General features: G+C 41.9%; 1 protein-coding gene across 2 annotated transcripts; it reads left to right on the forward strand.

Annotated features, from left to right (window-relative positions):
- The first annotated feature begins 233 nt into the window (after positions 1-233).
- Positions 234-57,568, forward strand: PSMA8 (proteasome subunit alpha 8). Of its 2 annotated transcripts, none has more exons than XM_029591163.1 (7): positions 234-464; positions 8,277-8,403; positions 11,669-11,793; positions 17,490-17,612; positions 40,258-40,377; positions 45,017-45,079; positions 56,642-57,568. In XM_029591163.1, the coding sequence occupies exons 1-7, from the start codon at positions 363-365 to the stop codon at positions 56,735-56,737; spliced, it is 756 nt and encodes a 251-aa protein (XP_029447023.1). In that variant the 5' UTR covers positions 234-362; the 3' UTR covers positions 56,738-57,568. The 2 variants fall into 2 exon arrangements, with proteins under 2 accessions (XP_029447023.1, XP_029447024.1); XM_029591164.1 differs by lacking the exon at positions 234-464 and adding an exon at positions 746-781.
- Positions 57,569-72,089: the final 14,521 nt, after the last annotated feature.

A 72,089-nucleotide genomic window follows, 5' to 3' on the forward strand; every position in this document is an offset into this window, starting at 1 on the left:
CAAACTAGTTCATCTTTTTGCCATCATTTTCCCTACGAGGTCGCGCTCGCCTGAAGTTTCTCTTTTTCTTACAAGTTCTTTTCTAGCCGGGCAGTTAAGTTTCCAACCCTTTGGAAATAGGTTCGGGCGCCGGAGTTTAATGCGGAGCGCAAGCGCGCGCGCGCCCCTCCGTGCTTCCCGCTCACATTCCCAAAACGAACGAACTCGGCTTCCAGGCGGAATCCTCGGCGGTGACGTTCGGTTTCCAGGCACGAGCGCGCACGTCCCACTTAGCTTCGGCTTCGCCCTCGCCCCAGCTTCTGCCTTCCCTAAAGCTCCCCCCCTCCCCCGCGTCAATCAAGCCTCAGCTCGCCGAGGGAAGGATGGCGGCGCGCTACGACCGAGCCATCACCGTCTTCTCCCCGGACGGGCATCTCTTCCAAGTGGAGTATGCGCAGGAGGCGGTGAAGAAGGGCTCTACTGCAGTGAGTGTGTATCTTCCTTTTATCACCGCGCCCCGGGCAGTAGCAAGGGCCCGCACAGATACAGCCGGGTTTAAGGGGGAGGGGGCGCGCGCGCGCGTCGTGAGCTCATCCTCGCACCGCCCTGTATGCAGCTGCCGCGCGTGCCGACCCCTCCTCCTCGCGGTCGGAGGGTCGGAGGTGGCGGCTGATGGCTTGGTGCAGCTTGTCGCTCTCTGTTGGTCTCTCTCTCTCTATTTTTTTTTTTTTTTTGCGGCAGGAAACTTTTCTCAGGCCTAAACTAGCTCGCGTCCCACCGAATGATTTGGCTCTCCTCGGAGGTAGCTGCACTTTTAGTCCCGTCTTTAGGGTTAGCAAAATGTGAATTTTGATTTGGTTTAATTAGCTAAGATCGGAGGGCGTTGCCTCCCCGAGGGAGCTCAGCGAGTAGCGGCATGCCGCCGACTCCTGCCTGGGTATGCAGACGCAGCAGCTTCTTTCACCCAGCTTAAAGCTCGACTTTATACTTTTTTTTTTTTAACTTGCATATCAAGATTCACCTCGTTTGGCTAGGATTCAAGTGTAAGATATGAGCCATGAGCTGAGAGGGGCTGTCACCTGATTACATTGGAGAGACCATGATGTAACCATCTTTGCCAAAACAGGCTTAAAAACCTAACCAATAAAAAATTAAACTGTCCATAGCTCTGCCTATCTGTAAGTGATTGTTTAAGGCTTCTGCTGTTCAAATCCTACCCTAAACATAATGCAGTTTACAAAACCTTCGCTTCTGTTGTGCTTGATAATACCCATACTACCCAGTTTTATTACCACACCAATATTAGGATAAAAGTCTTTATTTTTAAAATATTTTAGTGTTTATCTTTAACTCTTTAAAGTGACTATCAGATCCAGAGGTCATGAGACATAGGAAAACATGCCATTCTTAAGGATCCTTACTGTGGTGAGATCTTGCACAGCTGATCTTTCTTTAGGAATAAAATAGAAATGATATTTAAATGATGAGATTTTAAGAAGATGAATTAAATTGTTCTTTAAAGAAAAAAAGTTAGGTTTCAAGAATTCAGAGTCCGGTCCGGGAGACTGGGCCTGCCAAGTCATTTTCTGTCAAACACCACTTTGTTGTTAAAATACAATTTCCCATTCTGCACCTGTCTAGAGTCGCCCATTCCATACAGGGTTGGGCTGGTGCAGTCCTTCCTTTTCTTTCCTCTCCCCTTCCTCCTGTTTGTTTCCTCTGCCCACTTCAGTATGAGATAGACTAACAACATACTGGTGACTTGAGATAATGAACATGAATAGGAACATAAGGTTAGTTTAAGCCACTTGAAATGAATCATTCACGTCAGTGTGGACAAAAAAAAGCTCCTACTGTCCAGTCATGTAGGGATCTCAGTTCAGAAATCCACACCTTAAATACAAACTGAAACAGCCATTATACAGATGAATGGCACTTGCCATGTTGAGGGGGTAGGAAGAAAGCCCAGGTCAGTAATAATGGCCTTTTTTTTGTTGTTGTTCAGCTTTTACAAGACATTTATTGGCACAAATAGACATCAAATTACAGATGTAGATTTTTGAAAATATTGAGATTTCAATTTGTAATCTGCCTTATGACTGTTTACTAAAACAATATGCTAATCTATATCTAAATTAGAGTTGGTACATTCTTAATCCAGTGCATTCCTGAGTTCTTGGTAGGTTCTGGCTGGGGACTACAATGTTGTGACCTCTAGAAGAACAGAGAGTTCGTTCTAGGTTTTGGGAGCAGAAGGGTGTGCCTTCCAGGGTTTCTCTGATGTGCTGAGTCAGAACAGCAAAAGTTTGTTTCATTGGGAGTTTATTCTAATTCAGTACAAAATCTGTGGAGTCTATTTTACCAGCAACAAAATCTCACTGTTTTGTGACCATCCTTTGAAAATTTGACCTGCAGGCACTGCAGAATAAAACCTGTTGTGCAGACTGGAACTGAGATGAAGGCTGGAATGTGAAGGGATAATATGCATTTAGAACAAAGTAACAGACTTGAATGTAACCTTTTGGATGCAGGATTAGGAAGAAGGCCTTCTTTGATTTACTTTGTATCGAGCATGGAAGGTAAAGTTGATATTTGAACTGAGAGAGTTTGTGCATCTCTGCTTTCTGCACAAAATATTTGTCTAAAAATTGTCTACCTTCAATCATGGATGTTATCCCTGGTGTTTGTATATAATGTCAAATCATTTGGAACTTATTTGAGTGGTAATAAATTGCTTGTCTGGACTTTGATTTGAATACAGAGAGTTAGAAGAGAGATGTAATATGCTCCCACCAGTAGGGCCTAGGCTTTCCAGCTTTTCCCTGCTATGGAAAGAACTCACAAAAGCCCATTCCAGACTGCTCAGAAACAACCGGGATACAAACATTTATGCAGAACCCTAACCAAATTAAAATACACATACAGCAAGCCTCTTCCCAAAACAGGGGCTTGCTGCATTCTGTTCAATATCTTTGCGATTGATATGGTAGAGAGATTAGAAGGTACAATTTGTCTTTTTGCGGATGACACTAAGATATCCATCGGAGTGGACGCACCTAAAGGAGTGGCGAGAATAAGTGACCTGGAAAAACTGGAGAAGTGGTTGAAGGTTTGGCAGTTGGGTTTCAATGCCAAGAAGTGCAGAGTTATGCATCTGGGGTAAGGCGGTCCAAAAGAGTAGTATGTATTTGGGGGGAGGAGGGTTGAAAGACTGATGTGCACCAGTTGGAAGAGATACCTAGAGGTGATGATGTCTGATCTGAAGATGGCAAAACAATGTGACAAGGCAGTGGCTAAGGCCAGAGGAATGCTGGGCTGCATTATAAAAAGCATGACCTGGAAAAAGGAGGTGATACCACTGTACAGTATTATCTAGGGTAAGGCATCATCTCAAATACTGTGTTCAATTCTGAAGACCAGAACAAGGCAATCAAAATGGTATGGGGTTTATATGGTAAGCTATATGAGATGAGACTAAAGGACCTTAGTATGTATATCCTGGAAGAGAGGAAAGACAGGAGATATATGATAAAGACCTTCAAATACCTGTAAAGAATTAATGATGCACAAAAATCAAATCTTTTCCAGTGGAAAAGAAGCTGAAAAATTAGGGGTCACAATATAAAATTCCAAGGGAGAAGACTCAAGAACATTCTTAGGAAATATTTTTTTTCACAGAAGGAGTGGTGGATGCCTATAATACCCTCCCGAAAGAGGTGGTGAAGACAAAAACGGTAATGAAATTCAAAAGGGCTTGGGACCAACACAGAGGATCCCTGCTAGCTAGACAATGGAAATGACCAAATGGGGTAACTTTATTATTACACCTAAAGTTTACATTTTTGTTATAAGCAAAATGAGGGTATTCTATAGCCTGTAGGGGACAGCCCCCTTCCCCTCATCTGTCTGTCTGAGGAGGGGCAGTGCTATTGAAGATTACCTCTTATTTACCTTCATTGTGATCTGAGTAGCCCAGGAAAGGACAGCCGTTCTCCTCAGAGACAGACTTTTATTGATCAGACATACTGCTTAAAATAGTACATACCACTTGTGCCATTTAGGTCAGAAACTTAACTACAGCTTTGCATATCCCTAGTGAACTCAGAGCAACACACAGCAGATAACTTTTACTCGCTTAGGATGATATCAATAGACTGAGCTAAATAACCCTAATAACTTTAGAAGATACTAGAGTGGACTCTGTAGTTGGAAGTCCCAGAGGCAGCGTCTGCCGAAGGAAGCATACATTCTTGGCCCTGGTCGCTGGCTGGGCTAAGGAGACTTGACGAAGAAAAGACAGGTTTAACTCAAGCTTCCAGGTAACAGACAGGATTCTCTTACATGCAGTGCCTTCAAGGACACAGGAGCTCATCAGCTTCATGGCAGGGAGGTGGCAGGGTGCTATGGCTCAGCTGTCTTCAAGTGTTAATGGGTCATCTTCCGATGGCTGCCTCCCTGATCCCCTCTCCCCTACTACTTTTATGAGGCAAGACGTGCATATGTAAGAGCTCATAAGTAGTCAGGAGCATGACAATGGGGTCTCCTCTTCATTTCAGATTGCTAGTTCCCCCACTCTGGCACATGACAGCTCCTACTCCATGACAACTCCTGACCAGGGCTCGTGATCTCAGTTTTCTGACATCTTGCCCAATGAGCTGACCTGGCTGTGGCAGAGCTCACCTGTGAGCTGACCAGTTTGATAAGTCCAGCTTCTTGGATTGGCTGTTCTTGTCTCTAGGCAGATTTGGGCTCTGCTGCAGGTCCTGTGACATCTTACTCATCCCTGGCTGCTTGTCTCAGGACCTTTTGTTTACAGAGAAAAGTTGTTATGCTTCAGAGAGGTCTACTTAAACAGCTGTGCTGGCAGAGCAAATAACTCAGCCATGTATTGCTATTCTGGCCAAAGTTCATCATCCTTGTATCCATTTTGGATCAGAATTCATATTGGGGCGGATTTTAAGAGCCCTGCTCGCCTAAATCCGCCCAAATCCGGGCGGATTTAGGCGAGCAGGGCCCTGCGCGCCGGTGAGCCTATTTTACATAGGCTCACTGGTGCGCGCAGACCCCGGGACTCGCGTAAGTCCCGGGGTTCTCCGAGGCGGGCCAGGTCATCGCGGTGTTTAGGGGGCGTGTCGGCAGTGTTTTGGGGGTGGGTCCGGGGGCGTGGTTACGGCCCGGGGCGGTCTGGGGGCGTGGCCGCGCCCTCCGTACCCGCCCCTAGGTCGCGTCCCGGTGCGCTAGCGGCCTGCTGGCGCGCGGGGATTTACGTCTCCCTCCGGGAGGCGTAAATCCCCCAACAAAGGTAAGGGGGGGGTTTAGACAGGGCCGGGGGGGTGGGTTAGGTAGAGGAAGGGAGGGGAAGGTGAGAGGAGGGCGTTAGAGGATTCCCTCCGAGGCCGCTCTGATTTTGGAGCGGCCTTGGAGGGAACGGGGGTAGGCTGCGCGGCTCGGCGCGCGCCGGCTATACGTAATTGATAGCCTTGTGTGCGCCGATCCAGGATTTTAGCGGATACGCGCGGCTCCGCGCGTATCTACTAAAATCCCGCATACTTTTGTTTGTGCCTGGAGCGCCAACAAAAGTACGCCAACGCGCCTTGTTTGAAAATCTACCCCATTTTGTTGCAGAGTAGTAAAACTTCTGGTATCTCCTATACGGTTAGTCTGCATGGAGCCACAGTTGTTTCTACCCTTAATAGAAGACTTGGGGGTAGCCTGAATGGAGTGACTATAAAATTTAAAAAATTCTGAAAATTTGGCTGGGCAGACTAGAATGACCATTTTGTCTTTATCTGCATCATTCACTATGCTATATGCATTTAAGATTACGCAATAAAAGTCAATGGGAAATAAAGGGGCTTGCCCAAAGTCACAATGAATATCAATGAGAGCAGCAGGATTTGATTTGTGGACTGCTGGTTCCTAGTCCATTATTCTAACCACCAGGCTATTCCCTCTCATTGTCATACAGAAATTTTGTTTTATTCAAAAAGGACAAAAGTACCTTTATTTAAAATTGGTAATGTGGTAGATGATGGTCAAGAAGGACCTATTGGTTTGCCCATGCGGTTCCACCCAGTTGTTATTTTCACTAATTCTCTACTACTTTAGGTACATAAACACATGAATTCCAATACCTTAAACTAATGCTCAGTACGCCCAGCCAACCTCTCAACCCTTTTTGTACCACTGCCTTTTAAATCTGTCTCAAGCATATTTACATTCCAATACAACATTGGCCTCTGCCATTTCCATTAATAGGCTAGTCCAAGTCTTGTCATCTTTCTTTTTGATTCTTACAAGTGCCATATTGAAACCAGTATCCAGGCCTGTCTTTTTATTAATCCCAATTGCTGTCAAAACTGAGGCCGTTGGTAAATATCCAGCTACCCTGTGCTTGTTAACATTAGGGTTGTAACTATGGCTGTTCTATGTTAGTTGTCCCATTCTTAAGAACATAAGAAAATGCCATACTGGGTCAGACCAAGGGTCCATCAAGCCCAGCATCCTGTTTCCAACAGTGGCCAATCCAGGCCATAAGAACCTGGCAAGTACCCAAAAACTAAGTCTATTCCATGTAACCATTGTTAATGGCAGTGGCTATTCTCTAAGTGAACTTAATAGCAGGTAATGGACTTCTCCTCCAAGAACTTATCCAATCCTTTTTTAAACACAGCTATACTAACTGCACTGACCACATCCTCTAGCAACAAATTCCAGAGTTTAATTGTGCGTTGAGTGAAAAAGAACTTTCTCCGATTAGTTTTAAATGTGCCCCATGCTAACTTCATGGAGTGCCCCCTAGTCTTTCTATTATCCGAAAGAGTAAATAACCGATTCACATCTACCCGTTCTAGACCTCTCATGATTTTAAACACCTCTATCATATCCCCCCTCAGCCGTCTCTTCTCCAAGCTGAAAAGTCCTAACCTCTTTAGTCTTTCTTCATAGGGAAGTTGTTCCATTCCCCTTATCATTTTGGTAGCCCTTCTCTGTACCTTCTCCATCCATTCTTGGAACCACTGGTACCACTCTTTGCACATTAACTTGTATTCTCTACTTTTTGGCTCTCTATGTAAATATGACTGAGAAAACATTCAAACACATCCCTCATTTTCTATCTGTTTTCTTTCTCCTACCCTTAGCACTGCATTATGTGTCCGTTTCAAGCATAATTAAATACAGTCACCATTTTGTTTGCTATAGCTTCTTCCAGTAGGCTATTCCGGTCATCTGCTATCCTCTTGGTGAGTAAACATTTTCTCATGTTTCCTTTGTCTCCCTGCAACTTCCTTTTCTGTGGAAAATTTCACCTTCTACTTTTCAGGAGCCTGTCAAGCATTTTAATATTTCTGTCATATCTCCTTTTCCCATCTTTGCTCCAGTAAGTACATTTTGACATTGTGAGTGTATTAAGCATCACTTTATAGGTCTTAATGTGCAAGCCTTATATCATTTTAGTATCCATTCTCCAAACTACTTCTGTCCCCTCAATATCCATACAAAGGTACAGTCTCCAGAATGTAACACAATACTCAAGGTGGAGTCTAGCTAGTGACCAGGGCAATATTATCCCCATTTTCCTGCTGCTGATCTCTCTGTGCAACAGCATACTGTTACATTTCCCAGTTGCTTTATTTCATTGATTGGCCACATTGAGGTAAACCAAGATTATTATGGTTAAATCTCTGTCATTTAAAGGTTTTCAGAATCTCCCTTGTTTAGTAGGTTAAGATGTGTGCCCCTGAAATACAGCAGATGAGCAGATGTTGTAAATTGCTGTAGGAATGAGGCATACAAAAATCACCCATCATTTTCAGAGACTAGATACTAGAAGTGTTGGTTCTCTGAGGATTAGATTTTTCCCTTTAAAACTTGGACTATTTTGATTGGTTGGAGGGAAAAACACTTGGCGTTTGCCGACCCTGAATTTCATGGTCCCCTCCCCCCCCACCCCCCGCCACATATCCCCTCACACACAAATTTCTAGTGCCATCACCGGTCAAGATATGCTGCACATAAGATGTTGATGCAGGCATAATTTAAGGAAATATTTCTTCATAGGAAGGATGGTAGATGCCTGGAATACCCTCCTAGTGAAGATGGTAGAGGCCAAAACTATAATAAATTCAAGACATTTTGGAATAAGCCCACGGGATCCTTAGAGACAAGGATGTGATGGTAGAGCCTGAGATTGGTTAAGGTCTGTTCCTGCATTAGCCATGGGCAAACTAGATAGGCCTTTTTCTTTTCTGTCCTCATTTTCTATATAATAGATTATCTCTTTTTAAATCTAACAGGTTGGGATTCGTGGCAAAGACATAGTTATATTGGGGGTGGAAAAGAAATCAGTTGCCAAACTGCAGGAGGAAAGAACTGTGAGAAAAATTTGTGCCCTTGATGATCACGTCTGCATGGCTTTTGCAGGTATAGTATTGCTTGTAAGAAATTGTAGGGTATTCTTTTTATTTCCTGAGTAGCAAACATGACTGTACAAACTACAAAGCACTCTAAGTTGGGACTTTATATTGGGTGTTTTTAGGACAACTACTGTGACTTTTGATGTATCCAGCAACCTACCCCTGCATTCCCACTGGAATGTCCATATGCCAGGACAATTGTTTGAGGGGCCAAACTGTTTTTATGATCTCATCCCTTCACCTGAATTAGTGTTGTACTCCATAACCCCTTTGCATTTACAGAAGCTCTATAAAAGAAGATAATTACAACACGAAAAAGAATAAGATGTTCTAAATGAAGCTATTTCAGTTCTCTTGAATCAAGTGGTTGGGATGTTTTTCATCCCTCCTGATGCAGCCTTTGAGCGAAACATGAAACATTTACTTTGCTGAATGTTTGACTCTGTGTTCTGGTAAAAGAAGAAAAGGTAATAAATTGAGCCCACTTATGGTCAGATAGTCCTAAAAAAAGAAATGCAAATCTAATTTATTCACATTCATATTTCACATAGACACAATAGTACCCAAGAAAAGTTACAACAATTCATGAACAATATAATAAAATGAAGTAATAATGATACACATAAATATGTCACAAAAGATAAATACCATAAGGCAACAAGGAGCGTGGTAAGATGTTACATGCACTTGAAAATGAACTGTCTTACTAATTAAGAGCCAATAAATGTTCTTTGTCACAAAAGCTCCTTATGTCAAACATTCAACAAAGTAAATGTTCCATGTTTCGCCCAAAGGCTGCATCAGGAGGGATGAAACACACCCCAACCACTTGATTCAAGAGAACTGAAATAGCTTCATTTAGAACATCTTATTCTTTTTCATGTTGTAATTATCTTCTTTTATAGAGCTTCTGTAAATGCAAACAGCAATACCTCCAAAATGTAGTCACATAAACAGGCGATACAGTAAGGTGCGCTCGGCCGAGTGCACCGTTGAAAACGTGTGGCCACTTGTAGGTTAGACGCGCATCTATTATCCCTTTTACAGTAAGGGGTTTAGCATGTCAAAAACGCACAGCCAACCCCCCGAAAACAAATAGTCCTCATGACATGCAAATGCATGTTGATGAGGTTACTAGTTAGTCCCTGGAATACTGAAAGCAAAATGTGCGGCCAAGCCGCACATTTTACACTCAGAAATTAACGTCTACCCAAGGGCAGGCTGAGCTTTTCTGTACACCCTCCGACTTAATATCATAGCGATATTAAGTCTAAGGAACCAAAAAAAAAAAAATCTGCCCGCCAGTCAGCGGTTAACAAAACGGATGCTTAATTTTACCGGCGTCTGTTTCCTGCTGTTGGGTTCGAAAACCGACGCCGGTAAAATAGAGTGTTGGTTGTCAAACCCCCTCCTGACAGCCACTTATACTGCTAATAAGGAGGCACTAGGGACGCGCTATTGTCCCTGTTGCCTTCTTATTAGCGCACCACCTCATTTAAATACAGATTCGTGCGCCCAGGAGAGCGGGCACTTACCACAGAGAGCTTGCTCTCCTGCATTTTTTACTGTATCAGCCTGAAAGCGGGGTGCACTTAAAATCTACTAATATGGGAAGTACCATATAAACACAGGAAAAATGTGCAGTTCTCCTTTACCAAATTATATTTCCTGAAAAATGCTAACAAAATTAACCGTGAACAAACCCATGATGCAAGGCAGCACTCATTTTATGTAATTATAATGAGCTAGTCTACAACTTTCTGGCAGTAAAGTACATTATCTTTCTCAAACTCGTAATAACATAACCTAGATACAGAGATATACTTTCTCTTGTCTGAGGGAGAATCTGGAATAAGCCCGTGGTATGATAAAACCCATAGAAAGTGAATCCTGTTGTTAGTGCTTGAATCTTTAAACATTTCACATGTTCCAACCAAATCTCATTTTACAAGACTATAAATATGCATAAACTGTTTCCAGATTGTATAAGGAAACACTGAAGTTGATAACTATAATAGCTCTGATATGATGTTGGTTTTATATTTTTATTTCACTATCTTTGATAAATTACTGGTGGTAGGAATACTTACCAGAATTTGAGTTCAGAGGAAAGGCAGAGAGGGCAGTATAGTCCAGTAGTTAAATAGAATAAAATTGGAAGACCAAACTTATGTTAGTAGTGTAGTAATTGATATAGAAAAAGTTGAAATCATAAAAATAGGCTGACTAGAGCTGTCTACTAGAAAAGAAATGTGAAGCAAACTGAGAGACACAATTTTTCTGGAGAACTTTATCAGAGTTGAACAGCAAACTCATCATAAAATGCTTATTTAATCCTGGTGTGTTTATTTTATTTTAATTTTTTTTTAATTCTCATGCTCATTCAGTCTAGTGTTATCGTCTACAGAATTCATCTGATGAGGGTTACAACACTGGGACTAGATTATGAGCATACAAAGTTTTCTACATATGTCCAGAGTACTGTGACCTGATGAGTTAGGCAATTACCAGTAATGGCCTAGGGAACATCAAGAACTGTGTAAAGGAGATGAAGTCCAGCGTTATTAAGAAATTATCAAAAACCTATAGTTGTAAGTTGGGGGTGGAAATGCCTGGAATAAATTAGTTGTTTTTAGATGCTACTCAAGGTATGTAAAATGAAGAATTTTTTTTAAATAGAACCTCCCATTTATTGCATGTTGTCTTGTCAGACTCCCAGGAGTTTAAAACTGTTCTTTTAAACATGTTTTGTCATTCAGAGTTGGCACCAGAAGTTGGTAGGATAGTGAGAAAAATGCAGAAGAGAATCTGAAACTTTAAAGCTTTGAGAACATTTATCTTGGAGTATTATCATCAATACCCTCAATCATATGTCTGTAAAAATGTGAAGTTTGTTGTCTGTCATAGACTTGCTATATCATTTTGTTCATTATTGCATGAATAACATGCTTTATATCTTGTTTCTCAATAAAGTATTGAAATATAAAAAGAATGTAAAGCATGACAATTAATGTAGTGAAAGAAATCATTAGTCTTTTGCTTCTGTGTGGATGATTTAAAATAGGCTTTCACTAGTTTTATTTTAAGTCCCTGTTTTAGTGCATCATCTCAAGTGTTCTCACTGTTTTTATTAGCACTTTCACTGACTGCGTTTGCCATCAGTGCTGAAAAATAAAACCATGTATTGTCATATAGAACATTTTTTCTCAGTGTTATTTCATTTTGATTAAAAAGAGTGTTGCATTCCTTTGACACATCTGATAATTTTACAGGATTGACAGCAGATGCTAGAATAGTTATTAACCGAGCTCGTGTAGAATGTCAGAGTCATAAGCTCACTGTTGAAGATCCAGTCACGGTTGAGTATATAACACGCTACATAGCAACATTAAAACAGGTAAGCTGCCTATCAGTGCTCAGGCATTTTTTTTTACTCTGATCGTGGGAACTGTATTCATTTACTCTAGGCCCATAACTACAAGGCTGGTGAACATATGATGGGGGTGGTGAGAGACTGATGAGCGCATGGTCTGGGAGGGAGACTTCAGGGTGATAATGTCTGATGATCTGAAGGTAGCAAAACATTATAAAAAGAGTGACTAGGACCAGAGAGATGCTAGGCTACAGAGAGAGAGGCATAACTAGAGGTAGAAGTCACTGGTGAAGCTTTACCTGGAGTACTGTATTAAGTTCTGGAAGCCTTATCTGAAAGAGGATAGAAGGGGTCTAGAGAGAGGCAACCAAACTTGTGTGGGATCTGCACCAAAAGACACGAGGAGAGACTTGAGGATCTAATAAATATGTACTGTATGCCCTAGAACAGGGTTTCTCAATTCAGTCCTAACCAGTCAGATTTTCAGGATATCTGTACTGAATATATCCCATCTCCTATCCATCCCTGACCTTGTTTGCCTGAGAGGGCAAAGTGAAAGTGGTCTGGCCAGGGGAGTTAGGAGAGAAGTTTCCTAGAAGTATTCTTACAGTTTACTTCTAGGGAAAGTCTGCTCAAAATATTTAAAACTCTGCATCCTTGCGTAATAACTTTTCTATATTACACTTTAAATTAACTATTCAAAGACTGTGATGTATATTGTGTTATTTTGACCAATATGAAGTATGCAGAATTCCCCCAATAGACCTGTGACACAGATACCCACTCTCCCAAATGATACCTATACAGAACACTTTTTCCACACTGGACAATGAGGATGCCCCAGAAGTGGAAACTGAAGCAGTAACTGTGAAAGAAAGACAGGCAATGCACACAGAAACCCCAAAATACTTTCATTCATCATAGCAGAAAGTCCCTCTGCTGAGAGGCAGTGCCGTCAGTCCCACAGAAACCACAAAATGCAACAAAACATCCTAACAGAAAGTTTCTTTTGATGGGAGACTCCATCATTACAGGCATTAACTTGGGGACTCACTCTGAAGAACACACAATAGTTAAATGCCTGCCAGGATTCTCGACTGGCAGAGATGTGAACCAGATTATCAGTGTCATTAAGGAAGAAAGTAAGGACTATAAATCAATGTTAGCATCCATCTGGGGACTAATGACCTCGCTAGAAACAGCATCCAAGCAGTACAGAGAGATTGCTAGACTCTGGGTCTGCAGCTTGGGCAAATGGCAACTGTTCACAGAAAAAGGCTGAGCCGTATAGACAAAACCTGGTGTAAAGAAGGAAAATTTAAATATATTGGGGCCTGGGGCTGTGTATGCAATAAGACTGTAGTGTAAAGATGACCCCAGATTTGTCTCTGGCAGGAAAAAGGATCAGGCGTTTAAACTTGAGGGCCGAGGTGGCAGAAAGAAGTCAATTGAATTGGAGTGTAAACCCCCCCCCCCCCCCCCAACCAATACAAATATAGAAAGTGAATGGAGAAAAAAGCAAAAACTGGACCACTCTTAAGCATAATAGAAGAAAAGGTGCCCAGGAATATCAGCAAGATGAGGGGGAAAAACTAGACAGTGATGTGCACAAATGCTTGTAGTCTCAGCTTCAAAGTTCCAGATCTGCAGGCCCCAATGGTGGCAGCGGACTTGGATATTGTAGCTATTACAGAGATTTGGTTCAGTGAGTCTCGTGAATGGGATATGGCCATCCCAAGCTATAACTTATTGAAGAATAGAGAGGACCGTAAAGAGGGAGGAGTATTTCTTCACGTCAAAAAATAATATCCTGGTAATTGAAATGCAGGAAGTGTGGGGAAAGGAAGAAGTGCTGTAGGCTGTCTTAAAAAAAAGATGATGGCACTTCCATTTACACTGGTGTGGTTTATAGGTCTCTGAATCAAACAGACATACCCGACAGGGATCTGGCCGAAGAAATCCAAAAGGGGGGAAGGAAGGGGCTCGTTAGGTATTTTAATTTGCCGGATATGATTTGGAGTATTCCTGCTGCAGAATCTGTAAGAAGTAGAGAAGACTGTAAATGCTCTTCATGGTGTTCTGCTTAGACAAATGGTTATGGTACCTATGAGGGTGGGAGCGATACGCGACCTGGTGCTCATGAATGGAGATAGTATCTCTCTTGTCAGGGTAGGTGCCTAGTGATCATTAGATTGTGGTTTTTATGTAGTTCCCATTGTTGGAGAGAAGTCACACAAAGATCAAAGTCCAGGATTTCAAAAATACAGACTTTGTTAAAATGGAGCGATATCTTGAGGAGGAATTAGAGGACTGGGTGAAATTGGGTGAAGTGGAGCAACAGTGGACCAAATGAAAAGGAGCTATTAAGGCAGCAAATCTTTATGTAAGAAAAGTAAATAAAAGTAAGAGAAAAAGGAAACTGATTAAGGATCTCCAAAGAAGTGGCTGAAAAAATAAAGGCAAAAAGATCAGCATTCAAAAAGTACAAAGAAACTAAAAAAATAAGAAGGAAGGAAAAATATCTGGTGAAAGTTAGAGAGAAGAAATCCAGGTTAGCAAAAGCTCAAGTGGAAGAAAGGATTGTCAAAGAGGTAAAGTGAGGTGACAAAATATTTTTCAGATATACCAGGGAAAGGAGGAAGGCCAGAAGTGGTGTTGTAAGATTAAAAGGAGACAGAGGCCATTGTGTGGAGAAAGATGAGGAAAAAGCAGAAATATTAAACAAAGTTCATTTTTCATTAAAGACGACCCTGGAGGAGAACCATTGCTGGTTGGTAAATGTGTGGATGGCAGTGGGTAGATAGCACCCCATTTATACAAGAGTGGGTGGAATTAGAAAAACTGAAAGTAAACAAGGCCATGGGCTTGATGAGATACATGCCAGGATAATTAAGGAGCTCAGAGAGCTGCTGGTGGATCTGCTGAAAGACTTATACAATATATCTCTGAAAATGGGTGGAATGCCGCAGGATTGGAGAAGGGTAGTGGGAGAGAGAAGAGACTGGAAAGTACAGGCTGGTTAGTCTTACCTCAGTTGTGGGGAAAATTAATGGAAACACTGCTGAAGATAAGGATAGTCAACTATCTACAATCCAGTGGATTGCAGGATAAGAAGCAACTTGTTTTTACCAAAGGAAGGTTGTGTCAAACGAAATCTGATTGACTTTTCTGATTGGTCAATGAGAGAATTAAACCAAGGATGATCATGCAGTGTGATTTATCTGGATTTCAGTAAAGCTTTTGACACTGTCCCATGTAGAAGACTAGTGATCAAAATAAGCCTGGGAGTAGGTCCCAAGGCAGTAGAATGGATTACATATTGGTTGACTGATAGATGATAGTAAGTGGTGTTAAATGGAACCTACTATAAGGAGAGAAGAGTGCTAAGTGGAGTGCCTCAAGGGCCAGTTCTGTTCAATATCTTTGTGAGCAACACAGCGGAAGGGTTAGAAAGAAAAACGTCTCTTTTGTGGATGACACTAAGATCTGCAACAGTGTGGACATACCTGGAAAAATAGAGAATGAAAATTGATCTAAGAAAGAGGAGTGGTTGAAGTTTTGGCAACTGGGATTCAGTGCCAAAAATTTGAGTCTGGCATGTGAGATGCCAAAATCCAAAGGAACTCTGTGATAGGAGGTGAAAGATTGATGTACATAGACCAGGAAAGAGACCTTGGGGTGACAATGTCTGATGATCTGAAGGCAGGAAAGCAGTGTGATAAGGTAGTGGCTAAGACCAGAGGGATTCTGGACTGCATAGAGAGAGGAATAACCAACAGGAAAAAGGAGGTGGTAATGCGCCTGTACAGGTCCCTTATGAGGCCTGGAATACTGTTTTCAATTCTGGAGACCATATCTCAAAAAGAACAGAGACAGGATGGAAGTGGTCCAGAGAAAGGTGACCAAAAATGGTGTGGGGCCTGAACCAAAAGACTTTCGAGATGAGACTGAAGGACCTAAATATACCCTGGAGGAGAGGAGGGACATGGGAGCTATGAAATAGATATTGAAATACCTGAAGAGTGTTAATGATGGATGGGAATCAAGTCTCTCTCAGTGGAAAAAAAGCTGTAGAACTAGGGAACATAATATGAAACTCTAAGGGGGCAGACTCAACAAGATCAGGAAATATTTCTTCAGAGAAAGGGTGACTGCATGGGATACCCGTCCGGAAGAGGTAATGAAGACCAGAATGGTCATGGAATTCAAAAGGGCATGGGATAAGCACAGAGGATCCATAATGGCTAAAGAATGGAAATGAAGAAAAGGGGTAACCTGTGTTAACTGGGATAATGTGCATGGAGTGGCAGTTACTGCCCTTAAGAGCGGGCAGGGGGTGGGATGGGGGGATAACCTGCATGGAGCAACAGTTACTCCCCTAACCAAAAACAAAAAAGCTTGCTGGGCAGACTGGATGGAGCATTGGGTCTTTTTTTTTTACTGTCATTTTCTCTGTTACCATGTGATGGATTTGCATGCCCTGCCTTCACTATATGCAAATAATCTCATGTATATTCATTGTGGATATCCTGAGAACCTGACTGGCTAGGATTGGGTTGAGAACCCCTTCTCTAGAAGAGAAGGGAGTCGGGGAGGATATGATTCAGACTTTTTAAATACCTTAAAAGTATTAAAAAAGCACAGGAAAACAAACCTTTTCCAGTGGAAAGGAAGCTGTAAAACTAGGGGGTCATGATATTAAACTCTGGGGGCGGGAGGGTAGACTCGGGGATCAATATCAGAAATCCTTTTTCATGGAAAGGATGGTGGACACCTGGAATGCCTTCCCGGAGGAGGTGTTAAAGACAAAAATGGTGCTGGAATTTTGAAAAGGCTTGGTGTAAATACAGAGGATCCCTATGGCAAGAGGATGGAAATGAAGCATCGGGGCAACCGCCGCAGTGGTAGCTTTTCTCTGTGACGATAACCTCCACGGACCAGCGGTTACAACCCTGAACTCCTTGCTGAGCAGACTGAATGGGCCATTTTGGTCTTTATCTGCCCTGATTTACTATGTTACCATGAGGGTGTCTGTTGTTTGACATCAGGCCTGCATCTCATAGTTTAAAAGACTGACGAAGGAGTGCTGAAGAGTCTTTGCCTTCCTGCTTTCATCCCCACTCATCCTTGCCAAATCCCAATGCCCTGTTGGTTAATAGCAACGTAGTAAATGATAGCAGAAAACGACTGAAATGGCCCGCCCAGTCTGCCCAGCAAGGTATTTAGGGTTGTAGCTGTCGCTTCATGCAGTTTACCCCCATGCCTTCTGTTTCGGATTGTAACTAATCTGGTGCATTCTACTTAGCATTGAACTGTGGCATCCTACTCTATGAATGATTATCCCTCATCTGTCACCGAAGTTTTGGCAGTTGATGCATTGTGGAGGTTACATTACATTAATAAATGGGAACAATATGAATGTCTTGCACTACTTAACACTGATGCTCCTTAGGTGATCCTGCATTTTATCTAGGGGCACCATTGGTGTCCACTGTATAACACACTTGATGAGCCAAAATCATGCCAGAGCTTGGGGTATTGCACTGACCTAGACCAGTTAGACAAATGTATACTTGGGTGTTTATTGTACACTTTAAATTTAGTTCGTCCATGTTCTGTTATAACCCCCATGCCTTTTCCATTTTATAGTTTGTTAAAAACAGACATTCAGTTGACATGGCCTCTCTGTGTTTTTAATTGTGAAAATGTTCTCTTTGCAGCGTTACACACAAAGCAACGGACGAAGACCTTTTGGCATTTCATCTTTGATTATGGGCTTTGATTACGATGGCAGTCCGAGGCTGTATCAGACAGACCCATCTGGTACATATAATGCTTGGAAGGTAAGTTCCATATCACGAACTGTAAAGCAAGCTTCTCCATCGGAAACTGGGCGCTCGGGGACAGCGCTTTTTAAAAGATGGCACTTGAATTATTTTTGGTAACTCTGTAAACCGCGTTGCAGTCCCAACCAATAGAATTTTTAAATATTTTCCCAGATGGAATCAATGCACGAGACAGAATTAAATCCAGCACATTTTAAGTAGAGTGGAAATGCAAAATGTCCCATAATGCACTGGGGTGACTCTTGCCATAGGCATCGTTATATTACGTCACCCTTACTCACTGAATGTGAAGGGGTGAACTTGTGAAAGCCCCAGGCAGAGCAGAGAGATGCTACAGTAATAAACACAAATGTCATTTTTAAAAATGTGTCCTTTTTGTAAAGTTATTCCTGGGCCAGATTTTTCTTTTGTCTTTTTCATTCAGAAATAAAGGAGGTCTGGTATGAGGAAAGAATTAAAATGCCTTTTTAAAATTATTTGCACTGCTAAAAATCTTCTATCTGACAAACCCTGTTATGCAGAGGACCTGCCTAGTTTGTCCTCTGAAAGAAAAGAAGTACTCCTGTGTCGTGATATAAAAGTCGAACTAGCACAAAAATCAAACTGTAAATATATGATGTATAGTCCTTGCAAGAATTCAAAACATCATATTTAGCAAAACTACATATAGCTGATACCGTGTAGTCTTAATTAAGGAAGCAGAGAAACCTCATACGGAAATGGCGGGCTTTATCAATGATAGCCCAAAATGCCACGTTTATAGCTGTGCAGTTACAAAATAAATTACCGACTGTCACTGTTGTATAATCATCGATTTCTCCGCTAAAGAGTTCAAAGTACCATATTTTTTTGGAATTTTATATTTTAAATTTTAACATTTCAGTTCTCCAACTTAAAGGCAGTGTGAATGCACTTATCGTAGCAGGAATTGTGCAGCGGATACATGGCATTTTGGGCTATCATTGATAAAGCCCGCCATTTCCGTATGAGGTTTCTCTGCTTCCTTAATTAAGACTACACGGTATCAGCTATATGTAGTTTTGCTATATATGATGTTGTTTTGAATTCTTCTGATATAAAAGTCAGCTACTCTCGATAGTATTTCCTTTCATCCTTAGTATTATCATTTGCTGTCTGGATAAAATTATCATACGAGAGAGCAGTTTGTGTATGTCTTCTCAATATAGAGAAGCTGTGTTAGTTCTGTCATCTAATTCAGGCAGCCTTTGATTTAAAAACATTTTTATATTGGGTAAATATAGCTGGTCCTTTTTACTTACTTTCCAAAGGGAAGAAGACTTATGAGATGTGTCTGTGTGTCCATAGTAACCTTTGTGTTTGGACACACTAAACTTTCAGAACATGTCAGGGAGTCCAAGGTGATCTTGACAGGGGTATTTCTTTTGGGATCCAGGTATATGTGCAGATGCATCCATCCCAGAAAGTAGGCACCATTAATTCTGTTTACAATTAGATGCAATATGTAAAGATGTGCAAGGTGATGCATATAGGGAAAAATAACCCATGCTATAGTTAAACAATGTTAGGTTCCATATTAGGAGCTACCACCCAAGAAAAAGATCTAAGCATCATAGTGGATAACACATTGAAATCGTCGGTTCAGTGTGCTGCGGCAGTCAAAAAAGCAAACAGAATGTTGGAAATTATTAGGAAGGGAATGGTTAATAAAATAGAAAATGTCATAATGCCTCTGTATCGCTCCATGGTGAGACCGCACCTTGAATACTGTGTACAATTCTGGTCGCCACATGTCAAAATTGCATGTTATAATTGCGATAGAGCAGGGCGACCAAAATGGTAAGGGGAATGGAACAGCTCCCCTATGAGGAAAGACTAAAGAGGTTAGGACTTTTCAGCTTGGAGAAGAGACGGCTGAGGGGGGATATGATAGAGGTCTTTAAAATCATGAGAGTTCTAGAATGGATAGATGTGAATCGGTTATTTAGTCTTTCAGATAATAGAAAGACTAGGGGGCACTCCATGAAGTTAGCATGTGGCACATTTAAAACTAATCGGAGAAAGTTCTTCTTCACTCAATGCACAATTAAACTCTGGAATTTGTTGCCAGAGGTTGTGGTTAGTGCAGTTAGTATAGCTGTGTTTAAAAAAGGATTGGATAAGTTCTTGGAGAAGTCCATTACCTGCTATTAATTAAGTTGACTTAGAGAATAGCCACTGCCATTAGCAACGGTAACATGGAACAGACTTAGTTTTTGGGTACTTGCCAGGTTCTTGTGGCCTGGATTGGCCACTGTTGGAAACAGGATGCTGGGCTTGATGGACCCTTGGTCTGACCCTGTCATGAACATGCCTGACCCTGGCATGTTCTTATATTTTTAAAGTGTTTGCTGGTGTTCCAAGAATTTTTTTGTATTTCTAATTGTTTGAACTAAAAAGTAAATCTGTATAGTTTTTTTTATTATTTATTTATTTGTTTTCTATAGTTTTGACAAAGGTAAACTGTGGGGTGAAGGTGAAATGTAGTTTCTTTGCTGAAGTTAGGGATAGTATAAAAGCCCATCTAAGAGAAGAGAAGGAGCAACTAAACTGCTGTCCGTTGTCAAGGAAAATATCTAATTAGGATAATATTTATGTAGGTACATAGAAATGACGGCAGAAGAAGACCAACGGCCCATCCAGTCTGCCCAGCAAGCTTTTGCACTTTTTTTTTTTTTCCTCATACTTATCCGTTACTCTTGGCCCTTAGTAACCTTTTGGTTCTGTTTCCCTCCCCCCCCCCCGCCCCCACCCCATTAATGAAAAAAGCTTGACTAGTACCTACTTTTCACCTCCCTCCCTCCCTTTTTCCCTAAGCTGGATTCAAACTCACGGCCCCTGGCATTCAGAGGACCAAGCCCTTACTGAAGATAATTGAAACATGCAAAGAGGAGGTGCTGTTAGTGGGGGACTAAAATGTATTGCATCTAGACAGGCAAGTACCACCTATAATAGTAGGACAATGAACCTGTATAAAGAGCATTTCTCAAGCAGTTAGTTGAGGAAGTCACTTGTGGGGAAGAGACCTAGCACTTGGCACTGGCAAATGGACACAGTTTTGCTAATGTTGTGATAGGTAATAGGGATGTGCAATCATTTTTCCTGAATTAGGCAATTTGAACGAAATTGCCTAATTTGGAATGGTTCAGGAGAACCGAAAAACGATCAAATTTTTTCTGAAGTTTCGGAAAAAAATTCATTTTCGCGTTAGTGCGCACTAACTCCCGATAGTGTGCACTAACGTGGCAAAGTTAGTGTGCGCTAACCTGAAAATCGGGGCCCCTGAAAAAAAATAAAAACCCTGAACCACGGGAAAAATGGAATTCCTGCGGGGGAGGGGGGCCCCCCGAAATGAAGCCTGACACGATATTTAGACCCGAAGCACATCTCTAGTAGGGAATAACCTGGGTTCTAGTGATCACACTGTATTGTGTAATTCAATGTAAACCTTTGGCCAGACTGAGATGCAAAAAGACTTAAAGCTGAGAATTATGATACTGAAAGAATATTCTGTTTCTAAACACGCGTGGCACCTTTGTAGCCTTAAGCATACCAGCTTTTTTGCATACATGATATTGTTAAGTGACAGACATCCTTTGGGTTTGCAGAATAAAAACAAGAGGGAATATGAAGTGGATCTTAAGGAAACACAGATGACCAATGGGGAAAAAATCTTGGCAAGTCCGCAAACAGAAAGCCAGAGCCAAACTATATAATTTAAAATAAACAGATAAACAAGTGATATTGGATTCATACCAAATTTGCACAGGATCACACAGGAATAGAACTTGTTGGAAATGTAATCAGACCGATGGCATGCTACTGCATATTTCCTGTGATTGTGACAGATTTATTCAGGGCAATTTTGAAACTTGTAGATGGATGCTTGTAGGTATATTTTCAGAGAGAAACTCCAGAGGGAGTTTCCTTTTAAAAATTCAGGGCTAGCTGTCGCGGGTACTTTAATCTTAGCCCTTGCTTTGCAGCAAGTAGACTGTCCATGTCATAAAAGATGCACAGAGATTTCAAAATGAAATTCTCATTTATCATCGGCCAGCTTCACTACTTTTTTTTTTTTTTTTTTTTTAAGTACTAGTAAAAGTATCTGTACTATGAATTGCTCAAGTGCTTTTACCTGCAGAGGAGGAGGGCAGTTTCCAGCTTTTGATTTTATCTGGGCTAAGCAATTAGCCAGGTAAAATCTTTGGAACATTGTCCTTGTGTTTTGGAGGAGTGTAAGATGATCCATTAACCAGACACTAGAGAGGAATATCCCAAGACTGCTTACATAGGGATACACCATGACTTTTCAGAAATTATAAATCTAGATTGACCTAATAGAAGATGGATTTTTATTAAGCACCATTAGGCATTGGGATAATGAAATGAGGCAAACAGCATCCCATGAAAATAATCTACAAAATTAAGTTGGAAATATTTAATATCTGATCAAGCTCACCGACATTCTTAAGTCTAGGAGACCTGCAGCTCAACAGTAGAATAGTATCCTCATTCATGCTGTCTTACTGGTTTACCCTCCTCTTTCTCTCTCCCGTCTTGTCTCATCATTTTTTTTTTAAGGTTTTTGCATTTCTACTCTCTGCTTAGAAATCATCCAGCAATTATGATCAAATGTCAGTGTATTTGAATACCATATTTTTCGCTCCATAAGACACACTTTTTCCCCCCAAAAGTGGGGGGAAAATGTATGTGCGTCTTATGGAGCAAATATAAAAAAAAAACTAAAAATCTAACAAAACCCCCCCCCACCCTCCTCTCCCCCAAGACCTGCCAAAAGTCCCTGGTGGTCCAGTGGGGGTCCAGGAGCGGTCCGGGAGCGCTCTCCTGGGCTTGGGCTGTCGGCTGCCAGTAATCAAAATGGCGCCAATGGCTCTCTGCACTTACTATGTCACAGGGGCTACCGCTGCCATTGGTCGGCCCCAGTGACATAGTAAGGGCAAAGGGCCATCGGCGCCATTCTGATTACTGGCAGCTGACAGCCCAAGCCCAGGAGACAGCTCCCGGCCCGCTCCTGGACCCCCGCTGGACCACCAGGGACTTTTGGCAGGTGTTGGGGGAGTCAGGAGGGTGGGGGGGGTTTTGTTAAATTTTTAGGGTTTTTTTTTAATATTTGCTCCATAAGACGCACATACATTTTCCCCCCACTTTTGGGGGGAAAAAAGTGTGTCTTATGGAGCGAAAAATACGGTATATTTGTTGATGGATGTGGTCTGCTGAATGTCTCTTCCTTTGTTCTATAGATAAAACATGAACATTTAAAATACTCATCTTTATTAAAAAGTGTCTTAGACTTCAGGAAGACTAACTATGAAAAAATATGAATGATTGTGTCAACAAAGTCGTGTCAAGAGTACAGCATTTAAAAAGGAGCATTGAGGACCAAAACAGGGACTTAGTATCAGCATTATGAGTTACCATGCCGAAGACTTGGGGTAAATTCTTGGGTCAAGATTGATCAGGGCTGGATATGCTATGGAGGCAGTATCCACAGTCCATGGAGGGGGAAGCCTGCCAGCAGCAGAGCACGATCACCTTCCCTCCCACTGGATAGCAGCAGTAGCTGAAGGGTTCAAGTCACCACCCTGCTGCCAGCAACCAAATAGAAGCTGCAGCTGAAGGGCCCCAGTGGCATTTTCTTCCTCCTGGAGAGAAGCAGCAACAGCTGCTGAAGGTCTTGAGCTGTCTCTTCCTCCTGCCTCAGATGCAAACATCTGCAAGCCCCGCCGACATGAAGGGATCTAGCTGGCTTCAGGAGCCCAATACAGGTAGCAGCAGCAGCAGCCCCACATAGGGTAAAAGTAAGGAAGCACTTTTTCAGTCTTGATGAAAATGCTTTGTATTATTTTTCCCTTAATTTTGAACTATATGTATTCTGTACTCTATGTGGCGGGACTGTAGTCCTGCTGTTGCTCCCTTTCCCCACCCATCCCCAGCCTATATTCCCTCTCTCCAATTCCCCCATCCATTGGGGATTGAAAGAGAGAGTGATTACTGGGGACTGACACAGAGAGACTGACTACTGAGAATGGGAGGGAATGAGAGAGACACCTCTGTTTCTCTCTCTCAATTCTCCCATCCCCAGCAGTCTCTCTCTCTCTCTCTCTCTCTCTCTCTCTCTCTCAATCCCGTATTGAAAAAAGAGAGAGACTGCTGGGGATTGGCAGGGGGAAAAGGACAGGAGGTTGAGACAAAGATCGTGACTGCTGGCGAAGAGGTGGGGTGGGAGTAGGTAGAGGTAATTTACATGTGATCCAATTTACGACAGTTGCAGCTCTTAAAATATTTTGGAAAATAAAACCCTGTGAAACAGCTCTTCAGTTTGGAAAGGCTGCAGACCCCTGTTCTAGAACATTCTTTCTGTTATAGTTTCGAGGTGTTTGAGTGTATTCTTGGGTACTGTGGAGATGGCCACTGCCACGCGGAGGAGCCTCATGAGGAACCGCAGAACTAGGCTAGACTCTATACACGCAGACACAGAGAATTCGTGTTTATTATACAGCTTGATGGTACTGCCCTGGGGGTAGCAGCAGTGAGGTAACCCAGTAGAGTATTCCAGGGGTCCTCGGCAGAGGAGACCCTTCCCACACTCCAATGATGGTAGGCTGCGCTGGGTAGAAGAGAGAGTCCTGGATGTAGACTCGCAGCGCTGAAGCTGGAGGTGAGACAAGCTGACGAGGTTAGTTTACTCACTGAATAGATTTGTTGAAGATCCTGGCAGGCAGAAGTAGTTGGTTTGCAGGCACCAAGGCAGGGAGAGCAGGCCCTCGAGGATCGAGTATCTGGTATCCCAGATAGGCACCTGAAAGAAAGCATAGGGCCCCCGATGAGTGGGTACCCAGGTTAGAGGTGAATGGCCCCGGAGGGCAGAGAGAACTTCCAGCGGCAGCAAGGAAGCGGCAGAGTAGCTTAGACTGGAGGCAAATCCAATCCTTGCTAACTCAGTTTGTTAGCAAACGAAGGGCAGGCTAAATACCCAGATAAAGACGATGGCATGCGCGCACCCTAGGAGGCCCTCAGGAGAAACATGGCAAACACCGTCACTGTAGCTGTTCTGGGGATGCTGGGGAGAGCAACATGATGACGCGGCAGCAGCCATCTTCCCAAGGCTAGTGGAGAGAGAAGGAAGAAAGGTGAGGCACCGAGGTCAAAGCCGCCTGAGACCGGACGCAACACTTCCCTCTGCAAAAGTTTTGCTTATTGTGCATAATTGATTCTTTTGAGGTATTTGAATGTTTTATATCACCCCCACCCCATTTCTTCTGTCTTCTTAAGGTATACATATTTAAGTCCTTACGTCTCAACTCATAGGACTTTTGATGTAGACCTGTACCAGTTTGTTAGATTTTTATCTAGACCACTTATATCCTGTTTTTATCTATTTGGATGCTTGATCTCTGGAATTGGGGACAGTATTCTAAATGAGGTCTCACTGATAACATATTTAGAGGAATGATTGTTTCCTTTTCCTTTTTTTTTAAATTTCTAGAAAATATATATGAAGAGAGCAACCTTGCAAAGAAATTTCAACAACACCATCACTCATAAGTTTGGTGTCAGCAAGCCAAGCACATGAGTCCTCAAGGGTTGCTGTTGGACCACTTGATCATTCACCCACTAATTTTTAATGAATGCTTTCTTTTTGTAGGTAAAAAAAAACAAAACTCAGTGTAATTCAATTTTAGCCTTATCAACTAAGTGTGTTCAGAAATATCCAACAAGTCACTTTAAGCAACACAAAACCACACCCCAACATCAGCTTCACTTAGCTTAGAAAGGTGTTCAATCCGGTCTTCAGTATCTCAAACCATTTCAATTTCTAGTACATAAACATCAAAAGAAAAATCATCATATGAAAGCACATACTCTAAGAAATCCACTTAACAATGAAGAAAACACCATTAGATATGTGTCCTATAAAGTTAACAGATCGGGGAATTAGGGATGTGCACAATTTTGGGGGTTTTTTGTTTGTTTTTGTTTTTGTGTCATTTTTGTTTTGGGTTGTTATCAGCTGTTAAATTTCGTTTTTAAAATGGTTCGGGAGGTATTTTTTCGGGTTTCCCTAATTTCGAAGTTAGAGCGCACTAATGGGACTCAGTGTGCACTAACATGTAGTAACTAAGGAGACAGCCAATGGGAATGCAGAACCATACCTCTAGCTAGCTAACTGCTCCCTAACTGACACTTTGTAACTTATTGGTAACATTTTTAGTTAGTGCGCCCTAAGTCTTATTAGAGTGCACTAACTCAGAAATTAGGAAAACTAGGTAATAAGCATTTTGTCTTTTTTTTTTTTTTTGTTTTGTTTCAGGTTGCTCTCGAAACAAGACGAAATAGACAGTTTCATTGCCATTGTCTATTTCATTGAAAATGAATGCACATCCCTTCTAAGAATACTAAATCTATAAGAAAAAGAAAAACAAAACAAAGGAAATATGGTAGAATACACAAAATGTACAAAGTTGTATTCATGTAATGCAACAGCAGCTATCCTATTCTAAACATCCTTCATACCTTAAACAGAAGAAATTGATACATCTGTATCTTCTGTCCCCAATTCTTCAAAACCATTTACCATTTACAAATAGTTTAAATGATCTAGATCAGTAAAAATGTATATCCTAAATACTTAACAATACATTTACAGAGACATTTTAGAAAGAAGGACGTTCTAAGAGAAATTAATTGCCTTGGGTTAAAAAGAAGGAATTTCTTTCTCACTGTATGAGTAGCTTGTGACTGATCAAGAAAGACTTTTATTTTATGACCATGGAAATAAGCAATTATGATTTCTGAAAAAGCTTGAGAATCAAGTCTCTATCAGAGCCCATTGCAAATGAAACAATCAGGTTAGCTCTGTGCATTGTCTCCTGTTACAACAACTCCAGTTAATTTTAAACTCTCAGGCCAGACTAGAACAACCATTGCTCCATCCATAGGGTCAAGCATACAGATCCATGTATTAAATAAACCTTGGGAATGGATGGCAAGGAATTTGGACCAATTTCAAGACATCCAGAAAATAGCATCTCCAAGGGAGAACAAGATAAGTTTTTATATCGAACCGTGTTCTCTAGGCTTTCTAGCTTATTATACAGAACAGTGCTTTTTTAGACTAAAACAAAATTCAAGGCTTCCAGGGTTCACACCTGGCTATTGGCATTTGTGTATTTCAGGGACGATTCTCTAAGCTGCTGTCCTGTACTCTAAGCTTAGACAATCCCCCCAGAAGATTTACAAAGCTGCATCAGGCAGCTAAATAAGATTGCTTCTATTCATGAGAACAATTTCCAGAATTCCAGATTAGAGACTTCTTTAGGAAGGTGAGCAGCCAGTCCTTCTGCTCCCAGAGACATCCCCAAGCTTTTGAGGTGCCAGCCAAGAGAATGACTCCATCCTTAAGTGAATCTACTGCTTCCGCATATGTGTTGTCCTGCACCTCTTGTCAAGTTTCTCGCAAGGCTTCCGCCTTCTTCAAGGCTTCCAGCATTGTCTCGTTTTGCCAGCGAGTCTTCTCTTTGTTGGCCGCACTGAAAAACTCAGCTGGAAAATTTAGCAGGATCGGAGCCGCACTCTGGGTTCCATACAGCAGGGGTGTGGGGGCTTGAGCCACAGCATCACTGACCCTTCCCCCTCCACTGAACCATCAGATGAAGTTCCATCTCTCCTCCTGGAGACATTGACAAAAGCATCAATAGGACCTAGGATGGCCATTGGAGCCATTGCAGAGTAGGATTTAACCTTACCCTTGCCTAGGGAGAATATCCGGAAAGCAGCAAAAGCTTACAAAAAAAATGACAGACACAGCACCAATCACTCGTGCTGTTCTCTTAGAGCCATCTTGGCTTCATCCCTGCCTTCTTTTTCTACTAATAATACCTCGCCTTCTATATAACCCAGGATCTCTCTGAATCTGGCCATCACCTTATCGCACTGTTTTGCTACCTTAAAATAACTGAACACAATCACCCTGAGGTTTCACACTCGGTTGGGGCAACTCCACATTTCGCACCCTTTATTATTGTGTACCACACCCTCAGATTTCTGCACACAAATGATCGATTCTGTACCTTTTTGTAATGATCTTAACTGAAAAGCACTCACCCAGTCCTGAAGCTTGCTTTTATGAAACTTCATTCAGTTTACTCCCTCACGTGTGTCCACTTTTTTGCAGATCATACTGGAAAAAAAAAAAGCAAACATTTCATTCTAATCCTCTGCAATATCCCTTAATAGGGATATTGAATAGAACTATCCCCAGGACTTGTCCTTGAATTGGTCCACTAATTACTCCTCTTTCCTCAGAGTGAATCCATTTACAACTGCCCTCTGTTGCCTGTCTCTTAACCAGTTTCCTATAGAGTCTACCACTTTGGGCCCACCAGCCACACTCTCTAAAATGATTGTTTTATCCCCCTCTTTATTTATACATTTCAAATACAGTCAAGAAGACTTGACAACAGAAAGAAATCACTGTATTCCACATAGTATACATCAGACCACTCTTGATGGAGAAATAAACAGGTAATAAGACATAAGATAATTACACAATAATAAATCTGTCCAATAACATCAATTATGAGACAAGTGAACTAAGAGCTGACTGATTCTGAAGAAAAGACTAGCTGACTCATGTCAAAAAAAACATAACTGACTACTTTATATTTTATAGAACAATTACAAGGAATTTTAAGCAAAAAAGTGCTGTGGCTTTTTCTACATCAGGAAAAAGTTCAACTGATTGACCTAAAAAGAATCTGTCCCTGAGGTCAAAAAACCTGAATTGTCCATTCCTTATCGGGCTCCCTAGCAAAAACAACAAGCAAAGTGGACCTTTCCATGTTTTCATAGCTGGCTCACTCTAGAAAACTAGTGAGGTCCATACTAACAGAAGAATCAGAAACATCAGCTTTAGAAAGATGACTACTATACGGGTAGGGACCTTCGTTTTTTGTTTTTTGGGTTTTTTTTAATTTTCCCGGGAATTTATCAGGGTTTATTATGACAAGAATAAAAACAGGAGAAAATCGGTGGAAAAATGTGACTCGTTTTTCTGGGTAAATATCAGAGTTTATTTTGGTGGTAAGAAGCCAGGACAGTAAAACAAGTAGATTTTCCTGCTCATCAGCTCATCAGCATTCCCTATGTCTACCTCCATCCTCTGCCTAGTATGTCCCGATCTCTCTCTTTCATCCATCTCCCATTGCAGCAGCATTCCTCCTTAAGAGTGGTGGCGCCAGGTTGTTCCTCTCCTTCGGCAGGATGCTTGCAGAGGCTCCCCTGCTGTGCAGCATTGCACTTCTATTTTTTTTTTTTTTGCAGTGCTTCTGGTGGAGGTGGTCTGCTTCTTATGCCGCATTGGTAACACTAAGCAGCAGGTACTTTGGCTGTTTTAGGGAGGGAGGGCCTCAAAACGTCATATCTGCAGCTCTGGAGGGCTTAGCATTTTTGCGGGGGGGGGGGGGGGGGGGCAGGGCTTGAAACGCTGCAGGTGGCTTTGACCTGCAATGGTTTCCAGCAGTTACAGGGAGGCCTTGAGATGCTGCATCTGAAGCTGCTCTTTAATCAGATTAAAATTGTCCGTTTTGGAAAAATCTGGGAATTTATGGCTAAACTGAAAACAAAGGACCCTAGATAAGGGAGATAATATGCTTTAAATATAGAAGGTATCACTTCTTTAGACACTTTTAGGAAGTCTAAAATTTTCTTAACTTCATAGGAGACATCAGGGGACATTTGGGAAAATTTAAGATTTCTTAAATTTTATCTTCTCAAATGATTTACCTAAGTTTTCCACCTTCCGATGTAAAACCTGATTATCTTTAATAAGAGAAACATTATATTCTTGTAAAGTTAAACTTTTCTCTCTAACTTCCTTAATTTTCGCTTCTTGATCTTTAAATAACTGTGAATGCTCTTCTACCTTCTTAACAAGCCTTTTCAGTATTCCCATTGTAGTATGTATTTTAGAAGAAAAGGATTTCTCAGAATTCACTATAATTGGCCACTGCGGGCTTTTGAAGCACTAGATGGCATTCTGCTTCTACATCCGTAGGGGAAGATAAAATAACCCTTCTAAAAAATGGAGACTTCCCACCTTACTCAAAGCAGGGAAGAAACATTAACTCCTTCACCCACATGCAGAGTTCCTGTCGGAGATAATGGGGTAGATCTTAAAAAAGTACGCGCAACCGGCGCAAACAAAAGTACGCCGGATTTTATAATTCGGCTACGTGAGTATTTTATAAAATCCGGGGACGGCGCGTGCAAGGCTGCGCAAAATTGGCAGCCTGCGCGTGCCAAGCCGCGCAGCCTGCCTCCGTTCCCTCTAAATCCTCCCCCCTACCTTTGTTGTACAAGCTACGCCTGCCGCTTCGCCATCCCCCAGCACAGGCCGCAGTGCCGGGGGACTCGGGACCGCCCTCCCAGCCCACCCCCAAACCGTCGCCACGCCCCCCAGACCCGCCTCGGACCGTCCCCTCCCGCCCCTTTTACGAAGCCCCGGGACTTACGCGTGTCCCGGGGCTTTGTGCGCACCAGCGGCCTATGAAAAATAGGCACGCCAGCACGCAGGGCTTTTAAAAATCTACCCCAATATGAGCACCTGTGGAGGGAATGAGCTGTCAGGGCTGAGAGACACCAAAAGTCTCATTGGGAAAAGAGCACCTTGATCTGAATGAGAAACCAAAAAAGTGTCTAGAGTGGGTCGGGAAGAGGGGAGAAACATAGGCAAGACAGATGGGAGTACCCGCACAGTATCTTTCCATTTCTTCCCCATCACATTAATCTCCGGATCCAAGAATCAACTGGAATCGGACGTAGGGGCAGGTCCTTTTGGTGTGTGCGGGTTCAGCAAGCAGCAAATACTGGGGATTCCCTGATGCCACAGTGGGGCAGCATCCAGGACCAGGAACTGCAGCAGAACAGTGGGGCTGATACAAGGGCCAAGCTCCAGCTCTCACCTCCATCCTCCCCCTGCTTCTTGTTAATGCAGCTAACAGAGTGCATTGTGAAAGTACGCACATACTTTTAGGAAGCTGAAATCCACCTGTTCAGTTTCAGCCAGTCTAGCCACATAATCTCCCATTCTTACGCACATAGATCTGATTAAACCTTTGAAAACTTATTGTATGCCTTTTAATTAGTTTATTTTATTCATTTATATAAACAGATTATGACATTTGTATTTAAAAAAAAAAAAAAAAGCATGAAGGCTCAACTAGCCCTCATCCATATAAACTAATGATGCAATCCATGCTAATTATAACACATTAAAAATATACAAAAAAGTGTGGCTTATAGGCTTGGCCTAAGTCTCAGTCTGCAGTGCTGTAGGGTATCCGAGTTTATATTTTGGGGAACATCAAGCTTGAGCACTCCATAGATAAGAGTGCTATTAGCCTTGGGAAGGGATGGAAGCTGATGTGCATCTCAGAGGAGGCTTGTCTTTAGCCATTGTGCCAGTGAAGGGTTTCAGGAACTACCAAAGCTTCCCGTCTGAGGAGGGGTTCGAATAAGGAAGGGGAGTAGCAAAGGGGGGAAAACCAGGGAATAAAGAAAGAATGTGGACTTTGCAAAAGCCTCAAAGTAAAAAATAGCTATAGTGTAAGAAAATGATAAATTATACTAAAGCGGAAAGCGTACAGTTATACCTCATGCCTCAAAAAGGGTCCAAAACCTGGATCCCCCTTTTTTTTTTTTTTTTTTTAGAATGATGGGAATTTGAACTTCAATATACCAACATCACAAAATAATGCATTTATATAACAGCCTAGAGTATAAATTATTTTAAATAGAGAAAACTTAGTAACACAGTATAGAAATGGCTGTCGGGGTTCTGAAAGAACTAAAAAAATGAAATTTCAGACCTGTTACAAGTAATTTGTAACCTATCATTAAAATCATCCCTTGGCCACCTTCCAGTCTTCAGGTACAATGTAACCCCGATATATGAAAAAAAAAAGCTTCGGAGGTGATCTGGGAAACTATAGACCGGTGAGCCTGATGTCAGTGCTGAAAGAAATTGTGGAAACTATTATAAAGGATAAAATCACAGAACATATAGATAGACATGATTTAATGGGACACAGCCAGGATGGATTTACCCAAGGGAAGGAAGTCTTGCCTCACAAATCTGCTACTTTTTTTTGAAGAAATGGATAAGCATGTGGATAAAGGTGAACTGGTAGATGTGGTATATTTGGATATTCAGAAGGCATTTGATAAAGTTCCTCATGAAAGGCTTCTAAGAAAACTAAAAAGTCATGGGATAGGGGGCGATGTCTTTTTGTGGATTTCAAACTGGTTAAAATACAGTAAACAGAGAGTAGGATTAAATGGTCAGCTTTCTCAGTGGAAAAAGGAAAACCGTGGAGTGCCTCAGGGATCTGTACTTGAACTGGCGCTTTTTAATATATTTATAAATGATCTAGAAATAGGTATGGCGAGTGAGGTGATCAAATTTGCAGATGACAAAATTATTCAGAGTAGTTAAGTCATAAGAGGATTGTGATAAATTACAGGAGGACTTTGCAAGACTGGAAGATTTGGGCATCCATATGGCAGATGAAATATAATGTGGACAAGTGCAAGGTGATGCATATAGGGAAAAATAACCCATGCTGTAGCTACACGATGTTAGGTTTTATTTTAGGAGTTGTGACCCAGAATAAGATCTGGGCGTCATAGTTGATATAACATTGAAATCATCAGCTCAGCATGCTGTGGTGGTCAAAAAAGCAATCAGTAAGGATTAGGAAGGGAATGGCAAATAAAATGGAGGAGGCCATAATGCCTCTATCGCTCAATGGTTTGACTGCACCTTGAATACTGTGTGCACTTCAGGTCGCTGCATCTCAAATATATAGTTGCACTGGAGAAAATACAGAGAAGGGTGTCCAAAATGATAAAGGGTATAGAACCCCCCTGTAAGGAAAACCTGAGGAGTTTAGGGCTGTTCAGCTTGGAGAAGAGACTGCTGAGGGGGGATATGAAAGAGGTCTACAATATCATGAAAGGACTTGGATGGGTAAATGTGAAATGGTTATATACTCTTTCAGATAATATTCATTTATTTATTTATAGACTTTTTTTATCCCGGTATTAGTGGGGACATCATACCGGTTTTCATTTCATGTTAACAGGGGTTTACAACTGGGGAGGGGAGTCACACAAGTGTAGAGTGGAAAAGTAACTTAACAACAAGTGAACAAAGGAGACCTTGACAACAAGGACCATGGGAGTCCTTAATATAAGGAAAGGATGGGATTGCCTCTTGAGTGGCTTAAAAGTGCAATCCTTATAAGGGGTGAAGGGATGACAAATGGAGTGTTAGACCTATGCGGGGGTAAACACCGGATGGGTGTCCCCAGTGATGTTATTTTCCTTTACTCATGGTTAGCAGATCTTCAGGATCTGCTTGATCTTACACAGTCCTTTTGGTACTGTCTCTGGATCCTCGATGGAAAGGGCCCTCTTTGAAACAAGCAGTTCTCTTGCTTCTAGCAGGAAGGAAGGGGGTAGCCAAACTCTTCCTCCTGGAAGAACTAGGGGACACTCCATGAAGTTAGCATGTGGCACATTTAAAACAAATCAGAGAAAATTATTTTACTCAACACACAATTAAACTTTGGAATTTGTTGTCAGATGTAACCCCACCCCGGTGTGCTGGTCTAACACAGGTGAGGCCATAAAGTTATTTATCCTCTTTGAGGCAGGAACCCTGACTAGTTCTTGTACCTCCTTTACTTCCCAAGATGTGGAATTTCTGAACTGGGGAAGAAAGGAGTCCTCTCAGGTCCCGATGTGACAGGGGTGGTTTTCTTATACATTCCCTTGTATTTTCTTTTTTTTTTAATTAAAGTTTTTTATTTGGCACATTGCTTGTAAATAACATTATAAGATAACAGGCATAAAGATCAATTGACATTCGTCTCAGCATTGTAACATGAATATGATTACGAGAAATCAAATAAACGTCATCATGGTAGTACAAGAGTCCACTATGGCTGAGTGTCTTTGTTGTCCATCCTCGGAGATATCTGTTGCCCAGTCAAATCACACTGTCATTCCCTTGTATTTTCCCTGGAGAGGATACTGGTCTCTGTTGTGAGTGCAGAAATAAATACTCTGGAGCCACTTGGTTAGTTTCCAAAATTAAAGGCTTTACTGTTAATCACTGATGGTGACTGTCACAAAATTCAAACTACAGCAGCACAGACATCTCTCTTCAGTTCCTTTACAGCCTCATCCCTCTATCTGTGCAGGACTCACTTATATTAGGGCAAGGGAGACACCCACTCTTCTTTGATTAAGGTAAAGTGGAGCTCCCAAATAAACAGGGTCTTTAGATGATCAAAATCCATTCCAAGTGATGTTAGCTAAGTCTATAGCACAGAGAGTAAATCCTCTCTCTCTCCCCCCAGGGTGGTGAACACTTGATGGGTGTCCCTAGTGATGTTATTTTCCTTTACTCACAGTTAGCAGATCTTCAGGATCTGCTTGATCTTACACAGTCATTTTGACACTCTCTCTGGATCCTCGATGGAAAGGACCCTATTTGAAACAAGCAGTTCTCTTGCTTCTAACAGGAAGGAAGGGGAAGCTAAAATCTTCCTCCTGGGTCTTCTAACAAAAGTATTTTTTTCCCAAAAAGAAACAGAAACTAACAGTGGAGTTCCCTCCTCACAGCAGGTCACCACCACTTAAGAGGTGTATTTTCCCTATCCCTGGGCGATTCACACACAGGGTTCCCAAATCCCTATGAGTAAGATAGGCCCAGGTGTCCAGTGAGGCTCCTAAATGCCTGTAAAACAACAAAAGTTCACTCCTGACACCTATGCACTCTGTGCTAACCTAAATGGACTGCCTCCCAAGCTGTAGCAAGGGCATGGTTATATATTGTTTCAAGTAGACTGGCCATTCCAGACCCTGCAGAAGGAGTGGCTGTATTCTTACTCTAACCTATTCTTTCTGTGTCTCTCTTAGCTGAGCAAAGGGCTCAATGATGGTGACACAACCGGAGGGTCTGTCGCACAGATGTTGTGGTTAAGGCAGCTAGTGTAGCTGGGTTTAAAAAAGGTTTGGATAAGTTCCTGGAGAAGTCCATAAACTGTTATTAATCAATAGAGAATAGCTACTGCTTGTTGCCGGCATTAGTAGCATGGGATCTATTGAATGTTTGGGTACTTGTGACTTGGATTGGCCACTGTTTGAGACAGGAAACTGGGCTTGACGGACCCTTGGTTTGATCCAGTATGGTATATCTTATGTAGGTTTTAAAACCAATTAGTTTCTCAAGTAATTTAGATGATTGAAAAGAGGTTTTTTTGGGAGGAGGGTCATATGATGTGTGAGGAAGGAGACTTTTTTTTTTGCTTTCCTCTGGAGACCTCTCTTTTTTTTCCTTAAACATCATAGGTAGATGCTGCTTTTACAAGGTTTGCAGCCTGCCATAGGGAGGTAAACCTTTAGGCAATATATTTTGACCTGTGGCTATTTTATTGCAGCAGTGGCAACAAAATTAATGCGTAAAGAGAAGGACAATGAAAATAGGTGAATCCAAGATGGCTGATTCGATGCTTGAGACTTCTGTTTCTGTGCCAGTTGTGAGTGAAGTTGTGGCATTGGTAGTTTTGGTACTTGAGAATAAATTTGAGAAAATGTATACAAAAATTGAGGAAATCAATGAATATCTGACACAAATTACTAAACGTTTATAGGAAACTGAATTGAGGATCTCTAAAGTAGATGACCAGTAGGCATATGTAAGAGTTACAGCCTGGAGAACAACATGCTTGGCTTAGGTTCAAAAGGTTCACAGACTGGGTGAGCATGGTGCTGCTAGCTTGCAACCTAATCTAGTTATTGCAAAAATAATTAATTATGCACACAAGGTGGACATTTTTAGAGCTTACAGAAAGAAAGAGGACTCGGAATATGATGGACTGAAAATATTGATTGTTCAGTAATGGTTGTAGAATCTTGATTTTCCAAGATTATTTCGAGCAAGCTTGTGAGGTTAAAGCAATTGTATTTAATACAGCTATGGCAGCGCGTACCTTCCTTCAGGAACTAGGCCCAGACAGGCCTTGTGAGCCTGAGAAGGAAAATGAGTTCTGGCCTTAAACGTGTGGTGATTAAGTAATTATCCTAAAGTTTGGTGCCGATTCAGAGATGCACTCAATTTCCTTCACTACCTTTTCAATATGTTTAAGTGGTTTAGTCAACTTCAATGGCACATTATAACTGTTGGTAATCTTTTCTGTGGCGTACATCACCATATAGTAATGAGTAGCAAGACACTATGGAGATAACTGTTTGAAACTGTTATCTGAAAAGGATGTTTTGTTTTGGTGTTTAAGCCCATTTGATGTTGCTGCTCTTCTTATGAAAAGAAAGCAAGGATTCTACAAGTACAAGTGATCATTTAGGGTATTATTGTCTTTGTGCTACTTAGTGCAACAATTTAATGTTGTATGGCTTTATTAAAAAGAGGCCTCCATTCATGGGTTTTCTGTGGCTTTTTTCTACTTTTAGGAAAATTAGGGTATTTGGGGAGGTTGGGTATGGGAATAGAGGGCAGTGGGAGTTTGTTATGGAGAGGTATGGGGATTATATACAACTGGATTTCTTCATAATATTGGAAACTCACATTGTTAATTATATATACTAGATTTACATTTTCTAAAGCTGAATGGGGCTCAGGCTAGGGAGCTTCATTTGCAAAAATGTCTCTTATGTTCTTCAGTTTATGGTTCATTGTTAAAATTGTTATGGTTAACACTGTTTGTCGTGTAAACTACAGTGTCTCAGAAATTTGGCTCTGTAGTTAGATGCAGTACAAATCCCATATTGCCATGTTACAGAAAACAAAATTGGATGTTGTGCAGCACCTAAGACAGTGGGTGAGTGAAGCTTTTTATTCATCCTCTGGTGTGAAAAATGCAGGAGGTTGTTTTAGTGGGAAAGTCGGTTAAGTTGAACAAATCCATTAAAGACCCCAATGAAAATGTATTGATCTTGGAAGGTACTATTTATAGCTAGCCATTAATATTGTGCATTGTTTATGCCCCCAACGTGTATACTCACAATTTCTTCACTAGATTGGTAAAACTATTTCAAAGACATGGTGGGGGAAAACATTTTAATTGTCTGCATAATTGCTAATTGGGTAGGTTCTTCTTCTAACAAACACAAGGGTATGTCAAAATTTAGATATAGTTTACATTTGAAGAACCTCTTGAAAAGGTTTGTACTCCTATTTCGAGAACCCATGCTGTTTGTAAATAAAACTAATTTCTCCAAGATGGGGGGCAGTAGGCGCAGGTCCACTAGAAATAAAAGATCATGCAGCAGTATGCTGTGATTTGGAAGGCTTTTATGAAGGATATAGAGTCACAGTGGAAATTTCCTATTCATTTTTATAATGTTGGATTCAAAGATTGTTTAATGTAAAAAATAGAATGAGGAGGAGGAATAGCCTAGTGGTTAGAGCAGTGGACTACTCACACTAGATTTGCTGTTGCTCCTTGTGACTTTTGGCAAGTCACTTTACCCTCCATTGCCTCAGGTACAAATGTAAACCGGTGTGATATCTTGATTGAGATCAAATGTCAGTATATTAAAAAAATAATAAATAAATGCTGAGTTTAACAAATCGCATAAGACTTCTCCCATCCTTTTTGGGAAACTGCTAAAGTAGTCTTAAGAGACAACATAATCTTGTATACGGTTAGGAAAAAGAGAGTACTGTATAAGAAATTGTGAGGTTGGAAGCTGAATTGAGAAAATAATTATGTGTAAGAGTGCCTACACCTGAAAATAAAGTGAAAATTTTCACTGCTGAAGGTGCTCTAAACTGCCTGATACATCACCAGGCAAAAAACAAAAGTTTACTTTATTACAAATATAAGTTTTTTTTTATTTTCTGGTAATAAATTATGCAGGGTGTTAGCCAACTTAACAAAGAATTGGTCCATCCAAAATTATATTTTAGTTATGAAAACGTCCACAAGAAAAGTGGTAAATTCCAATCGCAATCTTTGTGAGCCTTTTTAGGACTTTATATGAAAATCTGTCTAAAGCTGATCCAGAGAATTTGATAGAGGTGAGGGAGTATTTGCATTTCTTACTTTGCCCAAAAATAACAGACGAACAATTACAGAAACTGAATGAAGTTCTTAGAAATACAAAATGGAGTCAAGCAGGCCAAATTATTTAAACTCCACGTTCAGATGCCTTTTCAGAAGAGTTTTATAAAATCATGGCAGATAAATTGTCTGTCTTTGAGTATTGTCTTTAAGCCTTATTATTGGGGAAGAAATCCATATTGTTAAATTGGAGTTACTTGGACCCTGTATCTTTTGCCCAGTGGAGAAATGCATTACATCATTTGTCTGTTGTAGAAAAATATGTGGCTAAGCATGGTTCTCCCAAGAAGGATTATTTTTGTTTAGACGTTTAGGGACATACATTACCTAATAAAGCCAAGAATATTGTGCTTATTGATTTCTAAGATTTATTTAACATTTTGTATAATGATTGTGAGATCTCTCATACTGGGGATTATTGTATTGCTTGAATTTGGGAGGTGGGGGTAGGAATTAACTGTAAAATCCCAGTTGTGTACTTTTTTTCTTCTTGAAAGTGTAATAGGTAGAAGGTTAACTATGTATTAGGCTGTTGTATTTTTGGTCAATAAAGAAATTTGAATACAAAAAATATTCCGAACGTTCAAGGACTAGAACCCAGTGGCAGATCCTAAACATAATGCAGAAATGCATGCATCGAAACTGAATACAAGAGATAGGGCCTTTGTACTAAAGGTTTTCTCCTGTTTTATATTTATGGTAAAAAATGCTTAGTATTTAAACTCCATATTGATTACACGGTTATAGTATAGTAAAGAAATAATGCTAGAGTGCAAAACCACAAAAATGAAGTATCGGGGGATAAGATAGTGAACATAAAAGCCTGGATAATGAGGACTCCATTGAAACAAAAGATTTCAAGATTTTCCAGATATTCTTAAACTCACAGAGCCAAGGTCTGAATTAAGAGATGTGGAACCAAGTTGGTACCTAAATCAAGAAGTGTGATTACTGCAAAAAATAAAGAAACCTGTGCAAAACATAAGACGTGATAGCGGAGGTTGCTTGGGCTTTATGAGACATTTGAGGAATTCATATACATCTTTTAACACCTATGCAGTCAAATAAAACTTTTTTTTTAATTTGAAGTGGGTGTCAATAGTTACTCTAAAATAAAAAAATAGACTCCCAGCCAGCATACATTTTTACTTAGATGCTTAATACTTGGAACAGATTTAGACAAACAAATACGATAGGTATGGATAAGCATACAGGAAATATAGATGGCAGACTTGAGATTGTGGTATGATTACAGTTTGTTAGGTAACCCCCAGTACAGAACAGTGAATATTGCAGCTTAGCCAACCCCATGCAGAAACAACATCTTATGTTGAGCTGAGCAACTAAGAATAAGGATTCTCAGTCATTAAATCAGTTAATCTCTACCTCTGGCTGCAAGCCACAGATTAGGTTTCCTCCCTGGTAGTCTTTGATCTTCTGTCTTCTTTCTTACCTTTTGGTCCTGTGACAACTGCTCTTTGTTTAGCTGGCAAGTTATAACTTCTAGATGTAGGAATAGGAAGGCAATCATGGGTACTTACTGCACAACACCATATTACTCACAATTAGGATCATTTTTGTTGTGTTTTATCCAGATATAGCGTTTGGATGTGATGCACAAACTTGGGGGCACACTCTCTTTTGTCTGGCTGTATCTTTTCTTTGTTCAATTCTGTTATCTCTTTTGCAAATGCTAAAGTTTTTTTCTCATGGTTTTGTATGCAAACGTTTGCATAAGACAGGTGCAAAGGCTGTGTATATAGAGACAGTTAACTTGTCATGGCCTTGTACAGCATGGCAGACATCCTGTCTTTTATCTGACTGGACTTTTCTAATGCCAAGCTGTAATGTCCACTTCCACTACTATATTGCACTATATTAGAACTAACACGATTCACAGTGTTTTGAACAATAACTGTTATGATGTATTGATAGTTTCTTAGATACTAATAAAAAAAATATTTGAAACTAAAGTAAAGCAACGCATTTGGATTACCCACTTTTAAATGGCCATGTACAAAATCTTTACAGATTTGTTGGTTGCCCAACTTGGGTCAGTCGTTTTCAAAGTGCAGATTGTGGACATCCAGCTGCCATGTAGACTTCTGAAATGTTAGCCCAGTGCCAGCATATGAAGTTGGAGGGAAAGGGGTCTAGCAAGGACTTTGCTTCATGGGCAGATTGGTCCCAGACTATTGTCAACCAAATGAAAGAGAATTTTCCATGTTCAAATACTTTGTTACATTTTTGGCAGTCTGTAAAACAAAAAGAACATATTAAGTATATGCAGATCTTATTTATTTCCCTTTCTTTAGAACTCCTACTCTGTAGCTTGGAATATTTGGGGATCATAAAATCATTGACTAGCATGAAACATATATAAATCATATCTGTTTTTGTTGTCAAATTTTCATTGCTCACAGTTTCTTAACATAATCTGTTTGGTTTTCCAGGCAAATGCAATTGGTCGCAGTGCAAAAACTGTACGTGAATATTTGGAAAAAAACTATACAGAAGAAGCTATAGCTACTGACAATGAAGCCATCAAACTAGCAATTAAAGCTCTGTTAGAAGTAAGTGTGATTATAGCAGTATAAACCAAATGTACTAAGCATTTTCCCCAGAGATCTAAAATGGGAAAAACCCTTAAGTTAGGCCCGAGTACAAAAAACTTCATAGTTTGATGAAAATGTACTTCCCTGATGCTCATGATCGGGGAAGTTTTTACACAACTCAGCGGCAAGACTATTGACAGGGAAAAAGAAAATTGAACACAGTACACCCATACTGATATCTCTACATTGGCTCCCAATAAAACAGCATATTGAATTTAAAGTTGTTGGGTTTGTGGCATATTGTGGACTCTTGGTCGAAGTGGCGATGACTCCTCCTGTGGGGAACCACAATCGGGCTGATACAGTACAGTGCGCTCCAACGGAGCGCACTGTTAACCCGCCACTGGACGTGCGTTTTCACTTACCCCTTATCCAGTAAGGGGCCGAAAACGCGCGTCTAATCCGCCGAACCTAATAGCGCCCGCAACATGCAAATGCATGTTGATGGCCCTATTAGGTATTCCCGCGCGATACAGAAAGTAAAATGTGCAGCCAAGCCGCACATTTTACTTTCAGGCACCAGAAAAGTGCACAGAAAAGCAGTAAAAACTGCTTTTCTGTGCACCCTCCGACTTAATATCATGGCGATATTAAGTCGGAGGTCCCGAAGGGTAAAAAAAAAAAAAAAAAATTTGAAGTCGGCCCGTGGCTGTTGGGTTGAAAACCGGACACTCAATTTTGCCAGCGTCCGGTTTCCGAGCCCGTGGCTGTCAACGGGCTTGAGAACCAATGCCGGCAAAATTGTGCGTCGGCTGTCAAACCTGCTGAGAGCCGCCGCTCCAGTCCAGAAGGAGGCGCTAGGGACGCGCTAGTGTCCCTAGCGCCTCCTTTTGCTTATTTTTACCGCCGGGCCTCATTTAAATACAGAATCGCGTGCACAGGAGAGTGGCCTGTGCGTGCGCCGGGAGAGCAGGTGTTCGCCACTCTCCCGCGGACTTTACTGAATCGGCCCGATTGATAGGCTAGACTCAAGTAAGCAGACACTGAGGAAGGAAAACTTTATTGTACGGCTGATGTAAGTTGAATCTTGCTTCAAGGAAGGGACAGTACTATAGGCCAGCGATTATCACAGTAAGCTCAGACAGTCTCTATAGATGATGGTCTCACCCGGATGTAGCAAGGTTGGATAGTGTTCCGCAGCGCGAGATAAGCCGAACCTGAAGGGTAGAATAAGGAGAGCTGGAGCGTAGTGATACTCATGGAGTGGCAGTGCTGGTAACTTCCTTGGTAGAAGAATGGAGAGAAGGACCCAAGGTTTGAGGTGCAGGATACTCTGAGCAGGATAGGCCCTCGAGAAGCGAATAACTAGGAGCGCCGCAGGATCCTGGAAGAAAGTAGATAGGACCCCTGAGGAGTGGGTGTCCTTAGGTAGTTGAACCCCGAAGGGCAGATAGAAGCGAGAGGCCCCTGAGGAGCAGTTACTCAGAGCTTCCGTAGGAGCAAGTTACCCCGGAGGGTAGTGAGGAATCCAAGCGAGCAGCTTAGAAGCGGTCAGAGTAGCAAAACCGAAGTCCTTTCTAACTCATTGGGCTAGAGTGGAGTGGAGGTTTAAATACCCGGAGGTACTGACGTCATGCGGTGGGGATGCCCCGAGGTTCCCGCCATGACGTATTCAAAAATCATAGGTGGTGTGCACACGCGCGCCTAGGAGGCCTCAGGAAGAAGCATGGCGGACGTGGACGCCCATGCTGTGTCGTAGACGCCGAGGGTTTCGGCAATCAGCACCGGAGGCAGCCACCCTTCCCAGGGAGGAGGAAAAGGGTAGAAGAGAAGTGAGGCAGAGCGGTCGCAGCAATCTGCGACTGACAGATGCAACAAAAGTACTATGTTTACTACATAAGATCATTAACAGTGAGCAAACAGACTGGCTAAATGCAGTAATCAGGCTTCATCTTTACTGCATTTACCCTTATGATGGCTTGACTGAATGACTGTATATAAAATCAATAAATAAATAATAAATGATGTTGATGTACATATTACTTGGACCAGATGGTATACAACCCAGAGTACTGAAAGAACTGAAAAATGAAATTGCATACCTACTGTTAGTTGTTAGTAGTCTGAAACTATCATTAAAGTCCGCTATGGTGCCTGAAGATTGGAGGGTGTCCAATGTAACAGTTTTTATAAAGTGTTTCCAGGAGTGATACAGGAAACGACAGACAAGTTAGCCTGATGTCATTACCAAGGAAATAGGTTGAAATTATTATAAAAAAAATTACTGGACATATAGATAGCCCTAGTTTAATGGGACAAAGCCAACATGGATTTAGCTAAGGAAGTCTTGCCTCACCAATCTACTTGTTTTGAAGGCATGAATAAACGTGGATAGAAGGGAGCCAATTGATATAGTGTACCTGAATTTTCAGAAAACATTTGACAAAGTACCTCATGAGAGATACTTGAGGAAATTACAAGGTCATGGAATAGGAGGCAATGGATTGAAAACTGGTTAAAAGATAGAAAGCAGAGATGCTAAATGGTCAGTTTTCTCAATGGAGAAAGACAGTGTAGTATACTGGGACCATTGTTTTTAAACATTTATAAATGAACTAGAGAGAGGAACAACTGAGGAGATCAAATTTGCTGAGGATACAAAATTCTTCAAAGTTATTCAATTTCAAGAGGATTGTGAGAAATTGCAAGAGGACCTTGGGAAACTGGGCATCAAAATAGCAGTTGATATTTAAGGTGAACAAGTGCAAAGTGATGCACGTAGGGAAGAACTACTCATATTATGGCTACACAATGCAAGGTACCGCATTGGGAGTACCACCTAGGAAAAAGATGTAGGCATCATCTGTTTATTTAAAAATGTTTGTATTCCACTAATTCCAATTTCTCTTTCAGAGTGGATTACAGTTCATACAGTCATAAAATAGCCAACAAAACATATGATCACAATTAACAAACAGTCAAGTAAAAACTAATAAAACATCATGGATAATATGTTGAAATCTTCTCCTCAGTTTGTGGCAGTGGCCAAGAAATCACCTACCGGGTCATTCATCAAAATGCATTATGGCTTTAAAGCATGTGATAACGCCATAACGTATGCGCTAATAATGCTAGCGTGTGGTGCGAATGCAAGGGATGGGATCAGGGAGGAGTTTGGGCAGGATTTAGGAAAATGAGGGGCAATATTGCACGGTTTTAATGCTGGAAATAACTACACCTTTTTTTCCTGGTGTTAGGCTGTGTGATATGCCTGAAATGGCCATAATGCAGTTCACGATACATCTTTAGAATTGCATTTTGGCCATTTCTGGGCTTGGAAAGGGAGAAGGAGAGAGAGTGGAGTGTAGAGAGAGAGAGACAGTCTGGGGAGGCTGTAACAGTGTGCAACTATTCATATCTCTATAGGAGGGCCATCTAATAGATCGAGGTGAGGTGTTGATGGTGGGTTACGGTTTTTAGGGGCCAGTTTCTCATGTAGAGTGAGACGTACGAAAAATACAGTACACCTTGGTGAAGATTTGATGTCATTTGGAGTGAGGAAAGTCTCACAAAGATGAACTTTTGTACTATCTTATCTCACCCTAGCTTGATGGTACCCTGTTATAGAGTTCATCAAGCTAGAGTGAGAGAACATAGTAGAAATGATGTCAAATCTTCAGCGAGGTGTGCTGTTCGTATGTCTCACTCTACATGAGAAACTGGCCCCTAAACCACCACCAACACCTCACCTCCACCTATTAGATGGCCCTCCTATAGAGCGATAAATACTTCACTGCTATGAGGGCCTTGTAGATAGTCTCTTTCTCTCTCAGCACAAGATGTGAAAATAGGAATTATCGCGGGGCGCAATAAGTTTACTGCACCATGTGATATTACAGATGTGAAGCGGTATGTTATTGTGTGGTGCGGTAATTGTAAAATTTCCCTAAACATGCCCCTTTTTCTTATCTTGGGCGATATCCATGTGTTAATGCATTTTGATGAATCTAGGGGATAGACTGCTAGGAAGTATTAATGCCTCTGTATTGCTCCATGGTGTGACCGCACTTTAAGGATTGTGTGCAATTATGGTCACCACATCTCAAAACATATATAGTAGAATTGGAAAAGGTACAGAGAACGGTGACGACAATGATTCCTCTGTGAGGAAAGGCTAAATTGGTTAGGGCTGTTCAGCTTGGAGAAGATGGCTGATAGAAGTCTATAAAATTCTGAGTAGAGTGGAATGAGTAAATGCAAATCAGTTATTTACTCTTTCAAAAAGTATAAAGACTAGGGTGCATGCAATGAAGTTACTAGGTAATAGATGTAAGACAAACAAATTAAACTGGAATTTGGTGCTGGAGGATGTGGTAAAATCTGTTAGCATAACTGGGTTTAAAAAAGGTTTGGACAAGCTCCTGGAAGAAAAGTCCATAAGCCAATATTACGTTAGATTTGGGGAAATACGCTGCTTATCTCTTAAGAAAAGCAGCATGAAAATCTATCAACCTTTTGGGATCCAGCCATGTACTCATGCCCTGGATTGGCCACTTTTGGAAACAGGATGCTGAGCTTGATGGACCTTTGGTCTGACCTAATATGGAAAATCTTATATTCTTACGTACTTTTTAAAAATGTGCTGCTTGTCTTCTAGGTTGTACAGTCTGGTGGAAAAAACATTGAACTGGCTGTGATAAGGAGAAACCAACCACTGAAGGTATTATATCAATGAATGTTTCATTTAGCAGAAATAAATGTTAACAAATAATATATTTTTCTCTCTCTCTCTCTCTCTCTCTCTCTCTCTCTATATATATATATATATATATATATATATATATATATATATATATATATATATATATATATATTTAGCGATACTTTATCAGATACTAACTTGAGATATTTCTTGACCAGCTTTTGGGAGCTAACATAATATAACAAGTTAGTCCAATAAAAAGGTGGTATCTTGCATATATATTTTTTGTTTTTATTTGTTAATCTTTATTTACATGCATTTAAGTGGACTAACATGGCAATGACATTACTTTATCTTATCTTTAATTTAATCCTCATGTCACCCTTGATTAAATTGTTTCAGTATGGTATTGTGGAATAACTTGTTACCCCACAATTTTCAGCTTGGTATAACCAGCAGATTTTCATCCATAGAAGGAAGTTTATGGTAGCTAGCTTATTTGTTAGGGCATTGTCTTCACAGGAAAATGCCATTGGGCATCTATGTACAAATCTATAACAATAATCTCTGAGTCACATTGGTAGAAGTGAAGGAAAGTCCATAGGAATCTGTTTGTCTGCCTGGAAAAACAAGCAGTTTTTCATCCACAGTGAGAAATCTCTTCTGGATATCTGGCTGATTTGCATGGATTAGAGGAACATAGTTAGTTGATGGCAAACAAATCAAAAGTCACATTCAGATATGTAATATGAGATTGTGAAGCTTTCCATAGTATGTATGCAATTTTCTTCTGGGAATTACAGTATAGTTTTTCATCCACAAAGAGAAAATTGTTTATTGTAAATGGCTAAAATTTGGGGACATTGTACACTAGGCTATCAGTGGCAGTGTGTACAAAGGATCGCATTATAAAAGCAATAACCTTGGAGTTATGGCATGAAATATTTGACAAGGTATGAAATGGTCTGCTCTGGGGTAATTTGTTACCCTGGAAAGTTAGTTTTTGTCCACTGGTAGCTGACTGATTATTGTTACCCACTGAAATTTGAGAAAATTTGCACATGGCAGTGCTCTGATGTTCAAACATTTAGCGGCATGAACTTTGGAGTTACATCACAACCTTGTACAGTGGGATAACTAGTTATCCAAAGATCCCATCAGGTTAAGCAAGAAATAAAAAACCTGAAAAAAACAATTTAGAGAAATCCTGCAGATACTAACAATTTTGTCAAATGATGCTTTATTTTCATTTCATATTTTTAGAGTGTGGCATGTTAGAGTTTTTGATTATTATTTTGAATGTTATTTAATGATTAGTACTATATGAGTTGTATATCATGAATTGCATTGTACTCTTGTGTATTTTATGTATTGTATCTTTAATCCTGTTGTAGGCCACTCTGGGAAATCCTTGGAAGTTGAAAGGGCAAAATACAAATAAAAATAGAAATTATTCTGATGATGGGAGACCTGTCAATATCAAAATTGTCCATGGCACCGAGATGGTTCCTTCAAGATAGGGAAACAAAAAAAGATTTCACATCAGGCATCACCTTTAATGGAAAAGATTCCATTAGCCATGCCAGTATTAGTTCTGAACTAGATGGCTCCTTTATAAGCAGTTGTACCATCGAAAAAATATAATTCCTTTGCTAGAAAAAAATGGTTTGGAATTAGCAAGAAAGTATTTGTCAGATATGTCAAAATTACTGTCTCCTCCATTGGAAGATGTCTCTCCCATTTTTGCAGTGGATGGCCTTCTGGTTGGATGCTTAATCCATTATCCATCCTTATCAGGCTAGGGATGAAATGGTCCAAACAAACATCCATTCGCAGGGTCATTAATCTACCTCTACCAAGGACAGGACAAGCCAGAAAGCTTTCTTATAATATTGCCTGGAAACTCTCAGAAGGGATAAAAGTCATCCTATGATTCTCCATTGATGAGCAGGGTTGAATTAGCCATGAAGGTTATAGATAGAGATGCGATTCGGCCAAACCTTTCGGTTCAACCTTCGTTATTGGCCCGCTGTGGGAAATTTTGTTTCCCGCGGTTCAGGCTGATTTTATTTCGTCTACCCCCCCCCCCCCCCCCCCCGAAATGAAGCCTGAAACCCGCCCCAAATTACAACAGGTGTTGTAAAAAAAAACAAACAAACTCTAACCCACCCCAACCCTTCACATTTAATTAACTGCAAACCCCCCCCCCCCCCCCAAGATTTACCAAACGTCCCTGGTGGTCCAGCGGGGGTCCCGGGAGCGATCTCGGGTCATTGGCTGCCAGTAATCAAATGGCGCCAATGGCCCTTAGCCCCTGTCACACGGTAAGGGCAATCGGTGCCATTGGCCAGCCTCTGTCACATGGTAGGAGCAATGGACAGCCGGCGCCATCTTAAAAAATGGTGCGGGCCATCCATTGCTCCAACCATGTGACAGGGGCCGACCAGTGGCACCGATAGCCGGTCACATGGTAAGGGCAAAGGGCCATTGGCGCCATTTTGATTAGTGGCAGCCGATGGCCCGAGAGGGGGAGATCGCTCCCGGGACCCCGCTGGACCACCAGGGACTTTCTGTAAGTCTTGAGGGGGGGGGGGTTCGGGAGGGGGGTTTGCAATTAATTAAATTTGAAGGGTTGGGGTGGGTTTAGGGTTAGGTTTTTTTTTTTTAATGTGACCTTTCTCCCCTCCCAAAATACGATAACCCACAAAATTTCATGTGGTTTTCTTTTCTTATCATTTCCTCGTCCTCTCGAAATGCGACGAAATAGGAAAAATAGTCTCTATTTCCTATTTCATCGCAAATGAATGCACATCCCTAGTTATAGAAATTATCCAATGGTGTTGAACAGACCCTTTTCTCCTAGCCCGTAGAGCTTTTGCTATACTGAGGAATCTAGCCAGTCTGAAGAAGGTGCAAGCATGGGGAAAGCAAAAGACCTGTCAAAGGATCTGCAAGCAAAAGTAATTTAAACTTTATAAATCTGGAAAAGGATATAAAAAGATATCACTGGGCAACAATGAAAGTGTTAATGACCTAAAAAGGTCCTACTCTGTAGTATCTTGATGGGCTGAACACGAATATGACCATGAAAAGTTTTTATTGGCTCTCGTTTTGAAGATATTTAATATAGTTCACTTTCTATGTTTAGTCATGTAAATTTATCCAGTAGGACTGTAAATAAGCCTAGAATGATATAATATTGCATCATATTGCATAATACCATCATGCACACATCATCCAGAGTTTATTACATCATTTTCTGATGCAATGCAGTTCTACTGCCATGCTGCTGCTGAGTAAGCTGACGTCAGCAGTGTACTATATGAAGCCCAGTCAGAAAGGGTGAGCATTTGAAATATTCATGCTGGCTGACTACTGCTGGACACTCCTCAGAGATGCTCCTGAACAGGTGTACAAGAGACAAGCAAAGAAATCTAAGACGTAGTCTATGACTTCATTTTTCAAACAGTATTAACCGTAGGTCTCCTCCTATTGGCATACAATTCAAGATGTAATTATATTATTGCATATTACAAAAAAACTAGAGCCAATTTTGCATTTTCACAGTCACATTCATGTTTAGCACATGGAAATGTATAAGAATTGACTAATTTCATTTCCGTAACATGACTTTTGTGAAAATTTGTTGCCCAGTGTATCCAAAGATTTGGAAATGCCAAGAGGTGGGAAAGTATGGATTCTATTAATACCATGCCATAGTCAGGTAGTCCAAGAAAGATTTCAGAGACACATGCCAGGAAAACTTGCCGGGATGCAAAGAAAAACCCACAAGTGACTTCTACTGAAATACAGGCTTCTCTGAAACAAAGTGGTATGGGTGTTTCAGCATATATGGTACATTAAAGAGAAACTTGAACAAAAATGGGCTGCATAGTAGAATTGCCAGAAAAAAAGCCATTGCTGAACCAATGTTACAAAACAGCACACTTATAATACACCAAACAGCACCTAGAGAAGCTTTAAAACTTGTAGAACAAAATAATTCTGAGTGATGAGACCAAAATTGAACTTTATAGCCACATCTATAAATGCTATGTTTGGAGAGGAGTCAGCATGGCCTATGGAGAAAAGCAGCCATCCCTACCATGAAGCATGGAGGTGGATCTCTTCTGTTTTGGGGGTGTGAGCTACAGCAGCACAGGGAATTTAGTCAAAATTGATGGCAGAATCTTATCAGAAAATACTGAAGGAGAATTTGCATTCATAAACCAGGAAGATGGGTATGGAGTACACTTGGACTTTCCAACATGACAGTGATCTGAAACATAAGGCCAAGTCGACCCTTCAGTGGATGCAACAGAAGAAAGTGAAGGTTCTGGAGTGGCCATCACAGAGTCCAGACCTCAGTATCATTGAGCCACTTTGGGGAGAACTCAAACGTACAGTTCATGCTAGACAACCAAAGAATTTACAAGAGCTGGAGGCTTTATTTTTTTTTTTAATTAGTAGTTTTTATTGTTGGCAAAAGTAAAAAGGATTCAACCAAGAGAGAAGCAACACACGACTTACATATGTTTAAGACGAGTATAAACTTTTCAAATACACCAAAATATACCATAATGTACCAAACTGTATATATATCCCCAATCCCTCCCTCCCGTTCCTAGCTGCCTAAAATAGCAAAGATTTAGCACTGTGATCAAACAAAGCAAAACATGAGAAAACCCAGTGGGTCTGTAAAAGCTAAAGTAATAAAAACATCCAAAAGAATTATCTATGAATCAAAGCAGGTTGGATCACTGTGTTTCCAACACAGGTAAGGGTCCTAGATGGTGAAAATTTTTCTGAGTCTGATATTTGGAAGCGGTAATTGTACTCATTGTACAGACTTTGTCCAGCCGTGATAACACTCCCCATAGCGGTGGTGCAGACTTGTGTTTCTAAAAATAGGCAATCTCCATTCTAGTGGTGGTGTATAACTGCTGAATCAGAGCTTGTATATGTAGAGCTTCCTGTGGGATAGGAAGGCTTAGGAGTGCTGTTTCTTTAGATAACTGGATCTGTTTCTTAAAGATTTTAGATAATACACAGCTGCTGCCATAAAAGTCGTATACTGGGGCGGAAAGTTCCTCGAAGAGAAAAGGCCCACCAACAAAATTCGCTTATCCGTGAACAATCTATGGAGTTTAGTGGGTGTGTAATATCATCTGTATAGTAGTTTATAGCTATTCTCCAATATTGCAAATGAGATAGAGGATGACTTAATAGATTGAAAAATAAGAAGCCAGTCCTCATTTGAGAAGTCATTCCCTAAATCCCGTTCCCAAGCTCTTATGTGGGCAGGTCTGTCCCTCCGTGCAGGATTCAGTAGCACATACAGTTTAGAGATCGTTCCCTTTATTTGGTTCCCATGTGTGCAATAACCTTCAAACAAAGATCTCTCCCTGGACAATAGAGACCTCTTCTGAAGGTCCAGTGCAAAATATCCAAGTTGTAGGTAAAGGAGAAATACAGATCTGGGAAGGTCATATTTAGCCTGCAAAGTGTCAAAAGATAGCATCTGATCGTTGATGTAAATATGCTCTACACGGGTAATCTCTCTAACTTTCCATGCTTGAAATGCTCGAATGGGTCAACAAGAGGTAAATTGGAGGTTATGGAAAAAAAATGATGACTGAAAATAAAGTGATGACTCCACTAGTCGAGCTTTCCAGGTACGCCAAATGGTTAGTGTGTCGAGTGGTAGGAGCCAGATCTGGAGATCAGCGCCAAGAGTGACGAGGTTGCCAGAAAGTGGCTGGTAGGGTCATGTCATGCATCCAATACTGTTCGTTCTGCACCCATTGTTTAACCATAATGGAATTGTGCCATTTGATGATTGGATGTAATTGGACTGCCGTGTAATACCATAAAAGATTGGGAACACCCAGCTCCCCGTTTTGTTTAGGCTGATAGAGAACTATGTGTGCCACTCTAGGAGGACGACGCTTCCAAATGAATCGGAGAAGTTTCTTTTGCCATGGTTTTTAAAGAACAGCAGGTAGAGGGATAGGAAGGGTTTGAAATAATATAGGAACCTAGGTAGAATATTCATCTTGATCGAAGCTATCCTCCCTAGCCAGGAGAGCGAGAGGCAGTCCCAAGAGTCAAGGTCCTGATAGATTTTCTTTAATAAAGGTGTATAATTCAATGAGAAAAGGTCGTTTAAGTCTTTACCTATGTATACCCCCAAATATTTAAGTTTATGTTGGGCCCACTTAAAAGGATGGTGTGTTTTTAGGAGGGTGACTAATTAGGCATCACGAGATATTGAGGAGCTCCGACTTTTCCCAATTTATTGTAAAGCCAGAAACATCACTGAAGGCTGCAAGGTTAGATTCAGCTGCAGTCAGTGAAGTGTGGGGATTGCTAATGGTGAATAAAATGTAGGTGAATAGTGAAAGCTTAAAGGAATGGGATCCCAGCTGGAAGCCCGAGATGGATGGATTATTTCTAATGTTTATAGCTAAGGGTTCAAGAAAGACTGCAAATAGCAAGGGTGACAAAGGGCAACCCTGTCTAGTTCCTCTTTGGACTTTAAAAGAGTCCAAATACCCCCATTGATTTTAAGGTAAGCTCTAGGCTGGTGGTAAAGGGAGTACACCCATTGCTGAAAGAGAGGGCCAAAGCCCATTCTTTCCAATGTATCAAATAGAAATGGCCAGTGGACCATATCGAATGCCTTTTCAGCATCTATTGCCAGCAAAAGAGTGAGTATATGGTCTTTATGGGCTCCCCAAATTATACTTAAAAGTTTGCAGACATTATTGCTAGCCATTCTACCAGGTATAAACCCTCCCTGGTCTTGATGAATAATCTGACAGATGAAACCATTAAGGCAGCTCACTAATATTTTGGCTAGTAGCTTTAGGTCTATAGTTATTAAAGAAATAGGCCTATAGGAGCCACACAATGTTGGGTATCTACCCGGTTTGACTGTTGTAGTGATGTCAGCTAAATTGGAATCTGGGAGTAGGGATCCGCCAGATCACAGATAATTGAAAACTAAGTAAGGGACAAATAGCTTATAAAATCTAGGTGATAGCCCATCGGGACCCAGAGCCTTTCCTGTTTTGAGAGTTTTAATGGCCATTAAAAGTTCTGGTGCAGAAATTTCACCAACCAAAATGTTGTGCATTTCTGAAATGAGGCAGGGCAGAGAAATGGTTTGCAAAAAGGCCTCTATGGCCTCCAAGCGGATGGAGGTGTTTCAGCTATACAAATCTTTATACAAATTGAGAAACCACTGTCTAATCTCGCTATTAATTGATAACATCTGACCCTTCTTATCTTTGACTTTTAACATGTGGTTTTTGGAATGATACCTTCTGAATTTATTTGCCAGCAATTTACCCGCCTTGTCTCCACTTTCAAAAAATTCCTGTTTGCTCACCAACTAGAAATTACCAATCTGCATAGAGTCTAGACGCCGTAGTTCCTCTCTAGCTTTAGATATGTGTGATTGTACCTTCTTAGGGATATTCAGGAGATATTTCTGCATGAGATTCTGGATTGTACTATGAAGTCTAGCACTTTTCACCTCATGCTGTTGTTTTAAAAAGGATGATTGTGAAATAAACACACCCCGTATAAAGGCCTTAAAGCAGTCCCAGATTATAACTGGAGAAGAGACCAACTGATCATTATTGAGAAAGAAATCTTTAATAGTAATGTTAAGAGAATTATTGTAATCTGCATCTTGTAGTAAGGATTAATTGAGACGCCACAATCTCTTTCCCAGATCATATCGGTCAAAAATAATATCCATCAAGATAGGGGCATGGTCAGACCAAGTAATTATTCCCACCTCTGTTCCTGTCACATTAGATAATAGTGACTTATCAATTATGAAGTAATCTATTCTTGAATAGGAATCATGAGCCACTGAGTAAAAGGTATACATGCGAGAGTTTGGGAAACGATGCCGCCAAAAGTTGGGAATCATCCATAAGGGCTTTCAATATTATCGCATGAGATTTAGCTAGAGAAGGAAGTACCTTTTGATGTGTCTAAACTAGGGGAGATAGTTATATTAAAATCACCTCCCAACAATAGAGCTCCAGCATGGTGTGATAATAGTAATTGGTGAAGCTTCTGGAAGAAGACAGCTTGCTCCGTATTGGGAGCATAAATGTTAACCAAAGTATAGGTTATACCATTCACTATAATGTGGAGAAGTATGAATTTACCCTGGGGATCCTCAACCCTAAAGGTACATTCACAAATAAAATTCTTGGAGAACAGTATACAAACTCCTGTGTATTTCGACTGTTTACAGCATGGGGCAAAAAACCATTGTGAAAATCTGGGAGAATGAAGTAAATATTCATACATGCGAGTCAAGTGTGTCTCCTGGACAAATAAAATATCAGTGTGAGATATGTCCATCTCCTGATACAAAGCCTTCGTTTGTAAGGGGAGTTTAAACCCTTTAGCATTAATAGAAGTCACCCAAAAAGGTTGCATCTTACTGAAATATTGGTAGTAGCAATAGAAAAGTCCTAATGCTTTGCCCTAAAAAAATCCCCATAGAGTACCAGGAGTCCCAATGAGTGATGGGGACACCAAAGACTGCCAGAATATAATGTGATTTATCCAGGAAACACTTATATACATACCACACAGTAGTCCCATGTACATATGGAAGGAAAAGTGCAATGCAGCAACCCCCCCCCCCCCCCGCCCTGAATAACAAATCCCCAGACAATTAAATACTGGCCTGCATAAACCTCCTTGCAGGCTCTTACTGCAAACAGCGTGGGAGGAGTGGTCATCATCATTGGGACGGCGCCCGACATCGCTCAGAGAACTAAACATGTAATGCAATGTGACATGTACTTTGAACATGGTACGGTTGCCTGTATCTTACTATATTCAGTACCTTTGTACAGAGCAGGAGACATAAGATGTGACTACTGTAAGCTCACTATCCTAAACTGGGTGTGGATATGGTGCCCGAGATTCCTGGATCCTGCCAGAATGGCCATTTACGGTCCTGTAAGAGCACTGTTGAGTAGGTGTAGCAGAGATGTGGAGCAGATGAAACCCTCATTACCATTGTACCTACTCTTAATATCCTGGATTGCTATTAGAACATAAAATATGCCATACTGGATCAGACAAAGGGTCCATCAAGCCCAGTATCCTGTCTCCAACAGTGTCCAATCCAAGTACCCAAACATTAAATAAATCTCAAACTATTAATAGCAGTTTATGGATTTTTCCTCTCGAAACTTATCCAAACCTTTTTTTAAACCCAGGAACACTAACTGCTGAAACCACATCCCCTGGCAATGAATTCCAGAGTTTAACTATGTGCTGAGAGAAAAAGAATTTTCTTCGATTTGTTTTAAATGAGCTATTTGCTAACACCTTCTGTTGTATGAGAGAGTAAATAACCAATTTACATTAACTTGTTCAAGTCCTTTCATGATTATGTACACTTTTATCATATCCCCCCTCAGTCGTCTCTTCTCTAAACTGAACAGACCTAATTTCATTAGCTTTTCCTCATAGGGCAGCCATTCCATGCCCCTTATCATTTTGGTCACCCTTCTCTGCACTTTCTCCTGTACAACTATATCTTTTTTGAGATGTGGCAAACAGAATTGTACACAGTATTCAAGGTGCGGTCTCACCATGGAGCGATACAGAGGCATTATGACATCCATCGTTTTATTTGCCATTCCCTTCTTAATAATTCCTAACATTCTGTTTGTTTTTTTGATCACAATAGCACACAGCCGACGATTTCAATTAATAGCCACTATGATGCTTAGATTTCTTTCCTGGGTGGTAACGCCTAAGATAGAACTTAACATTGTGTAACTACAGCAAGGATTATTTTTCCCTATATGCATCACTTTGCACTTGCTCACATTGAATTTCATCTGCCATTTGGAAGCCCAATCTTCCAATCTCACAAGGTCCTCCTGCAATTTATCACAGTCCGCTTGAGATTTAACTGTTCTGCATAATTTTGTGTCATCCAGACCTCACGCGTCAGCTCTGAGCTGTCAGGGCATTTTAAGCCCTGGAGGGGGTGGAGGGCTGCTGCTTCTTGAGTAAGACACAGGTCAGGGCCGGTGCAAGAGTATTTGGCAATCTAAGAACATAAGAAAATGCCATACTGGGTCAGACCAAGGGTCCATCAAGCCCAGCATCCTGTTTCCAACAGTGGCCAATCCAGGCCATAAGAACCTGGCAAGTACCCAAAAACTAAGTCTAAATCTAGGTGAACCTTCGGTCATACATCCCCTCGCCAGCTTTATCTGTTGATGGCAGCTCTAGCACAGCACTCCCTCCTACTGGTGGCAGTGGCTCCAGGACAGTCCTCCCTTCTTTAGTAGTATTAGATCTGGCACTACACTCTTCTATGCCTCGTGCTGGCAAGATTTTGCAGCTCTCCAAATTCTGGTGCTCTAGGCATCTGCCTAGTTTGCCTAATGGAAGCACCAGCCCTGACAAAGGTGTCCTGTGCCATCACAGCAGCCATGTTGAACTGGGCAGGAAAGCATTTAAACAATTAAGGGGAAGGCAGAGTTGATAGAGGGAAGTAGTTCTCTTTTTCTTTCATGTAAAATTAGTCTTTCATTACTGAAGATCACACTTTGTATGTTCTTATGGAATAAGAGTGCATTTTCTGCCAGGAGATAAGTGGTTTATAAGTGACTTTCCATTCTGCTTTCCCCTCCATTCTTTCCTGTGGACAAATGTTTTATGTTCAGTTATGTTTACTGAAAAAGATAAAATGAACAAAAGGCATGAAGTGATGGACTCTTAACACCTCATATCAAGTCAGATCATAGTAATAACATTTTAGATTATAAATCCACAAGAATCAGCAACCAAAAGAAAAGGGAAAATAGTGCAACACAAGTATAACTCCAGCCCTCCCAATCTTAAACTCTCTTGCGGTTAGTCTTAGCCATGAGTAAACTGTATGTGCTTCCACCACCTTATTCCAGATGTTTGTGATGACAGAACTGCTCTGCATATCTGAAAAGAGAGAATGATCCTCATGAAGGCTGTAGTGAACCTAATGTATTATGAGTAGAAACTTACCTAAAATCTAGTCCAAACGGAGTATTTTGCTTCTCTAAGATGCACAGGAATTCTTGGCTACCTTCTTTAAATGGAATTTTATTCACCAAATATGATACATTTTGACTTGAATACTTTGTAAGGGTGAATCTAGTTGTATGTGATTTGTTTCATTTTAATATGACTTAAACTGTATTCTTAATTTAGTCTAAAGCATAATAAAATCAATAATATCATGGCATGCACCACTATAATTATTTCAGAAGTGGGAAATATATGCATGAGTACCATACCATGAATAACAGTTACTATATTCAAGTTTGCAAATGTATGTAAAAAATACATAAGATCAGTGCATCAAACTGCTTGGCATTGACAGATTCTGTAGTTGTCTAACATCCTCACATTTCTAATGCTTTAGATTTTTAAAGACAACAGCATAATATATTATCAATGCATTTAGGACACTGAAATGTTATTGCATTAGTACTTTGTTGCTTTGGTTCAGTGTACTAATCTACCTGTTTTCCATTGCAGATATTTGATTCCAAAGAAATAGAATCCCTGGTTACTGAAATAGAGAAGGAAAAAGAAGATGATGCTGAGAAGAAAAAGCAGAAGAAAAGTACCTAACACCATAAACATTCACTAATTGGGGCTACTGGTGCACTTAAACTGCTACAACATGCGAGCACATTGCAATGTTTACAGCTTCTAATACAAGCTTACGACTGTCGAGTTACTAAATAAGCTAATTTTGGGAAGGGATCACAGGTGGCCTGAAACTATTGGGCTTGCATGGACCAAGGTGTGCAAGCAAGCATTTCATGAAAGATTATAGTTTTGCAAATATTTTTTAGAAATGGGTTGTCCCATTAAGAATCTGAGTAGAAGAGACTGGTAACTAAGCTAACAGCAAGCTGTTTAGCATCTCTTTACGTGAGCCTGAAGCCTGTATAATGCTTCAATTTGTGTTTACGTACTGCTGCGAAACTGTTAATGGCACGGTGAAGGTGATCACTGGCTGCTGCTAGTTATATATTCATTATGTTGGTTTCTTTGGCTGTGAGGATTAGTGTGTTGTCATATAGTTGCCAAAACATTAAATATAGAACATTTCGTTTCAGGTTTAGTGGTATGAAATATTTGCTGTGTTAGGTTGATCAGTGCTGAAGTAGAAGCACTGTCTTTAATACTTTAAGTAATTAAATTATATCTCCATTATTTTCATGGATTTTTCTCATAGTACTTTTTACTGATGTGTATATGATTTTAAAAAATGCACATTGTTATCAGAGAACATATATACATACTGTATGTTTTTGTATCATGAGATTTGACCCAGTTACTTGCTCCACTGTCCCAGTAGATGTTACTAAAATAAAAATAATCACATCAAGAGATTGCATATTTATGTAATATTTCATGGTTTGGCTAAAATAAAGGAAATGTTCTTTCAACTTAGCTCTAACCTTATGATGTCATGAGTAGTGTCTTACTAGCCACTGGGGCAGATTTTATAAATCTGCACACACGCGTACTTTTGTTCGTGCACCAGGCGCAAAAAAGAGTACGCGGGATTTCAATAGATACGCGCGTATCCATTAAAATCCGGGGTCGGCGCACGCAAGGCTGCCCAAAATCGGCAGCCTGCGCGCGCCGAGCTGCGCAGGCTGCCTCCGTTCCCTCCGAGGCTGCTCCGAAATCAGAGCGGCTTCGGAGGGAACTTTCCTTCCACCCACCCCCTCGGCCCTATCTAAACCCCCCCACCTTTGTTGGCAAAGTTACGCCTGCTAGAAGCAGGCGTAACTTTGCGCGCGCCGGGCCGGCTGCCGCGCTCCATGTTGCGGTCCGGGGGCTGGTCCGGAGGCCGCGGCCACGCTCCGGAATGCCCCTGGGCCGAAACCACGCCCGTGGCGCCGCCCCCGAAACGCAGCATCACTCGCGACACGCCCCCAAAATGCCGCGTCACTACCGGCACGCCCCCGACATGCCCCCCGACACGCCCCTCCATGCAAGCCCCGGGACTTGCGTGCGCCGCTGAGCCTATGCAAAATAGGCTCGGCGCACGCAGGGGGGGTTTGGGGTAGGTTTTCAGGGGGGTACGCGTGTATCCCTTTGAAAATCTACCACACAGTGTCTTTCCGTACATTAAAATACCTTTAACAGAAAAGACAATTGGGCAGATTTTAAAAGGAGGACTGGGAGGGGGATAGATGGAAGGCTACAAAGAGAAAGTAAGGGTGAGATAGAAGAATAACCAAGCACACGACATGGGGAGAAATGGAAAGGATTAAAGTGAAGAAAAGGTAGCAATGTTGGAAAGAAAACACTCTAGAAAGAAAGTATTAGAAATGGAGGAGAGACATGGAAGAAAAGGAAAAACAGGAAAATACAGATATGAAAGCAAAGAGGAAATGAAAAATGATGGAATAATTATATAGGAATAACATTATGGATTATTATTTTGAAAGTCCCGTATGTAAATTTTTCAAAAACTAGGTGTAATAACAGACACATAATATATTGGCAGATAAGGGCCTTAAGGCATATCTAGTCTGCTCTATTTGTTTTGTTTTGCAGTGCCATAGACCACAGTAATAGTTAATGCCACTTTTGCCCTTTTTGCTGAAACATCTTCACTATTAAGTAAATGCAAATAATCATTTTTGTCATTCTTTTTGGGTGGAAGGTAAAGTTTATGTGCATTATAACTATTTTGCTTTTCCCCACAAACCACTTCTCCCTCCCAAACTCCTCTTTGGTTTTCCTATAATCAACAAATCTAAATTTGTGCTTTTGTGTGTGGCTTGTGTGCTTAGGTTTTGTGGGCAAGAAAGAGAGAGATTGTAGCTGTTTGTGTCCTAGAAATATGCTACACAGACAGACCATATGAAAAGACACTTGTACGTGGACAACATAGTGTCCTGTTGTGTGGATGTGAGTCCTAGATGCTTTGTATGTGTTTACTTTTGTTTGGAAGGAATCTTGTGCTGGTTCTTTTTCATTAGATTTATGATTGAGAAAAATCTAAAGCTTGCATATTTCCAATTGAGGACTTTTCAGCAGATGTATTTATTTAATTCAGTTTCTATCCCATCTTTCCATAGGAAGGTTAATTTTGTAATAACCTGAAGAAATCTATTGCACACACCAGTTACAACAATTTTCAAAGAAAATGTATGCGTTTAAGGTCACTGTGAAAATTATGCTGGCAAAGCTTCTTGCATAACGGTCACATGATGGTATAGCGGTAGGTGGCAGCATGATCGCTTAGTTCCCATTCCCACTAGCTCAATACACAAATTTTAAATCCTTCCTGAATTAGATCTCTGAATCAACATGGCTAAAGTGGCTAAGAAATTGCTTCCAGTGTTTTAGGGGGGATCAAACAATGTGATCAATGCAGTCGAGCTGAGAAACTCCGGCGGGGATGGTGGATGACATAGTGGAGAAGGATACCACTATCGTGCCGGAGCTGCCTAGTGAGATGTTGGAGGTAATGTGGGCAGTCATACAGCAACTGGCTGATCAGATCCACTCAAGCCTTGATGCCAAACTTGAGTCTGTTGTGCACCTTGTTGGGTAATTAGTGTCCACGGTTGGAGAAATGATGGCGCGGGTTGATAATGTTGTGGAGCACATGGAGGAAATGGAAATGTCTCATTCAAACTACGCAGTGCTTAGAAGTTTTAGAGTGGGCCCACAAATGCACTTGCAAGAAGCTTGATGACATTGAAAATCATGGATGCCACAATAATTTACATATAGTGGGAATGCCAGAAGATGAGGGGAGTGACCCAGCTGGGTTCCTAGCAAAATGGATTCCCTCTGTAAACAAAGAATGTAAGAATGGGCTTTTAAAAATTGAGCGCAGAGGGTTCTAGCACCAGCCCCAAAAGATAATGACCATCCTAGAGCTTTCATCCTGAGTCTTTATAATTATGGTGACAAGAGCTGTAACCTGGAAACTAGCTACAGGCTCAAGATCACATACCAAGGTCAAAGGATCTACATTTTCCAGGATTTCTCTGTGGACGTTCAGAGAAAACAACAAAAGCTGTGCTGAAGTTAAAAAGGTGCTACAAAAGAGAGAGGCCTAACATATGCACTGCTATATCCGGTGAGGCTCTGGCTTCATCATAATGGCACAATCTCTATTTTCAGTGATGCAAAAGTAGCCATGCAGTTCATGCAATAGTTTGAGACACTGGAACCTGGAGCTGGATGAGCTGTCCTAATGATATATATCCCTTTTTTTAATGATATTCTTATATACTGTTTGAGTGGGGCTGAATGAATGGAGGGGTTTAGATATGTGTGCAGTATTAGTATGGGGGGGGGGGGGGGGGTCCTAGCTTTCTTTACGATATATGGCCCGGTTGTTGAGAAAGGCGGGTTGGGGAAAGAGCGGATAGGGCTTATTTGGTTACTTATTTTTCTTGTCACTTATGCATGGCAGCTGTCAGCCGATGCACAGATAATTTGTAACAGATATGACAGGAAGATCTGCAGTGTAGTCTTGCTTTTGCCTGGTATGTGGTTTGATGTTGACACCACAACATCACGTCACCTTGCAGTGGATGAGACTGGAGAATTGGCTGCTCTCCCTTAGCAAACTTTTGCTTGGAAAAAAACTATCACAACTTCAAGGACCAAGCTCCAACTTACCTGGGGTTATGGACTTTGGTCTCATGGTTAGGCGATGGGTTTAAGAACTGTGGATTTGTCAGCAGGGGGGATAGAGGAAAAGCTTAATTTGCAATGAAGGGCTTTGTTGGGACCTTTTGAAGGTTTTCAAATAGATGCTGCAGGGTCACATGCATCCTTCACTCAAAAGCGCCAGTAAGGGAGGAGGGGGAGGGCAGGAGATTGGCAGGGGATGCGGGACAGGAGAAAGTGGGGAGATGGGTAGTTCCTGGCACTTTCTTTAGACCATAGAAGATTCATGCAATGCTGTCTGTTATTGTTGAGGGTTGGGATTATTGGGGGTTCAATAGTTTAAAATTAAGATGGCACATTGCTGCTGGAGGGAGGTCTACATGATATTTGTGATTCCAAATGGCTAGTGGAATGGCCAACTTTCTCTCTTTAAATGTAAGGGGGATTGGAACCCCAGTTAAACTGAAGATATTTAAATTATTTGAAAACAAAAGCGACAATGGTTACACTGTTGCAGAAAACACAGAAAATGCAAAACTTCGTCGCAAATTGGTGGGGCAGGTATACTCCTATAACTAACTCTAAAAGTTGAGGACTGTGTGTCCTGTTCACAAGGCCTTTCCTCTTTATGTGACAAAATCTTTATTGGACCCTGAAGATAGATTTGTTGCCCTGGAATGTGCTATGATCTAAATTTTGTGTTATATACAGCCCAAATGATGGTTGGCAGGCATATTATAGGTCACTGACTGCCACTCCTGGAGAAATTCTTGCCTCACCCTCTTCGTATGGGTGGATATTGGAACCTTTGCATGGGCCCCTCCATGGATCATCCTATCCCTTCTGGCTTAGACAGAGGCCAGTTGCTAGGATTGTGCTACTTGACACATTTGGATCTGGATGTATGGAGGGTCCAGTACCTATCAGGCAGAGATTATAATTATTTTTCCCCAATCATCATACCTATAGTCATATAGGCTATTTTCTGTGTGTTGTCTCCCTGGTAAAATTGGTAGGACAAATGGATATCCTGACTTGCATTTCTTATCACCATCTGGTGCTCCTCCCATTGCAGCCTTCTCTGACAGTAGAGTTGGATAAGCAATAGTGCCTTAATTCCTCCTCCTTGGGAAATGATCAATTCTGATCCATGGTGACCCAGGCAATACAGGATTTTAAAATTATACATGAAAGAGCCAAGCAGTCTGCTATAATGCTGTGGGAGATGCTTAATGCTGTGCTAAAGGGTGAATCATTAGCTTTGCTAGTCATCTCAATAAAGATAGGAGGAAAAAAAACAATCCTTGGAAAGAGCAATTCACCTGCTGGAAGCTAAACATGAGGTTACATTTTTCTCCAGGGACTATGTGCTGTTGCAGAAGTGTAGGGAGGAATGTCACTGGAGTGGAACAATCATTCAAATTTGCCAGGCAAAACTTTTATGAGCATGGGGACAAAAACCAGGGACCTCCTGCATAGGGCACTGCGGACATGGGCTATGCAAATGTTATTCTTGGGGTTAGGGGCAGTGATGGAGTAGTGGCGCATCAGCTCTCTAACAATTTCACCTTTAAAATTCTTTTTACTAATCTCTATTCCAATCGTCAAGAATGAAATTTAGCTGAGCTAAATGCTTATTTGAAGGATATACCTACCTCTGGGTTGACGGAATGGTAAATTGCCAAGTTGGCAGCACCCACAAACTTAGAGGAGCTTTTTAAGGCAACAATGGGATTCACTATTGGGAAGTGTCCAGGCCCGGATGGCTTTGCCCTTGAATTCTGTAAAAAAAAAAAAAAAATTCTCTGGAGTTGGCTCCTCATTTTTTAGGTATTTTCTTCTTTACCACAGACCCCTGAGACAGCCAGCACTTTGTTGGAAGCCAATATGGTACTGATACATAAAAAGGGGTTTGATGCATTGGACCCTGGCTCTTATCAGCCAATTTCCCTGATAATACTGATATGAAGATCCTAGTCAAGATCCTACAACTTAGGCTGGAAACAGTCATGGAGGACCTTGTTCACCAGGACCAGACTGGTATTATAAAGGGCAATCTGTCAACTGCCAATAGGCATAGGTTGTTTGATATGTCTATGGCTAAAAGGGACAAACTTGCAGGGGATGTGGTTGCTTTAGATGCAGAAAAAGCCTTTGATAGGCTAAGATGGCCCTTTCTCTTCTTGGTCCTGGAGAAATTTGGCTTACCTGCACACAAGTATTATATCACTATCCAAGTACAAGGGTACTGAGTAATGGACAACGGTCATATTCATTCCCTCTTCTATATGGTACTAGACAGGGCTGCCTGCTATCGCTGCTGCTCTTTGATCTTGCGATGGTGATTCTAGATTTGAAGACCACAAAGTGCCCAGCAGTGTCTGGCTTTCACATGGGAGGGGAAGAACATGTTATTTCTTTATATGCAGATGATGATCTGTTATTCCTTCCAAATCACAAAAGGTTCAGGCCCAGGTTATGGCTCTGCTGCAAGAATATGGGTGGATGTCAGAACTCAAAGTTATTAATAGGTAAGTCTGCAGTATTTCCTATAGGCGTAGCATCCGAGAAGAATATCCTACGTTGTTTTTCCTCTTTCAAGATAGCCAAAGATAGCTAAAACTTATCTTCAATTTCTTCATTTCTAAGGGTCACTACTGGTCAGTGCAAATACAAACCAGCATAATATATGCTAGCTACTTCTATAAATCAGATGCAGAAGTCAACCTGGCCCTGAAAAATACAAATACAGACCAACTGGGCCTACTAAGATCTGACAATTTCTCCCTTTTGTGACTTTCACAACTGCCTAGCTAAGCAGATCTAAACTTTCTTATGCTTACCATGCCACCATACCCATCATTACACTTAGATATACTCTTGGACATCTTATAGTATCTCAATATTCATTTAAAAAAACCCCTACTCTTCCTGAAAAGAGATCTCCTGCAATTCTTGTTCTTCAGGACTTGAAGAGGAAGTAACTATCATATAGAAATAAGACATTGGTTAGGGAGACAAATACACATCAAAATCACCAAATAATTAAAACAATAATATAGGTAATCTTTTTATCCAAGCCCCCAAATAATGACCGTATGCCTAGAAAATCCCAATTCCAGTTAGTACCTTTAATGCTAAGTTTAAGGCTTACGTGGCCAAGTCTTTGAGTGGCAGCAGAATATTTTATTTGGTCTTCATTATCAACATAAGCACAACAGGAAATGTTTATCATTTGGCAAGCTCCTCCTTCCTTGGACAGTAGTATATCTATAGTGATCCTGTTGTTATTTATAATTACTCTAACAAGGACATTTCTTGTTGAAGCTCTTTTAAAAGAAACATTTAATCTAGATCTCAAAATCAAGTTTATGCACAAATGTCAATATACCTCTTAAATGGCTGCATGTATCAAAAGTTTCAAAATACTTAACTTCTTAGTAAGATAAAAATGTATTATCACTCCAAGGAAATAAACTGGAAGTAGTCAAAGATAAATATGCTAACATAACTTAAAACCATCAAGAGCTGCCCATTCTCTGCAAAAACATTTCCAGTAGCTATTTTAACTTAGCACACACAAGCCAAAAAACACACTAACATCAGAATGAACATTACTTCCCATTCTTTCCTTTTCTCTTTCACAGCAACAAAAACCTTTTTCAGTCTAAGCAAACATACAAATAAATATCCTAATATTAATATCCCATTATCTGAACCTATTCTAATCAAATTGGTAACAAAATTTCTAACTGCTGTTATAATGACATACTCCAAAGTACAAAATTGGCTCCCTCATGCATTACCTAAGATTTAAAGTTATAAACTTTGGCAAAAACAGAATCATTCCTTATCACATGCTAGGATCAACAAAAAGAGAACACTATCATCAAAGGAGATCCTTGCGGCAACACCAGAAGGGGCTTGCAGTCGGCACTCCACTCACCAAGCCCGACATTAGAGTGGAGAGACACCAAGGGGAAAACACAGAAGGGAAACTCCCTCCCCACCCCCCAGGTAAGGGAAGGAAGATGCAGGTACCAGCCGGCCTACACCTGCCCCCCACCGCCAAAGATGCCTGTGCCAGCCAGCCAGCCTATACCCACCCTCCAACCAACCACCCCTTTGCCCTCCCACCACCACCATCGAAGAAAGGAGATCCCAACGGCAACACCAGAAGGAGATTGTGGCCGGCACTCCACTCCCTGAACCCCAACCTTGGAGTGGAGAGGCGCTGGTGGGAAAACACGGATGGGTGCTCCCTCCCACCAGGTGAGGGAAGGAAGATGGCACTAGCTGGCCTACTCCTGCCCACTGACAGCCCCTTTGCCCACCCACCACCACCGCCAAAGGAAGGAGATCCTGTTGGCAACGCCAGAGGCGCTTGCAGTAGCAGGTGCACAGTCTTGGCACGCATAAAAGGAGTGCAACAAAGGAGCTTGCCCCTTTGTGCACCCCTGAGGAGCTAGCCTGCAGTGCACATACCACAGTAACCTTTCCTCATGACAGAAGCCAAGTTAACAATGGAGCAAATACACATTATTGAACTCATACTTCGTCAGAGCATATATAGTGAGCTAAAAAAGAAAAACACTAAAAGAGAACCAAATAAGGAATACAAGGCAGCTGTTCCCCACGATGAGTAACAACTCTCCTGTAATTTCATCCTGCTTAATGTTTACACTTCTATTATTGAATGTTCAGTCACTGCCAAAAAATTCCCACTGATAAATGATCTGTTAGAGTATTTAAATCTTACTATCTTCTGTATTTCTAAAACCTGGCTGAATAACAAAAATAATACACTCTTTACTCAAATTGATCAACCAAACTATGATGTCTCTCACTTCCCCAGATCTAACCATAAAGCTGGTGGTCTAATAATCAGTAAAAAAGAATTTAAGCTTATACCTTACAAAGTACAGATTAACCTGCCCTATGAGGTGGTAATACTAAAATCACCATAACTAAACTTAGGAATGGTTTATTGCCCCCCTGGAATACTTCAAAAAAGACTGCTCACCTCTAATCAAATTATTCACTAAAGCGTTTCCATCATCTGACTCTACACTAATTGTAGGAGACTTTAACCTACATGTAGATAGAACACTGAAAACTACAGCATGTGAAATCTTTCTAGATACAATGGAAACACTGGGATGGTCACAATTTGTAATCAACCCCACTCATAAAGCAAGACAACTACAAAGTCCCTCATGAGAGGCTTTTAAGAAAACTAAAAAGTCATGGGATAGGAGGTGATGTCCTTGCATGGATTACAAACTGGTTAAAATACAGAAAACAGAAAGTAAGAGTAAATGGTCAATTTTCTCAGTGGAAAAGGGTAAACAGTGGACTGCCTCAGGGATCTATATTTGGACCGGTGCTTTTCAATATATTTATAAATGATCTGGAAAGGAATATGACGAGCGAGTTTATCAAATTTGTGGATGATACAAAATTATTCAGAATAGTTAAATCACAAGCGGATTGTGATACATGACAGGAGGACCTTGCAAGACTGGAAGATTGGGCATCCAAATGGCAGATGAAATTTAATGTGGACAAGTGCAAGGTGTTGCATACAGGGAAAAACAACCCTTGTTGTAGTTACACAATATTAGGTTCCATATTAGGAGCTACCACCCAGGAAAAAGATCTAGGCATCATAGTGGATAATACATTGAAATTGTTGGCTCAGTGTGCTGCAGCGGTCAAAACAGCAAACAATGTTAGGAGTTATTAGGAAGGGAATGGTTAATAAAACAAAAAATATCATAATGCTTCTGTACTGCTCCATGGTGAGACCACACCTTGAATACTGTGTATAATTCTGGTCATCTCATCTCCAAAAAGATATAGTTGTGATGGAGAAGGTACAGAGAAGGGCAACCAAAATGATAAAGGGGATAGAACAGCTCCCCTATGAGGAAAGCTGAAGAGGTTAGGGGGCTGTTCAGCTTGGAGAAGAGACAGCTGAGGGGGGGATATGATAGAGGTCTTTAAGATCATGAAAGGTCTTGAACGAGTAGATGTGAATCGGTTATTTACACTTTCGGATAATATAAGGACCAGGGGGCATTCCATGACGATAGCAAGTAGCACATTTAAGACTAATCAGAGAACATTCTTTTTCACTCAACGCACAATTAAATTCTGGAATTTGTTGCCAGAGGATGTGGTTAGTGCAGTTAATGTAGCTGGGTTCAAAAAAGGTTTGGAAAAGTTCTTGGAGGAGAAGTCCATTAACTGCTATTAATCAAGTTTACTTAGGTAATAGCCACTGCTATTAATTGCATCAGTAGCATGGGATCTTCTTGGTGTTTGAGTACTTGCCAGGTTCTTATGGTCTGGTTTGGCCTCTGTTGGAAACAGGATGCTGGGCTTGATGGACCCTTGGTCTGAACCAGCATGGCAATTTCTTATGTCCCATCAATACTGCCCACAAAATATTGCCCTGATCTGATCACCAACTAATAAAAGTGGATATAACCTTCCTCAACACAAAGCAAACAAATTTCAATAATAACCCAACCTTCACCTTCTGGAAGACCGGACGGACTTCATGTCCGAACGGTCAGATTAATATGGGCCCAGGCCATTCGCGAAGCGGGGGTAGGGGAAAGGCAGGAGAAGGAAAAAGAAAGGGAGTGGGGGCAGGGGAATAGGAGAGAGAGCATGCGCGCGAGGGGGATGCGTGGAGGGCTAGGATTGGGCCAGGGTGCAGGAGAGCATCGCGGCGGGCTAGGATTGGTTGGGGGGGATTTTTGAATCGGCGGGAGTTAGGGGCTGAGGTGTGAGGGGGGTCAGTGGCGCGCGATCATCAGAGCGGGTAGGCGCGGTTTTGAATTGTTTCGCGGGCTCAGGCCTACCTGGTGTAGCGGTTGCGAGCGAGGCGGTGTCGGACCGGGAGGCGGGCTGTGCTGTCCGAGCGAGTGGAGGCGTGGCGAGCATGGAGGGTCGGCGTTCGGAGTGGGAGGAGGAGGAGCTGGATCGTGCGATGGCGGCGTTTTTGGACTCGGAGGAGGCAGCGTGGGTCCCTGAGGAAGAGGCGGTTCCTTCAGAGGAGAGTGAGGAGGCTCCGGAGCGGGTGAGAGCCATTGGCGTCGGTGAACGAGGCGGGCGTACTATTGTTGGACGGGCTAGGGCTGGGGGTGTGACGAGAGGAGCAGGCGGGGCTTGGTCTGGGGGGCCGGCGGTATTGACATCTGTGGCGGGGCTTAGAGGGGATATTAGGGGGAGGGAAATGAGATTGGCGCGGCCTTGTTCTAAGCGGCGAAGGGGACGCACGGCACCCGGGGTGAGGAGGGTTACATCGGTTACTGGAGAAGGTGAGGGGGATTTTGAATGCCCCTCAGGGGGTGTTATTCGTGGAGTTGAGGGGGATAAAGGGAGGGGGGGTTCGCGGGCCCGGACGGAGATTCGAGGTCGGAGAAGCAGGGGCGTGACAAGAGGGAGGGGGAGTGCTCCTCGGTTGCCGGAGGACAGTGAGGTTTTGGGAAAGAAACGGAGACAGGGACACGGAGGGGACAGAGGTGGTTCTGGATTAGCTCCGATCCCGTTGCCGATAGAGAGTGCAGGCGTTAAGGGGGTTCCTGTGCTGAAAGGGCAACGGGGGGGTGGGAGAGTGCATGGAAGGGCAGGGTTGGGGGTTGGTCGTGGGGGGGCGGCCATCCATGAGCTCATTAGTGATGGGCAGTGCGAAGAGAATAGGGGGGGGGGCAGGGGACACAGGGCAGACCTGTGAGAGGCAGCGCGGCTGGCAGTACTGGGAGGTTGGCTAGTGGGGTGCAAAGTGAGTTGGACCTGCTGCGGGGTTTGGCTCCGTCTTCTGTCCCGGATGTCTTTCCACAGGGGGGAATAATCGCGGAGGATGGAGAAATTCCGGGGCCGTCCCGGAGTGAGGCTTGGCGTAATGAGGCATCGACAGCGGAGGATCCAGGTCCGTGGGAGCAAGGATATTTGGAGGATTTTCCGGGGGTGGAGCCCGATACAGCTGGTGAGTTTATCATATTTCCTCGTCAAAAAAAGGGGGCGGCACCTAGTGCACAAGAGGACAGAGGGCAGGCTGAAGAAGGGGTTTGTAGTGGGGGGGGGGGAGCGCAGAGTGGTGTTGCCGCAGATTAAAGGAAATGGCAAGTTAGGGGATAAAAAGGGGTCGTTTAAGTCAGGGAAAGCTAAAAAGAAAAGACGGAGAGTGCGGTCCAGTTCGTCCGATTCGTCGACTTCGTCTTCTTCATCTTCATCTTCTTCCTCTTGTTCTTCGGGCTCGGGGTCTGCAGTGCGGGTGGGCGCTGTTGGGGGGGGCACAGTACACGGAGCCCCGGCATTAGTGGCTCTTACAGAGCTTTGGGAAGAGGTGCCACGTTCCATTAGAAAACGTATTCGGCGCCGCCAATTCATTGATATTTTTCAATTATTGGAAGGGAGGAGGGGAAAACGCAAAGGGAAGAAGAGGCGAGAAAAAGGTGAGAGATTTTTGGGAGCTCAGAAGAAGGTAGCTCGTAATATTCATAACTGGATGCGAGCTTTTTTACGGTTAGCCAGTGTGGTTGGGAAAAAGGATCCGTCGCAATATGGAGCTCTGCTGTCGTATGCTGACTCCATTTTAGCGGCTAGCAAGACTTACGAGGGTTGGTCTTGGTTAAATTATGATGAACGTTTTCGGGATCGTATGGAGGAGAATAAATTTATCTCCTGGGGTACGCAAGACGTGGGACTCTGGTTAACCCAGATGGTTTCGCGGTTGTCCGGTGGAGGGCAAGGACAGGGGCTGGGTGCAAGTACGGGGCAGGTTCGGCCCTTTCGGAAGGACGCGCCCGGAAGCGGGCAAGGAAAGGGTAGCGCGGGGCGTTCAGATGTCTGCTGGCGCTTTAATCGGTCCGAGTGCATCTTCCCGGATTGTAAATTCCGGCATGCTTGTTCCACCTGTGGAGCAGGACATCCTGCTGTCAAATGTTTCAAGCGACATGGGGAGGGAGCATCTTCAATGCAGACTCAAAAAGGTTCAGGGAAGCCAGGCATTTGAGCGGGCGCGGACTCCGGTCCGAGTTGCTGTCATGGAGCCTTGGTTGCGATTATATCCTAATAGAGGGGGGGGCGTCGTTGTTATTGCAAGGTTTTACGTGGGGTTTTAAAATTCCGTTCCGTGGGGGGTCGGCTGTTGGGGGGGGGGGGGATAATTGTCCATCGGTGCACCGTATGGTGGACGTGGTTCGGGAAAAAGTGAGAGCAGAAATTGAACTTGGAAGAATCGCTGGTCCGTTTTCGGAACTTCCATTTGAGAATTTGGTGTTATCCCCGTTGGCAGTCATTCCAAAACGAGAACCGGGTAAATTTAGGTTAATTCATAACCTTTCTTTTCCGGAAGGTGCGTCTGTCAATGATGGTATCCCACGTGAACTATGTTCAGTGAGATACGCTTCCTTCGATTCGGCGGTGCAAGTGGTCAAGCAGTGTGGCCCGGGCGCGTTGATGGCAAAAGTAGATATCGAAGCGGCTTTTCGATTGTTGCCGGTCCATCCGCTTAGTTTTCGTCTGTTTGGTTTTCAATTTCAGCAGGATTACTTCTTTGATAAGTGCATGCCTATGGGCTGTTCAATTGCGTGTGCTTATTTTGAGGCTTTTAGTTCCTTTGTGCATTGGGTTGTACAGACGAAAGCTGAGTCCAGAATGTTAGTGCACTACCTGGATGACTTTTTGTTTGCAGGACCAGCGGGGTCAGATGCCTGTGAACGCTTGTTGCATTGCTTCAAAGGGGTGGCGGATGAGTTCGGGATTCCATTGGCAGACAACAAGACGGAAGGGCCTAGCACTCGTTTGGTCTTTCTAGGTATAGAGCTGGATTCGGTTGCCATGGTTTCGCGTTTGCCCGATGATAAGGTGGAGCGTTTGCGTGCTTTGGTGAGAGAGGCTGTGAGCCGTCCAAAATTGTCTTTGAGGGAATTACAGTCGGTAGTGGGTAGCCTGAATTTTGCTTGTCGGGTAATTCCGATGGGTAGAGTATTTTTGCGTCGGTTATCACATGCCATGTCCGGCTTGTCCCGGCGTCATCATCGAGTTCGTAATTCGCGGTACTTACGGGATGATTTGCGAATATGGGATACCTTCCTGAGGAGCTTTAATGGAGTGGCTTTGTGGCAATCCAATCCACGGTCTAATCGTGATTTGGAGTTGTTCACAGATGCAGCGGGTTCATTGGGTTTTGGGGCCTATTTTCAAGGGGCGTGGTGTGCTGAGCGTTGGCCGGAGGCTTGGGTGGCATCTGGTATTACAACCAACATTACTTTCTTGGAGTTATTTCCGATTGTAGTGGCGGTACATCTTTGGGGAGAGCGGTTGCGAGGGCAGAGAGTAGTTTTTTGGTGTGATAATATGGGGGTCGTGGAGGTCATCAATAAGAGATCAGCGCATTGTATGAAGGTTTCGGACTTGTTGCGGGAGTTCATATTATGCTGCATGTCTTTAAATGTGACTGTCTGGGCAAGACATGTTCCGGGGATTTCTAATGGTGTGGCTGATTCTCTTTCTCGTTTCAAGTGGGAGTTGTTTCGAGAACTGGCCCCGGATGCGGAGCTTTGCGGTACTCCCGTGCCGTCTTCCCTTTGGAGATTCGGTTCCCGGAGTCTTGGAAAATGCTGCGAGCTTCATTAGCTCCTTCAACATGGACAAGTTATGTGGGGGGGGCCAGGCGGGTTTCAGCGGTGGTATCGGCTTGGGGTTGGGCGGGCGGTCCGATTTCTGATATTGCTTTGATTCGGTTTATCGAGCGGGCAAGAGCAAGCGGTTGTTCACGGGCGTCGGTTGGGCGACAGTTGGCGGGTTTCTCCTTCTTTATGAAGGCTCATGGATGGGGATATCCGTCGGGTCGTTTCCTGATCCGACGAGTGCTGGCGGGTTGGTCAAAGGGGACATCCCCTACGTTTGACCAACGCTTTCCCATTACTCATGATATTCTGGTTTTATTGTGGGAAGTTTTGTCGGAGGTCTGTTCTTCGGAGTATGAGACAGTATTGTTTCGGGTGACTTTTGTTTTGGCATTTTTTGGCGCTTTCCGGGTTAGTGAGCTCGTGGCTCGATCTGCACGAAGCAGTGCTTACCCGGGCCTATTGGCCAAAAATATTGTGGTGACTAACAGAACGGTGACGATTGTGCTGCCGCGGTCAAAGACGGATCAGCGGGGAAAAGGGATGACTGTGGTGCTTTCAGCGGTGCCGGGTTTGGTATCCTGTCCGGTGAGGAATGCGGTTCTGTTTTGTTTAAGGCGACCGGAAGGGGCGGTTCAATTTTTGGTGCATTGTAATTTGGCCCCCTTGACCAAGTA

This window comes from Rhinatrema bivittatum, chromosome 2 (genome assembly GCF_901001135.1).
Source record: "Rhinatrema bivittatum chromosome 2, aRhiBiv1.1, whole genome shotgun sequence".
NCBI lineage: Eukaryota > Metazoa > Chordata > Amphibia > Gymnophiona > Rhinatrematidae > Rhinatrema > Rhinatrema bivittatum.

Coding starts and splice junctions, on each gene's coding strand:
- PSMA8 (XM_029591163.1), top strand. CDS start 363: ATGGCGGCGCGCTACGACCGAGCCATCACCGTCTTCTCCCCGGACGGG. Junction 8,404..11,668: donor CGTCTGCATGGCTTTTGCAG/GTATAGTATTGC, acceptor ATAATTTTACAG/GATTGACAGCAGATGCTAGA. Junction 17,613..40,257: donor GTACATATAATGCTTGGAAG/GTAAGTTCCATA, acceptor TTGGTTTTCCAG/GCAAATGCAATTGGTCGCAG.